At 44.2% G+C, this 72089-nt stretch overlaps 4 protein-coding genes across 13 annotated transcripts in view; 2 read left to right on the forward strand and 2 right to left on the reverse strand.

Annotated features, from left to right (window-relative positions):
• Positions 1 to 1122, forward strand: part of LOC132388050 (zinc finger protein 239-like) — a 4696-nt gene extending 3574 nt beyond the window's left edge. For all 5 annotated transcript variants that reach the window (XM_059960404.1, XM_059960405.1, XM_059960407.1 and 2 more), the window contains one exon: positions 1 to 1122. This exon is cut by the window's left edge and continues 307 nt beyond it. In XM_059960404.1, the coding sequence (XP_059816387.1) occupies positions 17 to 382 (366 nt within the window). In that variant the 5' untranslated portion in view covers positions 1 to 16 and the 3' untranslated portion in view covers positions 383 to 1122.
• A 12633-nt stretch (positions 1123 to 13755) lies between these two features.
• On the forward strand, positions 13756 to 46864 carry LOC132388046 (gastrula zinc finger protein XlCGF8.2DB-like). 6 transcript variants are annotated; one of them, XR_009510125.1, is made up of 4 exons: positions 13756 to 13968; positions 15133 to 15305; positions 28136 to 28973; positions 33177 to 34645. XR_009510125.1 is itself a non-coding variant. In XM_059960397.1 (3 exons), exon 3 carries the CDS (start codon positions 25433 to 25435, stop codon positions 26567 to 26569), a length of 1137 nt encoding a protein of 378 aa, XP_059816380.1. In that variant the 5' UTR covers positions 13756 to 13968; positions 15137 to 15305; positions 25026 to 25432; the 3' UTR covers positions 26570 to 28015. The 6 variants fall into 6 exon arrangements, 3 of the variants coding, with proteins under 3 accessions (XP_059816380.1, XP_059816379.1, XP_059816381.1); XM_059960397.1 differs by lacking the exons at positions 28136 to 28973; positions 33177 to 34645 and adding an exon at positions 25026 to 28015 and having other exon boundaries at positions 15137 to 15305; XM_059960396.1 differs by lacking the exons at positions 28136 to 28973; positions 33177 to 34645 and adding an exon at positions 25026 to 28015 and having other exon boundaries at positions 13757 to 13968.
• Positions 35539 to 40100, reverse strand: LOC132388049 (zinc finger protein 239-like). Its single transcript, XM_059960402.1, has one exon. It carries the CDS (start codon positions 39576 to 39578, stop codon positions 38739 to 38741), a length of 840 nt encoding a protein of 279 aa, XP_059816385.1. The 5' UTR covers positions 39579 to 40100; the 3' UTR covers positions 35539 to 38738.
• A 2964-nt stretch (positions 46865 to 49828) lies between the features above and the next one.
• LOC132388043 (gastrula zinc finger protein XlCGF26.1-like) lies at positions 49829 to 60144 on the reverse strand. Its single transcript, XM_059960391.1, has 3 exons — positions 60125 to 60144; positions 59744 to 59825; positions 49829 to 54909 (listed from the first exon to the last, which is right to left on the reverse strand). The coding sequence occupies exon 3, from the start codon at positions 54501 to 54503 to the stop codon at positions 52944 to 52946; it is 1560 nt and encodes a 519-aa protein (XP_059816374.1). The 5' UTR covers positions 54504 to 54909; positions 59744 to 59825; positions 60125 to 60144; the 3' UTR covers positions 49829 to 52943.
• Between the last annotated feature and the right edge of the window lie 11945 nt (positions 60145 to 72089).

Below are 72089 nucleotides of genomic sequence, written 5' to 3' on the forward strand. Positions count from 1 at the left end.
TCGGTCATCTGACCAAATGGCACACCAGCAAGTTCATACCGGGAAGCGGCCATTCACCTGCTCAGACTGTGGGAAGGGATTCACACAGTCATCCACACTACAGATTCATCAGCGAGTTCACACTGGGGAGAAGCCATTCACCTGCTCAGAATGTGGGAAGGGATTCAGTCAATCATCCAACCTACAGAGTCACCGGCGAGTTCACACTGGGGAGAAGCCATTCACCTGCTCAGACTGTGGGAAGGGATTCACACTGTCGTCCCACCTACAGAGACACCATCGAGTTCACACTGGGGAGAAGCCATTCACTTGCTCGGTCTGTGGGAAGAGATTCAGTGAGTCATCTGACCTACTGGTACATCAGCGAGTTCACACTGGGTAGAAGCCGTTCACGTGCTCAGTCTGTGGGAAAGGATTCAGTCAGTCGTCCCAATTACTGGCACACCAGTCAGTTCACAATGGGGAGTGGCTGTTGTTATGAATCCCTGGGTTTTGTTTGCTGTGGACTGTCATTTTAAGAGAGAGAACAGATTAAGAAGGTGTATCAGTCGGCCTTGCAGCTTGTTTACATCGCTCACAACTTGTTTAGTTTTAACCGAGGACACAGACACTCAGAGTCAGACGGAGACGAAGGAGGAAAAATGAAAGGATCAAAACCAGGGAACTAAAGGCCAAGGGTCAATCTTTGGAACTTTCCTATGCCCACAAGTGTGGGTTAGTTATCGATTCATCGTACATCGAACGTGTGGTGGTCACCTCGTTTGATCCATAGGAGTGGATCTGATTTGGGGTATCATGTGAAGACCACTGATGTGTTGACCCTTGCCTGGGTGTGGTGACGATACCCCTTGTGACAATTTGCTTTTGGTGATAATTCGTATTTGGATGTGGAATGACGATGGATTAAATCTACAGCGATTATTCTCTCGCTTTACCACCATGGAACCTGTGGAATTCAACATAATTGCCTTCTCTTGACATTTACCCCGGATTACAAATATCTCCCTCATCACCTATTGCGTGGATGAACTGAGCTTTCATACTTTACTATCTCAAGACTCCAAGCCTTGTTTCCCCCGAGCTCAGTAGTTTGGGAGTTATATTTACACACATTTATTCAAATAAAACACTGTTAACTTCTGTTTATCTTGTTTAAGTTACAATATTATAAGTAGTTATTAATAAAGATAGTGGTTTTAACATCAAAACCAGACTCCAGGTGTAGTCTATTGCTGCTGGTTTGTTTCTAAAGCGTTACGGTTCATAACAAAATTGCATCCTGCGTCCGGGATATGAACAAACTTGGGGAAATATTGATCGATTCATTATCGAGTTGATTGGGGTGATCCCTTTTGATTTATTTGTGTGTGGAAATCAGCAGCAATGGATATTTATATAATTCTGGAAGCACCAACCCCTGAGGTATTAGGAAAAGCTAAAAAGAATGAATTGCTGACGATTGAACGTCAATGAGGTAAGGGGGTGTGAAGGAGCAGGGTAAGCATAAAACTGGGAGAGCAGGTAAAGGTGAAAAAAATAGGGGTTTTATTACCCAAAGTGTTTATAAACTCAACAGAACTGTTCTAGAGTCTAAACTTGAATCAGCTAAACTTGAATCAGCTAAACAGAACAAAACTGGGTTACAACAATGCAGCGAAATACTCCTCAGACCTAGAGACACCACTCAGCTCCTGGCTGTGGGCTTATATTGGATGCTGGCCATTCAATAGTAAATTGCATGGGACAGAAAACATTCCTCTCCTTTAAAAGATATGCCATAAATGACGTAGCACCAGAGAACACCCCTCTGGCTGTAGCAGAATCCAATTATCCAGCCCCATCTACATAGGCTGGTGTCATGCAGCCACTGAGTCGTTTCCCAGGTTATCAGGAGGACGGTCGGCTACAGGACACTTTAATAGGCCCGGCTGATGGTGCGGCTGCGAATTGCAGACGCCACAGGGGACTATGAAAAAGCCAGAAATTCAGAGGAAAATAGTTGAGCACTATATATCTATGAAGGTATTTGATAAGGAAGTGTTAAAGAGGTTTCCTGTGAGTAAAGAGGAGTTCCAGTTACAACTAGAACAATTGAGGACTGATGTACTTAGATTAGAGGCTGAAGAAAAAGAGACAGAGGGGGTTTGATGCAGACAAACAGAGGGAGGAAGCAGAAAAAAAGGTGTTTTGAAGCTGAGGAAGCAGACAAACAGAGGGAAGAAGGAAAAAGACAGAGGCAGGTTCTGACAGATAAGTTAAGGCTCAAGAAAGAAGTTGCTGTCTCAAAGGAGTTGGTTGTACCATTTATTGCCAGCCAGGAAGTTAAATTTGTCCCTCCATTTGATGAAACCGACGTAGGTAAATACTTCCAGCCTTTTGAGAAAGTGGCTGAAAGTCAAAAGCGGTCGAAAGGAAGCTGGACTCTTTAGTTACAAAGTATAATTAAGGGCAAGGCTCAACACACACATTCTGCCCTATCAATTGAAAATGCAGCTGATTATGTCATTGTGAAACAGGCTGTGCTCAAAGCTTATGTGTTGGTTCCAGAAGCTTACAAAGGCTTGGAAATTGGAGGAAATCTATGAAACAGACTTACATGGAATTTGCTTCTGAGAAGTTTGTGTGTTTTGACCGCTGGTGCACATATAAAAATATAAATAATGATTTTTACAGATAGAAAGAGTTGGTTTTAATTGAAGAATTCAAAAGGTGCGTCTATGATGACATAAAGAGACATTTAGATGAAAATGATGCTGCCACTTTGCAGGAGTCTGCTAGATTAGCAGATGTTTGCTTTAACTCATAAGGTTAAGTTTACCCCGAATAAGAGCTTCCGAAAGAGTAGCAGGGATCACCAGGGTAAACCAGAAATTAAAGCTGGGACTAGTGACAGGAGTAAGGATGAAGGGAAACAGTTGAAGGTGAAATATTCTGGTCTTGCTTGTTACTATTGTAAGAAAGCTGGTCATGTGATGGCTGATTGTTCTGTCCTGAAGAAGAAAATGGAAAAGGTGGCAGTCCCAAATGCCCGTGGTCAGTATGTTGAAGCACCTATAAACCCACAGGGTTCTGAACATTCTGCTGAGGCTCAGTTAAGGACTGAGAGGTCTGACTGAGTTAAGAAGGTGTTCGATCATTTTATGTCAGATGGGTTTGTATTCGTAAATGAAGAATCAACCCCAGTACCAGTGAAAATTCTTCGAGATACTGGGGCTTCTCAGTCACTTATATTAGACAGTGTTCTAAAGTTTGGTGATGAGTCTAACACTGGTGGGTTAAATCTTATTCAAGGCTTTGGGGGCGGTGTGGTTTCTGTGCCGTTGCACAAGGTAACTTTATAATCAGGATTGCTTTCAGGACCTGTTGAGATAGGATTGTGCTCCAGTTTACCGGAGGAAGATGTTACTTTGCTGTTAGGGAATGACCTGGCAGATGGTAAAGTTGTTCCTGCAGTGCAGTTCACAACTAAGCCAACCACTGATGACCCACAGATGGATTTTAACATTTATCCTTCCTACGCAGGAACTCAAAGTATGGCTAAAAAGTCTACCAATGCAGAGAGTTCTGTGCAGCATGATTCTGATATCCATGATAGCCAAAATCGGGATTCAGGTTATGATGACTCGTCAGGGACTTTTCCGCCTTCATTGTTTCAACAGGATTCAGGTCGTAAGTCTGATGAGAAAGATTTGTCCCTGTCTAGGAAGGAGATTATAGCAGAACAGAACCGAGACCCTGAGATTGAAGCTTCAAAAGAAACAGCTCTCTCAGATAATGAGATTAAGAAAGTGCCAGTAGGGTATTATCTCAAGGATGGAGTGTTAATGAGGAAGTGGAGGCCACCTGCTATACCAGTGAGTGAGGAATGGGCAATTGTTCACCAAGTTGTAGTTCCTAAAGTTTTTAGGGCTGAAATTTTAACCTTGGCCTACAGTATGCCCTTACGTCGACATCTTGGAGTGAATGAAACTGTAAACAGGATTATGAAATAATTCTACTGGCCTAATTTGAGGAAAGTTGTTGTTACCTTTTGCAGAACCTGTCACACTTGTCAAGTTGTGGTTAAACCTAATCAGGTCACACCAGTGGCCCCACTGTGGTCTATACCTGCATTCGGTGAACCGTTTTCAACATTTATAGTGGATTGTGATGGCCAATTGCCAAAGACTAAAGCTAGCCATCAGTATCTGCTAACTATTATGTGTACTACATCCAGATTCCCAGAGGCAATAGCTCTCAGAAATATTAAAGCTAAAACTGTGGCAAAGGCTGTTACCAAGTTTTTTACTTTATCTGGTTTGCCTAAAGAAATCCAGTCTGATCAAGGAAGTAATTTTATATCTGGATTATTCCAGCAGGTAGTTTATGAACTGGGAACTAAACAAATTACATCAACTGCATACCATCTGGAATCACAAGGGGCTTTGGAAAGATTTCATTCTGCCCTCAAAACAATGATTAAGACATACCATGGTGAAAATGGAAAAGACTGGGATGAAGGAATGTATTTGGTTTTGTTCACAGTAAGAGTTGGTACAGGATTAACTGGGCTTTAGTCCATTTGAATTTGTATTTGGTCTCAGAGTGAGGGGACCTTTGACCTTGTTAAAGGAACAGTGGATTGATGGGGATGTACATGTTAACCTGTTAGACTATGTTTTAAAGTTCAAAAATACACTGCATGAAGCCTGTATTCTAGAAAGACAAAACTTAAAAGATTTCTCAAAACAAAATGAAGTGTTGGTTTGATAAGCGGGCTTGCGAAAGAAAATACCAGGTGGGGGATAATGTGCTTACCTTATCTCCAATGTTGATGAATCCACTACAGGTGAAATTCAATGAACCGTTTCAAATAGTCTCTCAACTTAATGATGTGAATTATGTTATTAAAACACCTGATCAACGTAAACTAACACAGGTGGTACAGAAAAATATAATAAAGCCTTATTTTGAGAAGCAGGCACCATCTGTGAGTGTTGTCAAAACATATGAATCTGGTAACCCTGAGAATGAAACAATTGACTCGTCTGTGACTTTTCACAAGCCAAACATGGTCCCAGTTAGACGAATGAACTCGGTTGTTCCAGAAAACATTGCTAACAAGTTGACTGATCTGCAGCCAACGTAACAACAACAGCTGACGGAATTAATTCTGAAGTTGAAAGATTTTTTTCCCGATGTTCCCAAACAACCACAGTCGCAGTACACGGCATAGATAATGGTCAAGCTAAACCGATTAAACAACACCCATATTGCATGAACATGAAAAGTGTAAATAGGCTGAGCAAGGAATTGAATATATGCTGAAAAATGGTATTATTAGTCCTTCAGCATCAGATTGGAGCTCACCCTGCATTATAGTGCCCAAACCTGATGGCAGTGCTAGATTTTGCACTGATTATAGGAAGGCAAATGCAGTAACATAAACAGATGCCTATCCTATCCCTAGGATAGATGATTGCATCGATAAGGTTGGAATAGCTAATATCTTACAAAGATTGATCTGTTGAAAGGGTATTGGTGTGTTCCATTGATGGACAGAGGTAGAGAAATTTCTGCATTTGTGGCACCATCTGGGTTGTATGAATACAATGTTTTACCTTTTTGAAAGAAAAATGCTCCAGGAACATTCCAGAGAATGAATGATTCTGTAATTCGAGGATTAGATCACACAGATGCTTATATTGATGACATAGTTACAGGGAGTGACACTTGGTATCCCTGCAGTGGAGAAGCTGTTTGACAGGTTTTCCCAGGTCAGCCTTACAGTTAACTTAGCTAAGAGTGAATATGGCCGTGCCACTGTGACCTGTCTTCGCTATGTTGTAGCTCAAGGCAAGTTGGCTCCTGTTCGGGCAAAAGACCAGGCAATTTCTCAAGTTCCTATTCTGACTGCTAAGAAGGCTCTTAGAAGGTTTCTGGGAATGGATGGATATTATCGTAAGTTCTGGAAGAACTTTGCTGCTGTCGCTCTTCCTCTGACTAATCTCCTGAAGAAGGGTGAAAAGTTTGTTTGGACCGAGCCTTGTCAGGAGGTATTTGATCGATTAAAAGTTATTTTTTGAGATTAGGCCAATCAATGTAGTGCTGTCAGCAAATTTAATCAGCAGATTGGAGCTGTGGGTGGCAACACAAGTCATGGGTGCACAGAGAGTAAAGGAGGGCGCCAAAGAGACAACCCTGTGGGGTATGTGTGCTGAGGGTCAGAGAGACAGGAGATGGAGCCCACTCTTACCACCTGCCGGCGATCTGACAGGAAGTCCAGGATCCAGCTACACAAGGCAGGGTGAAGACCGAGGTCTCTGAGCTCCTTGTCGATACTTCACGCCTTCGTATGGCTACTGCTCTGCCCATGACTGCAAGGAACTGCAGAGAACTTTGGAGAGCAGAGAAGATCAGAGAAACAAGCCTCCCCTCCATGGGCTCTTCCTACACTTCCCCTGCCTCGGAAAAGCAGGCCATGTACTCAAAGACCCTCACAACCTGGACATTTTTGCTGTAAACCCGCTCCCACATTGGCGGAGAGATACAAAAGCCTTAAAGTGCGTAACACCAAGCTGAAGGATGGCTTCCTGTCTGCAGTTATGCCAAATGAATGATAAAATGGACCCGACTTCACAATGTAACTCAGCGTGACCCTGCACCATATGTCTATCTGCACTGCACTTTCTCTGCAGCCATAATGCTTCGTTACAGTTATTTTTTTGTTGTATATCAGCTCAATGTACCGTCGTAATGTATCGATCTGTGTGGATGGTACATCAGGCAAGATTTTCACTGTAGCTCAGTACGTGATGATGATAAACAAATTTCCCCATTTTAATTCTGTGGAAATATTAGACAGACTGAGCTTCTGCTCTGGAACCTCAGAAGGAAACTGAACTGTTGTCATTTCTGTGGAAAGCAAATATATGGAAAATGCTTCAATCTCACATTACGATCTGCAGTAACTGGGATCAGGTGACCGGTGGTGGGTCTCCCATATCAATATCAGAATCAAGTTTAATAGCACCGGCATATAGATAGATAGATACTTTATTCATCCCGAAGGGGAATTTCAACCCATGAAATATAACTCATGAAAGGGGAAATGTGCCATGAAATTTATTGTCTCTGTGGTAGCAGTAGAACCTAATACTTAACAAAAGATTTTAACAATTGTGATTTAAAATAAGAATATAGTTCAAAAATAGAAAAAATAAAAATCTAATTGACTTTTAATTCTGTGGAACTATTTGACTGACTGGGTGGTTGCTTTGGAAATTCTGAAGTGAAGCTGAATTAAACTTTACACATTTCTGAGAAACTCAGATAAATACAAATGGCTAAATTCTCACATAAATGTGTCATACACCCAGAAACGTTGGCAGCACTTCAGCACGTCGAAACTGTGTATGAAACATGCAGAAAATATTGCAGGGGAAAAAAAAACACTGTCCACCCACAACGAGAGGATGTGACAGATCCGGATCTCACTGACTTGTCTGAACGGGTGAAAGATGAAGCTACACGTATAGGTAGAGCTGTGACTCGCAGATGCTGCAGATCTGCAGAAAAACGTGAACAGGAAACGGGATCAGGTGACGGGTGGAGGGACTCCCTCCTGAACCGGTGACTCTGCTCCTCGCCGCTCACACGCTGCCCGACCCATACGCCGCATTCCCCACATTATTCCATATTTACACCAGATACATGTCTACTTTTCCACACCATATCTACCCCGATCCCTTTCCCTCCACCACCAGGTCACAGAGTCACGGGCTCGATTCCCATCCCCTTTTTCAGAGACTGGGATCCCTGGTTCAACCGGTAATGATGTTCTGCATTTAAATGTGTTCACCTCTCAGTCCTCGATTCTCTAAATGACATTTAGAGTTACCACATTTGATCTTTCTTCAATTTATGACCCCACCACTCCAGGGATCAGTTAGGTGTATCTTCATTGCACTCTCTATAACAAATACTCTCTAACCTTTTTGTTCATCCTCTATGGAATTAATTTAAACTTTCTGCAGCCCTGTGTTGCCCCAACTACTGACGTCCCACCCTTGTCACTATTTCCAACTTCCACCTCCCCCCCACCTGGATCCACCACTCACTCCCCAGCTCTTGCCCCATCCCCAGCCCTCACCTCTTTTCTCTGACTATTTCCCGTCCACTCTCAGTCCAGAGGGAGGGTCTCGGCCCGAAATGTTGACGGTCCATTTCCCTCCACAGATGCTGTCCGACCCATTGAGTTCCTCCGGCAGTTTGTTCTTTGGTGTGTATAACCCGTATTAGTATGGGGAGCGGGATTTTACACCATATTGCAGGGTTAGTTTGTTGACGTTCTTTGTTACGTCAGCAATATTTCAATGTTATTTTTCAGTTCGGTGCATTGTTTTACCATACCGAGCTGCAGAAATCTTTTCAGCATTTTGTCCAACTTTGCCAAATCATTCCTGATTCCCACATCACTCTCTGGGACTGGGAGCCTTTCCCCATCACCAGGTCTGAGGAAAAGCAGGGAATCCTCTGTCACGGTTTCCTTCTCTGTGAGTTCTGTGATTTCCTGTAAACATGGAAGGTGTTGAGGGATGGACTGAGTGAAAGAGAATGGAGAAGACATTATCTGCTCAGTGATGAGACGTCTCAGTGACTTTGATCACAGGAACAGTCACTGGGCAGCCTCTACACCCATTCGGTAAATTACTGGGTTCGGTAATTAGCAGCAAAGCACATGACTGTGGAAATTACAAATCAGAATACTATTAGAGTCACAGAGCCCAGCAGAACTGAAAGAGGCCTTTCGGCCCTTCTAGTCAATACCGACCCGTTTTTGTTTTTACTGCTAACAACCTGCATACACTTCCCATCCATGTCCTTACCCAAATTTCTCTTTAGTGTCTAACTTGAACCCACATCCACCACTTCCACTGGCAGCTCATTCCACACTCTCACCAACCTCTGAGTGAAGAATCCCCCTTTAGATTCCCCAAAAATATTTCACCTTTCACCCTGAAATATCGTGTGACAGTGGGAAAGTGTGTATTGAACCGTAGGAAATAGCAGAGATACTTAATGAATACTTTACTTCAGTATTCACTATGGAAAAGGATCTTAGTGATTGTACTGATGACTTGCAGCAGACTGAAAAGCTTGAGCATGTAAATATTAAGAAAGAGAATGTGCTGCAGCTTTTGGAAAGCATCAAGTTGGATAAGTCGCTATGGATATGAACATTTGGAGAGGTATAATATGATTAGTAATAGTCAGCATGACCTTGTGAAGGACAGGTCGTGCCTTACGAGCCCGATTGAATTTTTTGATGATGTGACTAAACACATCGATGAAGAAAGAGCAGTAGATGCAGTGTATATGGATTTCTGCAAGGCATTTGATAAGGTAACCCATGTAAGGCTTATTGAGAAAGTAAGGAGGCATGGGATCCAAGGGGACATTGCTTTGTGGATCCAGAACGGGCTTGCCCTCTAAAAGATGGGTTGTAGATGGGTCATATTCTGCATGGAGGCCGGTGACCAGTGGAGAGCCTCAGGGATCTGGTCTGGGACCCTTACTCTTTGTGTTTTTTATAAATGACCTGGATGAGGAAGTGGAGAGATGGGTTGGTAAGTTTGCTGATGACACAAAGTTTGGATGTTTTGTGGATAGTGTGGATGGCTGTCAGACTTTACAGCGGGACATTGATAGGATGCAGAACAGGGCTGAGAAGTGGCAGATGGAGTTCAGCCCAGGTAAGTGTGAAGTGGTTCATTTTAGTAGGTCAAATATGATGGCAGTGAAAATGTCGGGACTGAGATGAGGGGAAATGTCTCCACTCCGAGGGTGGTGAATGTCTGTAAATCCACACCACAGAGGGTATTGAAGACTCGGTGATCGTCCTCACATAAAACAGAGGCTGGCAGATTTGTGACGAGCCAAGGGATCGAGAAAATCTAGATCGGTAGAAGCATGTGGCTGAGATGGGACAGTAGCCTCCATCTTGCTGATGGTTAAAGGGGCCGAATGGCCTCCTCCTGTTGTTTCTCACTTAATGTTGCAGTGTTCCTGTCCAGTGAGGCCAGAGAAATGTGAATAGAAATGGGTGTTTATAAACTTAGACTGATTTAAATGACAAACACGAGGAAATCTGCAGATGCTGGAAATTCAAGCAACACACACAAAATGCTGGTGGAACACAGCAGGTCAGGCAGCATCTACAGGGAGAAGCGCTGTCCACGTTTCGGAACGTTTCAGGACTGTCGAAGGGCCTCGGCCCGAAGCGTCGACAGCGCTTCTCCCTGTAGATGCTGCCTCACCTGCTGCGTTCCACCAGCATTTTGTGTGTGTTGACTGATTTAAAAGAAACCAGCTCATTTTCTGTGTGGGTCTGAATTGTGTGTCGGGATTTGTGTGTCTAGTTTCCCCTCAACTAGAAAGGGGAGGAGAGAAGAGAAGAGAGCGATAGTTTTAGGGGATTCTATAGTCAGGGGGGCAGATAGGAGATTTTGTGGGGCAGATCGGGAGTCTCGGATGGTATGTTGCCTCCCTGGTGCCAGGGTCCGGGACATCTCAGATCGGGTGCAGGCTATTTTTGAGAATGAGGGCATGAACCCAGATGTAGTGGTCCATGTAGGGACCAACGATGTAGGTAATGTGAGTGAGGGGGTCCTGCTTAGAGAGTTCAGGGAGTTAGGAGTGAAGCTGAAAGGCAGGACCTCCAGGGTGACAATCTCGGGATTGCTACCTGTGCCACGTGCGAGTGAGGCGAAGAATAGAATGATTATGCACATTAATACGAGGCTGAGAGCATGGCGCAGGAAGGAAGGGTACAGGTTTTTGCATAATTGGTCTTTGTTCCAGGTACATTGGGATCTGTTTCGAAGGGACGGTCTACATCTGAACCGGAGGGGTACTAACATTCTTGCAAGAATGTTTGCCAGTGCTGCTCAGGGGGGGTTAAACTAGATGTGCAGGGGGCAGGGATCCAGATCCAGAGGGTTGGTCAGAAGGAGCATGGGGTTAAATGTGTAGAAGGTTTGGGTGATCTTGAGAAGGTCATCAAAATTCAAGGTGCAATTAGCCCGATGGAAGTTCAAGGAGCTGGGTTAGGTACAATAGACAGTGTTTTAAGCAAAGAGAGGAGGAATGGGCTAAGAATTCTATACTTGAATGCGCGTAGTGTCAGAAATAAGACAGATGAGCTTGAAGCTCAGATGAAAATGGGGAACTACGATATTGTTGGGATAACGGAGACATGGCTGCAAGGGGATCAGGCCTGGGAATTGAGTGTACCAGGGTATACGTGCTATCGTAGAGACAGAAATATGGGAAGAGGGGGTGGGCTGGCCCTGTTGGTGAGGAATGAGATTCAGTCCTTAGCAAGAGGTGACTTGGGAACAGGGGAAGTAGAGTCTGTGTGGTTTGAGCTGAGGAACAGTAACGGTAAAAAGACCCTAATGGGTATTGTGTACAGGCCCCCAAACAGTAGCGTGGATATTGGGTACAAGTTGATTAGGGAGTTAACATTGGCATGTGCTAAAGGTAATGCAGTCGTTATGGGAGATTTCAGCATGCAGGTGAACTGGGAGAATCAGGTAGGTGCTGGACCCCAGGATAGGGAGTTTGTGGAGTGTCTAAGGGATGTATTTTTGGAACAGCTTGTGCTTGAGCCAACCAGGAACGAGGCTATTTTGAACTTGGTGATGTGTAATGAACAGGAATTGATAAGTGATCTTGAAGTAGAGCCATTAGGAAGTAGTGATCATAACATGATAAGTTTTTATCTACAATTTGAGAGGGATAAGGGCAGATCAGAGGTGTCAGTGCTGCAATTAAATAAAGGAGACTACGGAGCCATGAGGGAAGAGCTGGCCAAAGTTAAATGGGCGGTTGCCCTGGCAGGAAAGACAGTGGATCAGCAGTGGCAGATATTCTGGGAATACAGATGATTGGGAAAGTTTTAAGGAACAGCAGATTTTAACTAAAAAAGCAATACGGAGAGAAAAAATCAGGTATGAGCTCAGTCTAGCCAGGAATACAAAAGGGGATAACAAAAGCTTTTTTAGCTATGTGAAGAGAAAGAAGATAGTTAAGAACAATGTTGACCCCTTGAAGAATGAATTGGGAGAAATTGTTATGGGAAACAGGGAAATGGCAACTGAATTTAATGCGTACTTTAGATCTGTCTTCACCAGGGAGGACACAAGCAATCTCCCAGATGTATGGATGGGCCAGGGCCATAAGATATCAGAGGAATTGAGACAGATTGGCATTAGGAAAGAAACTGTGATGAGTAGACTGTTAGGACTGAAGGCTAATAAATCCCCGGGTCCAGATGGTCTGCATCCGAGGGTTCTAAAAGAGGTGGCTCAGGAAATTGCGGATGCATTGGTAATCATTTTCCAATGTTCCTTAGATTCAAGATCAGTTCCTGAAGCTTGGAGAGTGGCTAATGTTATCCCATTTTTCAAAAGGGGGGGGGGGAAGGAGAAAACGGAGAACTATCGCCCTGTTAGCCTAACGTCAGTCGTGGGGAACATGCTTGAGTCCATTATTAAGGACGAAATACTGGCACATCTTGATGGCAGTAATAGGAAAAGGCCGAGCCAGCATGGATTTACCAAGGGCAAATCATGCTTGACTATTCTGTTGGAGTTTTTTGAGGGTGTAACAAGGATGTTAGACGAGGGTAAGCCAGTGGATGTTGTGTACCTAGATTTTCAGAAGGCATTCGATAAGGTGCCACATAGGAGATTGGTGAGTAAAATCAGAGCTCATGGCATTGGGGGCAGAGTTTCAACATGGATAGAAAACTGGTTGGCAGATAGAAAGCAAAGGGTAGCAGTGAATGGGTGTTTCTCGGACTGGCTGGAGGTGACTAGTGGGGTACCACAGGGCTCTGTATTGGGACCACAGCTCTTTACGATTTATGTCAACGATTTAGATGAGGACATTGAAAACCATATCAGCAAGTTTGCTGACGATACTAAATGGGTGGTAGTGTGACATGCGATGAGGACGTTAGGAGAATACAGGGAGACTTGGATAGGCTGGGTGAGTGGGCAGATACTTGGCAGATGTCATTCAATGTGAATAAATGTGAAGTTATCCACTTTGGAAGCAGGAACAAGAGGGCAGAGTATTGTCTGAACGGTGTAGAGTTAGGTAAGGGAGAAATGCAAAGAGACCTAGGAGTCCTAGTTCATCAGTCAATGAAGGTGAATGAGCAAGTGCAACTGGCAGTGAAGAGGGCAAATGGAATGTTGGCCTTTATTACAAGGGGAATTGAGTACAAGAGCAAGGATGTCCTTTTGCATTTGTACAGGGCCCTGGTGAGACCACACCTGGAATATTGTGTACAGTTTTGGTCTCCAGGTTTAAGGAAGGACATTCTGGCAATTGAGGAAGTGCAGCGTAGATTCACTAGGTTGATTCCTGGGATGGCAGGGCTGTCTTACGCAGAGACATTGGGCTTGTACACGCTGGAATTGAGGAGATTGAGAGGGGATTTGATTGAAACGTTTAAGATAATTAAAGGATTTGATAGGATTGAGGCAGGAAATATCTTCCAGATGTTGGGAGAGTCCAGTACCAGAGGGCATGGATTGAGAATAAGAGGTCAGTTATCTAAAACAGAGTTGAGGAAGAGCTTCTTCTCCCAGAGAGTTCTGGAGGTGTGGAATGCACTGAGATTATTATATTTGGCTTCAATGTTTAAATTTCAATGAGTTTTGTTCTTAGTAACATTAAGCAGAAATGTTTGGTTCTCCTTTTCATTGTTAATGCGCTCCATTATCTCTGTGATTAATGTTAGACCTGCGGTGAGAGGTTTATTGAAAGAGAAACCCCAACTGGAAGCAAACCATGGCTAAAGATGTGGGAATAGCAACAAGTGAACTGGCCCGAGGACTGAGAGCATCAACTGGAGAGAACAACACTGAATCAGCTGACTTGGAGTTCCCAGTGAGTCAGTGAGGAGGAAGTTTGGTGAGTTTCATTTACTCAAACACTGGTCCTTTATACATTACATACCTGTACAATAGAAGATGGGAAATAGTGGGGAGTGAAACTGAATGTGCCCAGAAGAACCAGTTATGCCTCTGTCAGACCCAGTTGCAATCACACCAGGTCTGGTAATGTGTTTCCAGCAGCCCAGCCCTTTAAAATCACTCCCATTTTGTGGAAGTCAAATCTGGATAAAGTGGTGGAAATCGGGCAGAATCTGAAGTTGCTGGAGATCTGCACTAAAAACTGAAAATGTTTCAAGTCATCCTGACAAAATGTTATTAACCTGAATTGTAAAGATTGTTCCCCTCCCCACAGCTGTTCCTTACCTGCTGAGCAGTTTGGTCATTCCAATTTATTTTTATTACATTCATTCTGGATTAGTTTCTGTTTCCTGAAATGTACCTGTTTTAACGTGAGAGTGGAAATGGCTCACTCTGTGATAGTAGAACAGTAAAGTAACCACAACTTTTCCCTGCAAATTACTCTGGTACCAATTAGTTTGTTATTCCTAGAAATGTGTTCAGTACAGTTGTTGCTAACAAGGTTTACAAGAATAATCTCAGGAATGTTCGGCATTATGTATGAGGAGCATTTGATTGTTCTGGACCCGTGCTCAATGGAATTCATCGGGACGGTGGGGGTGGTGGGGGATGTATGGTTAAGTAAACCTACCAAATGCTGAAAAGCCTGGATACAGTAGACACGGAGAGGATGTTTCCATTAGACTGTGATCTGACAGCGCAGTCTCAGAATAAAGAATCTTCCCTTTAAAACAGAGAGGGAAAAAAAATTGGCCAGAAGATGTCTGATCTGTGGAATTTGTTGCCACAGAGGTTGGCTGAAGCTGCCATTTGGGTATACATATGACAGAGATTAACATATTGATGATTGCTGAGCAGCTCAGGGTTACAGGAGGAAGGCAGGAATGTGGTGTTGGAATGAAAATCAGCCATGGCTAAATGATAGGGCAGACCAGTTGGACCAAATCACATAATTCTGATCCTGATTGATGTGAGTGAAAATAAAAAATGTTTACTGAAATCATTATATCAGCCTTCAACGTTTTGTTCTTAGTAACATTAAGCAGAAATATTTGGTTCTCCTTTTTATTGTTATTGTGCTTCATTATCACTCTGGTTAAAGTTAGACCTGCAGTGAGAGGTTTATTGGAAGAAAAACCCCAAATGGAAGCAAACCACGACTGAAGACGGGAACAGCAATAAGTGAACCAGCCTGAGGACTGAGAACATAAACTGGAGAGAACAACTGCCTCAGGAGAATCGGAGATTCCATTGATTCAGTCAGGAGAAAGTTTGGTGAGTCTCATTTACTCAAACACTGGTCCTTTAGACATTACATACCCGTAAAAGGGAAGGTGGGTTATAGTTGGAGTGAGACTGAATGTGCCCAGAACAACCAGTTATGCCTCTGTCAGACCCAGTTGCAATCACTCCAGGTCTGGTAATGAGCTTCTGGTTTCCAGCCCTTTAAAACCACTCCCATTCTGTAAGTCGAAGCTGGAGAGAGTCACTCAGAGACCGTATGGTACAAACTCTTTATTCCACGTACCTGGGGCTTACTCAGTTAGTCGCTCAAACAGGAACAGTCAATGACTGTCCCCACCCAATCCACTAACTGACTAACAATTCCCCTTACACCACGGATATATCCATCCAGATACCCTCACACAAGACAGGCTGGAGCCAAAGGTACTTACTACATGAGCCGCCCCTATAGACAAATTACAAAACAGTCATAAAGGCTTCCAGACACAGAACAGACTGAAGCTGTCCTATCTCTTCTAATTAGTGCACATGGAGATAAGCATCTTGAAACTCCAGCTAGCTACGCTCAAAAAGAATCACGGCTCAGCACATCGGTTGCTCATCAGCAGTTTCTTTCAGAAAAACAGGCTGCTATTGTTTAACAAAGTGTTAACCATTTTACAGACTTTATCAATCCCTCCTTTTGATCATTACAATATCAACAAAGCACTAACTTTTTATAGAGAAAGCAACTGATGACAGCATTGGCTTATCAGTGGGTAAAGACAGTGTACAACAGTAATTACAACAAAGATATGTACAACTATTAGGCTATAATGCAGTATCATACCCCACATATTACCAAACAGGCCTTCACAGATCACCATTTCGATCCTTCAGTGAACCCATGTAAATCCTGCCCTACTTTCTTGATGCCGTCAGTCTCCTTGGCAGTGTGCTCGGAGAGGGATGTAATGGTAGTAGACTCATCAGGGATGCAGGTGCAGCATTCTGTGTCAATAATAGCACAGGTTCCCCCTTTCTCAGCTAGGATAAAATCTAAAGCCATATGATTCTGTAGGACTGTTTGCCAGATTGCAATCATTTCAGTGGATATTTCTGTTACTTGGGCCTGTGTTTCTCTCAGGGCCCCTGCAGTATCGTGGCCAGCTCCTCAAGTGCTGTATCCAAGTTGATTATCTCTGATGAATTCCTGGCTACTCCATAGGAGAGAAAAGTAATCATCCACAATCAATCAGTCTCAGTTGTTCCTCTCTGCTGCTGGGCACCTGCAAGTATGGCCAGGATGCATGTTTCCCAGTATTGGAAGTTCCGTTTGGTGGGGGCCTGAGACACCATTCCTCAAAACACTGACAGCCACAGTCATCTCTGACTGGACCACAGGTCCTCAACTCACTTCCCCGTATGTTATTTGAGAAAGCCCAGGCTGAGAGTTCCTCACTCTGGTTGAGCGGGATTACTGACATTGGAACCATAGTTTTACCATGCTGTGGAATTTCAGCCCAAACCCAGCAGGCCCCTGGTTCTACCTGATTGGCACAGGTATAACAGAAAGATGGAAATGTGTTAACATGGGGGCCCCCGGATGCTGGGGTGAGCCCTCTCAAAGACATAAACATGAACACCACTAACAACCAATACATTTTCCATTAGTCCGAGAGAGACCTTCTACTCAGTTCCTTCAGTAACATGTTTGGCGCCTAATGATGTATCCACCAAGATTGCCCCTTCAGTTTCTCAGCTGTGGGAGTGGTCGGTAACACCTGATATGGTCCTCTCCACTGAGGTCCAAGATTCCCTTAATCCCAGTTCTTCATCAGGAAAAAAAATCCCAGGTTCCATGGTGCAGAGTAGTTCTCTTCCTTGTATGCCTGTCATACCTGTGAATGTATGCTTGGAAAATTTTGGTTAGTTGGCATATATATTTCCCCATGCCTTCCCCTCGGGTATGAATATCCAATTTTGCTGGTAGACTTTCTGGGAGCAATGGTACACAAGGTCTTAGTCCCTAGGGTGTCCTCATGGGCCATCCATAAATGATTTCAGCTGGTGACAACCCTGTTTTTCCCTGTGGGGTAACCCTCATGTGGAACTGGGTAATGGTAGGACCTTCAACCAGGTGAGTCCAGTCTCCACTGTTAGTCTGGCCAATTTACTCTTCAGAGTGCCATTGGCTCTCTCCACTCTGCCAGTGGCCCGTGGGTGGTGTACACAGTGACATTGTTGCTGGATAGCAGGTTCGTTACGCACGCCCTTGTTTACATTCATCACGAAGAGTGGGTCATTGTCAGAGCTCAGCATCTCTGCCAGGCTGTACCTGAGAATTATTTCCCGTAATAATACCTTCACAACAGTCATAACAGTATTATTGGTAGTTGGAACAGCTTCAACCCATCTACTAAACATATCTATAATATCTAAGCAGTATCTATAGCAATGTACTCTAGGCAATTCAATCAAATCAACTTGTAGACACGAAAAGGTCCACCTGTCAAGGGACTCGTACCTGGTGTGCAGGGCACAGGTTACCAACCATTCCGTCCTTTCCCAGGTGTGTACAATTATGTATATAATCGACCAATATTGGTAAAAACTGTGTAGGAACACAAACCTGTCCCACTGGGGTGATCCAAAAACCTAGGCCGGGGTCTTTCTGGCACCCCATACGGGACCACAGTTTTCACTCCTCCTCAGAGACGTCCCCCTGAGAAAAACAAAACTTACGGTAGCTGTAGAACGGTGAGTAAGTTGTTTACAAAGGTTGCATTACTAATGGGGTGGCCAGAGGAAGTCAGGAATCCCCATGTTCCCAGAGAGCCCCGTAGTCATGTACAATCCCAAATGCATAACGGGAGTCTGTGTAAACGTTCCCACTTTAGTCTGTTGCTGGGATACAGGCACGAGTCAGAGCAAACAGTTCAGCCTTCTGGGCAGAGACAGCTGCTTCAAAAGAGGCCTGCTCAATTACTTCACTGCCCGTCACTATTGCATAGTCAGAATATTGTTATCCTGCTGGATCCACAAAAGAGCTTCCATTCTCATAAAACTTTGCCTCGGGATTGAGGGGATATTGCTAAATGGATGGGAGAGTCTGTCCTTCTTTCATGGTGATCCAGACAGGGGGGCAGTTGGTGTAACAGACTTCTCGGCCTGAAATTGCACAGAGATGGGGTACAGCATCTTGGGATTGGTCACTATTAAAAGGTTGTCTTACCAGATATCCCGTCTTCACCTCAGACTGCTTCCCATATTGGACTAGACCCACAGCCAAGTCTTGCCAGTCTCCTTCAGTGCTGGAGGCTTGTTTCGTTAGGGTGTAGGCCAGGAACCCTGGGCTCTTTGGCTTGAAGCCAGAGCAAATCCTAATGGTGGTATGGGGAACTACCAGTTCTGTCTGTCGCCAAAGGAAATCCGGAAATTCGGCCAGTAATGCAATACCGTCTCTTCCTTTAACCTCTCTAATCACCGTGACTGGGAACTTCTGTCCCTCGAGGGATGTATAATATTGGCTTTCCTCAGTGGCGCACCCTGTAGGGTCAAAGCACAGAGTCACATGAGGGTCGGCTGCTGGCAGAAGGAGTGGGGTCCAAATTAAGTGCCCTCCACTTGGGGGTCAGAAACTGGGGAAGCTGTCGGTTGTTCTCCTGACAAGGGTGACAGCATTGTCTGTGCAAAGAATCTCGACTTCCAACGGACAGAGCAAGTCTCTCCCTGCTAGATTACACCCCCCGTCTGGTTGTGAATGTAAATGAAACCTCACACTGGCTCCCCTGGAATTCCACCTGCAGTGGCTGGGTACGTGAATAGGTACGTTCCGTGCCTTCGAACCCAGACAGAGTGATTGTAGCATCTGATAGCTGGAATCCCTTTTCCGATCCTATTTCCTGATCGAGAGTGGTTGTGGTTGCCCTCATATCAATCATAAATGGAACTGGATTTCCAGCAACTTGGAATATTACATCGGGCTCTTCCTGAGGGTTGGCACTCATAGTTGGAAGCATCTTCTTGTCAGTTTCTAAATGGGTTGTTGACCCCACCTGTCCCTTGGTAGGTTTTTGCTCCCATTTCTGTTCTTCAGATACAGCCTGCTTGAGTCCTTCTTCCCGCTGAGCATATTCACTTTTAATATTAGTTCCCTTCGGGGTTGATCGGGATTCGAAAGTTGGGTCCTAATGATATGTCAAAGCTTGTCGCATTAGATTTCGGTCATTGTCAGGCCAATCCATATTATTTGTTTTAATCATGTTGGCTAACTTAGTTGGTAAGCATTGGAGCAATGGGTCATTGAACAGGGGGGACAGATTCCCATCATTAAAGTCTTGGTCTCCTGCGAAGTGATTGTAGCAGGCCACAAATCGCTCTCAATAGTCTGGTCCTGATTCCCAGGCTTAGGTTTGCATTCAGGTACTTTAGTGATGTTCACAGGTTGCTAGAGAGCCGTTTACAAAGCTTGAATGATCTGGTCCATCTGTTCATTCTCATTATGTTTTCCCACCTGTAACTCCTGATAGGTTTGGTATCTCAATTCTGCCTTCCTTTTCCGCCCCTCATCACCTGAGAGAATCATGCAGGAGAGACCAAATAAATCATGCGGAGTTGCATTAAACATTTGTATAGTACTGTGGACACACTGAGCAAACTGTGCTGCTTTGTCCTTTCTATCTGGGGCCTGATTCAGGATCATTATCATTTCTTGAGGCTTCCAGAGAGCATACACAGGAATCACTGAGGGCTGTCCCTCCTCCTTGTCCTAGGGGTAGTATTTGCTACTGCTGTTCAGGAGGATTTAAACTAATGTGGCGGGGGATAGGAACAAGTGCAGAGAGACAGAGGGGTGCAAAATAAGAGTAAAGCAAAAAGTAGTAAGGCGAAAAGTAAAAGTGGCAGGCAGTCAAATCCAGGGCAAAAATCAAAAAGGGCCACTTTTCAACATAATTGTATCAGGGCTAAGAGTGTTGTAAAAACAAGCCTGCAGGCTTTGTGTGTCAATGCAAGGAGCATTCATATTCAGGTGGATGATTTGAATGTGCAGATAGTTATTAATGAATAACCAAGTGACCAAGGATGGGAGCTCAACATCCAGGGATATTCAATATTCAGGAGGGATAGGCAGGAAAGAAAAGGAGGTGAGGTAGTGTTGCTGGTTAGAGAAGAGATTAACGCAATAGAAAGGAAGGACATTAGCCTGGAGGATGTGGAATCGATATGGGTAGAGCTGTGTAACACTGAGGGGCATAAAACGCTGGTGGTAGTTGTGTACAGGCCACCTAACAGTAGTAGTGAAGTTGGGGATGGCATTAAATAGGATATTAGAAATGCGTGCAAAAAAGAAACACTGGTTATAATGGTTGACTTCAATCTACATATAGATTGGGTGTACCAAATTGGTAAGGGTGCTGAGGAAGAGGATTTCTTAGAATGTGTGCAGGATGGTTTTCTGAACACAATACTCCAGGTGCGGTCTCACCAAGGCCTTGTACAACTGCAGTAGAACCCCCCTGCTCCGGTACTCAAATGCTTTTGCTATGAATGCCAGCATACCTTTCGCCTTTTTCACCGCCTGCTGTACCTGCATGCCTCCCTTCAATGACTGGTGTACAATGACACCTGGGTTTCGTTGCACCTCCCCTTTTCCTAATCGGCCACCGTTCAGATAATAATCTGTTTTCCTGTTCTTGCAACCAAAATGGATAACCTCATATTTATCCTCATTAAATTGCATCTGCCATGAATTTGCCCACTCACCTAACCTATCCAAGTCACCCTGCATCCTCTTAGCACCCTCCTTACAGCTAACACCGCCGCCCAGCTTCGTGTCATCCGCAAACTTGGAGATGCTGCATTTAATTCCCTCATCTAAAATCATTAATATATATTGTAAACATCTGGGGTCCCTGCACTGAGCCTTGCGGTACCCCACTAGTCATTGCCTGCCATTCTGAAAAGGTCCCGTTTACTCCCACTTTTTGCTTCCTGTCTGCCAACCAATTCTCTATCCACAACAATACCATACCCCCAATACTGAGTGTGTTAAGTTTACACACTAATCTCCTGTGTGGGACCTTGTCAAAAGCCTTTTGAAAATCTAAGTATACCACATCTACTGGCTCTCCCCTATCCACTCTACTAGTTACATCTTCAAAAAATTCTATAAGATTCGTCAGACCGGAATTTCCTTTCACAAATCCATGCTGACTTTGTCCGATGATTTCACCTCTTTCCAAATGTGCTGTTATCACATCTTTGATAACCGACTCTAGCATTATTCCCACCACCGACATCAGAATAATTGGTCTCTGATTCCCTGGTTTTTCTCTCCCTCCTTTTTTTAAAAAGTGGGCTTACATTAGCCACCCTCCAATCCTCAGGAATTAATCCAGAATCTAAGGAGTTTTGAAAAATTATCACTAATGCATCCACTATTTCTTGGGCTACTCTGGGATGCAGAACATCTGGCCCTGGGGATTTATCTGCCTTTAATCCCTTCAATTTACCTAACACCACTTCCCTACTAACATGTATTGCCCTCAGTTCCTCCATCTCACTAGACCCTCGGTCCCTTACTATTTGCGGAGGGTTATTTATGTCCTCCTTAGTGAAGACAGAACCAAAGTAGTTATTCAACTGGTGTGCCATGTCTTTGTTCCCTATGATCAATTCACCTGTTTCTGACTGGAAAGGTCCTTACATTTGTCTTGAACAATCTTTTTCTTTTCACATATCTGTAAAACCTGTTACAGTCAGTTTTTATGTTCCCTGCCAGCTTTCTCTCATAATCTTTTTTCCCTTTCCTAATTAAGCCTTTTGTCCTCCTCTGCTGGTGTCTGAATTTCTCCCAGTCCCCAGGTGTGGCACATTTTTTTGCTAATTTATATGTTTCTTCTTTGGACTTGATACTATCCCTAATTTCCATTGTCAGCCACAGGTGCACTACCTTCCCTGGCTTATTCTTTTGCCAAACTGGGATGAACAATTGTTGCAGTTCATCCATGCGATCTTTAAATGCTTGCCATTGCATATTCACCATCAACCCTTTAAGTATCATTTGCCAGTCTATCTTAGCTAATTCACGTCTCATACCTTCAAAGTTACTTTTCTTTAAGTTCAGAACCTTTGTTTCTGAATTAACTATGTCACTCTCCATCTTAATGAAGAATTCCACCATTAATGGTCACTCTTACCCAAGGGGCCTCGCACAACAAGATTGCTAACTAACCCTTTCTTTTTGCTCAATGCACAATGTAGAATGGCCTGCTCTCTAGTTGGTTCCGCAACATTCAAAGGCAATGGCAAGCATTTAAAAATTGCATGGATGAACTACAACAAGTTTTAAGTTTTTCAGCTTAAACCTATTCCCCCTCGTGTTAGCTGTTTCAGCCCTGGGGAAGAAGCCGCTGGCTATCCACACGACCAATGCCTCTCATCATCTTATACACTTGCATGATTTTCTACAGGGTGAATGAGACGATGAGCTCACTGTGGTTTTTACGTTCTCTCTCTCTCTCTCTCTCTCTCCTTGTGTCTAACGTCACAGCCCCGCCTCACTCAGGCACAAAGTGACACTCACAGTAAGCGAACCTGCGGTCTCGTAACACAATGCACCTCTAAAGTCTGACAGCAGACTAGCGAGTGAATCTTCGATGGTGCAGAGTCAAAAACCAAAAAGTTGCCAACCTGAGTCAGGGCTTTGGGGTTCCAGAGAGAGATGGGGTCTAGAGTTTACCAGGAGGAGGAGGAGGAATCAGACCAGCAGGATATGGCTACAAAAGAAAGGTCAGAAACATTTGGAAACTGGTTGACCGGAAAAAAAGGTGGTTAATTTCAGGCAGCAAATGTGGAGAGGAATAAAAAGACAATGGTTAGGCTGAGCCCCTTCAGCATGCCTGGACTGTGTACTCCGCTGCTCAGTTCCTCTCTGAATTGCAGAGTTCCTCCAGCGTTTTGTGTGTGTGCATCTCTGTATTTCCAGCAACTGCAGAATCTCCTGTGTTTTATATCTGCATTTTACTTTGGCATGAGATACACGTTGATATTGAGTATATTGTTTATGGGAGCCGCTTTCTACGTTAAAATAGCTGCAGAATTTTTCTATACACACTATAAAAAAAATGAGGTATGGACATTGAACCGGTGCTTGCAGAAATGGTTAATGGCACCGTGATTACCCATAGGGCCATGCGTTACGAATTTTGCCAGCGCTGAAGCACCGATGAAATGCGCAGGTGTCAGGCTGAGGACGTCCCTGAGTTTCACGCATGCGCGCAGTACACAAAAGGCTTTAAAAATGTCGGGTGCAGGTAATAGCGATTCTCCGTGTTTTTATCTTAAACACCGACTTCGCGACAATTCCTGTGAAATCTGGACACCATGGCCAACAATCCCGGGACAGTCCTGCTCTTGTCCCTGTCTCTCAGCACCACGATCCGTATACGGGCCCCGGGGAGCTTCCGGTTGATGAGGGAATGGGAACCGATGGATCTCTCAGACAGAGCTGAGCTCCAGCTATCTAAATGCAAGGATTAGGAACTCAGAGAAAGGGAACAAAATCTTTTACATCAACAGTTGAGAAAATCACCTTTGTTCTACCTCCAATCACTAACAAGAGAAAATCTGAAGATGCTGGAAATCCAAGCAACACGCACAAAATGCTGGAGGAATTCATCATTAGTACTCTTTTCCATAGATGCTGCCTGGCCTGCTGAGTTCCTCCAGCATTTTGTGTCTGTTGCTTGTTCTACCTCCTCTTGTTCTGGATTTTTTCTACTGGTGAGAGCATGTTGTGTCCCATTCTCTCTGGGTACGTAATGATATCAAACCCTGGGCAGCAATAGCTTTCACATCACAAATGTGCCAGACTCCAGTGAGACATAAAGACTACTGCCCTTCCCTTCGTATTCATTGGCATTGCAATCACTGAGTTCACCACTGTCAGTCTTTGTCTGATGTGTGTATTGTGGCGATGCAAACGTTGCTGGAGAATTGGGGGAGGCTTCAAGGGAGTATAGAAACTGAGTTCACCACTGTCAGTCATTGAGGGTTGGGGGAGGGTTCAGTGGAAATATTTATGTAGAATATAGAAACTGGTGATATTTGTGTGTATTCTGGTGTTGCAAAAGTTGCTGGAGAATTTGCAAGTGGGAAGAAGTGGAATGATATTTGGAAATCAGACTTGTTAAAGCATAACTTAGCAAGCAAACAACATATGGACAATATGCAAAAACTTTGGTGAGAAAATCCTTCATTACCTATTACAGGCCTGCTATATAGGTTGTGTGACAGTGCAGATGAACTGGATTGAACCCAGTGGAGATCAAAGTTCCTATTGACCATGATTTGCTACCTGTGAAAATGAATACCTCTCTATATAAAATTCACTGTGCACATCTTCTCACTGGGTAAAAAAAAATGCACAGTGCAAGATTTATGTACACACTGATTATTACAAATTAGAGGGGGTATTTGAGGGAAGATGGGGAAACCTGTAGTGCCCCTGATGCCCTCACTTACAAGAAGTGCATCCAGCTGCAGCTTGTAACCCTGCACTTTAAGGAGTTGGAACTTGAAACGCATATGGGAATTGATGGTCATTCCAGATACTAGCACTCTGCCCAGTCAGGAGATGATTTATCTTCCAACTTGGGTTTAACCTCACTGTAACAGTGTGATACCAAATCAAATCTTGGCAACTCAAGTAATCTCATCTGAAATGTTGTCCTACACTCATTGATAGATTTTGTAAATCTTTTACAGGTTAAAAACGGGAAGGAATATGTCTCCAGGAATCTCAAACACGGCACAACAGGTTTTTTGTCTCTGTCTAGATATTTAAGAAGTGGAGCAAGGGATTCAATCGACCATCCTTCCTGCTCAGACTGTGGGGAGGGATTCATTTGGTCATCTGACCAACGAGCAAGCCCAGCATTTTACACAGGAGAGAGGCCATTTGCCTGCACAGACAGTGGGAATGTATTCACTTGGTCCTTTCAACTGAAGGTACATCAGCAAGTTCACACTGGGCAAGGCCATTCATCTGTTCTATGTGTGAGAAAGGATTCTGTCGGGCATCCCACCTGTGGACAAACCAGTCAGATCACACTGGGCAGAGGCTGGTCATCTGCTGAATTTCGGGGAAGGGATTCTCTCGGTCATCTGACCTAATGGCACACCAACGTGTTCACACCAGGGGGCTGGCATTCACCTGCACAGTCTGTGGAAAGGAATTCACTGCGTCATCCAACCTACAGAGACATCAGAGAGTTCACACTGGGGAGAAGCCATTCACCTGCTCAGTCTGTGGGAAGGGATTCACTCAGTCATCCCACCTACAGAGTCATCAGCGAGTTCACACTGGGGAGAAGCCGTTCATTTGCTCAGTCTGTGGGAAGGGATTCACTCAGTCATCCCAACTACAAAGTCATCAGCGAGTTCACACTGGGGAGAAGCCATTCACCTGCTCAGTCTGTGGGAAGGGATTCTCTCAGTCATCCAACCTACAGAATCATCAGCGAGTTCACACTGGGGAGAAGCCATTCACCTGTTCAGAATGTGGGATAGGATTCACTCAGTCATCCCAACTACTGGCACATCAGTCAGTTCATAATGGGGAGTGGCCATTCACCTGCTCAGTTTGTGGGAAGGGATTCACTCAGTCATCCCACCTACAGAGTCATCAGCGAGTTCACACTAGGGAGAAGCCGTTCACCTGCTCAGTCTGTGGGAAGGGATTCACTCAGTCATCCCAACTACAGAATCATCAGCAACTTCACACTGAGGAGTGGCTGTTCACCTGCTCAGAATGTGGGAAAAGATTCACTCAGTCATCCACCCTACTGAGTCATCAGCGTATTCACACTGGGGAGAGGCCGTTCACCTGCTCAGAATGTGGGAAAAGATTCACTCACTCATCCACCCTACAGAGACATCAGCGAGTTCACACTGGGGAGAAGCCGTTCAGCTGCTCAGTCTGTGGGAGGAGATTCACTCGGTCATCCCAACTACTGGCACACCAGTCTGTTCATACTGGGGAGAAGCCGTTCAGCTGCTCAGTCTGTGGGAATGGATTCACTCGGTCATCCCACCTACAGAATCATCGGCGAGTTCACACTGGGGAGAAGCCATTCATCTGCTCAGAATGTGGGAAGGGATTCACTCGGTCATCCACCCTACTGAGTCACCAGCGAGTTCACACTGGGGAGAGGCCATTCACCTGCTCAGTCTGTGGGATAGGATTCACTCGGTCATCACAACTACTGGCGCACCAGTCAGTTCACAGTGGGGACTGGCCGTTGTTATGAATCCCTGGGTTTCGTTTGCTGTGGACTGTCATTTTAAGAGAGAGAGACAGAGACTAGGATGCCGACTCAGTCTGACTTGCAGCTTGTTTTCATTGCTCGCAGCTTGTTTAGTTTTAACCGAGGACACAGACACTCAGAGTCAGACGGAGACAAAGGAGGAAAAATGGAAGGATCGAAACCAGGGAACTACTGGCCAAGTTCACTGTTTGGAACTTTCCTATGCCCACAAGGATGGGTTAATTATCGATTCACCGTACATCGAATGTGTGGTTGTTACCTCGTTTGATCCTTAAGAGTGGATCGGATTTGGCGCATCCTGTGTTAACCCTTGTCTGGCTGTGGTGTGGTAGTTCACGAAGACAATACCCCTTGTGACAAGTCACTTTCGATGAGAATTTGTATGTGGATTTGGAACGATGATGGATAAAATCTCCAGCAACTGTTCTCTCATTTTACCACCGTGGAACCTGTGCAATTCTACATATTTGCCTTCTCTCGCCATTTACCCTGGATCATAACTCTCTCTCTCTCTCTCTCTCTCTCTCTCTCTCATCGCCTATTCTGTAGTTGAACTGAACTTTCATACTTTACCATCTCAAGACTGTAAGCCTTGTTTCCCCCGAGCTCAATAGTTTGGGAGTTACATTTACACACATTTATAAACTTAACACTGTTAACTTCTGTTTATCTTGTTTAAGTTGCAATTTTACAAGTAGTTTCTAATAAAGACAGATTTAACATCAAAACCAGACTCCAGGTGTAGTCTATTGCTGCTGGCTTGTTTCTAAAGCATTATGGTTTGTAACAAATTTGGGGCCTGCGTCTGGGATATGAACAAATTTGGGGGCTATTGATTGATGAATTCTCGATTTGATTGGGGAAATCCCTTTTGATTTATCTGTGTGTGGAAATCAGCAGCAATGGCATTTATAAATTTCTGGAAGCACCAACCCATAAGGCATTAGCAAAAGCCAAAAAGAATGAATTGCTGACTGTTGCTAATGGGCTGAATCTTAAGCAGGTAAGGGGGTGTGAAGGACCAGGGCAAGCATAAAACTGGGAGAGGAGTTAAAGGTAAACCAATAGGGGTTTTATTATAAAATATAGGCATCCACCCCCTTTTTCAGAGACTGGGATTCCTGTTTCAACCGGTAATGATGTGCATTGCAATGTGTTCACCTCTCAGTCCTTGATTCTCTAAATGAAAGGGTTATCACATTTGATCTTTCTTTATATGATGACCCAACCATTTCAGGGATCAGTCCGTTGAAACTTCATTGCACTCTCTAATACAAATACTCTCCAACCACTTTTTTAATCCTCTGTGCAAAAAATGTCCATCTTCCGCAGCCCCGTGTTGCCCCAACCACTCAGCTCCTACCCCTGTCATTGGCCCCACTTGCAGGTCAACAGTCTGTCGGTGTTTACCCCCCCCCCCATGTGAATCCCTCTGCTCGCCACCACCTTCGGCTCAGACATTTTCACAGATTTCCACCGGGACAAACATTCTGTCCGCTCCCTCTCACACCTTTTCCTTTCAATAAAATCCCTCCTCTCTCTCCCCAGAGAGCTGGCATCAAACTGACGGGCCGAGCGGTCTCCACCTCTCGGCGACACATCACACTCTGGCCGCTTGAGACGCTTCACAAACGTCCCAACTTCCCTTGGAGGGAAATGGAAATAAATCAAAAAATGGACATTTACTCCGCTGTGATGTGGCCGGAGCGGGAGGCGAACAGAGCGGGGGAAAGGCCCCATCGACTTGTCCACCTCTGCGACTGGTGGTAACAAGTGATTGACATCGCTTTGCACCAATGGGAATAGCGCAGCCCCGAATCCTCTGTTGACAGCGGTGGGGGAGGGCTGGTCACGTGATTATTAGCCAAGCTATTAAACTGATAAAGCCCGAGCTCACCAGCGCATGGATGACGTAAGACGCTGTGCACGTAAGGGCAGAACCCGGTCTGGGAAGCCCATGCGTGACGTCAGGCGCGAGGGGGGTCTGTGCGACATCACCTGTGGGGATGCGGTCTCATTTAAATGCACCTTAGTGCGTTTCTTATGATTTCAGAGGGACAACAACATTAATCACGGGTTTCATTACTGAATCCACTGTTGTGAGATGTAAAGTCACCTGTTATGTGTCTGGCTGGCACGTGTTGTTTTGGGGGCTATTGATTGATTAATTATCTATTTGATTGGGCATATCCCTTTTGATTTATTTGTGTGTAGAAATCAGCAGCAGTGGATATTGATAAATTTCTGTAGGTTGGATGACTGAGTGAATCCCTTCCCACGTACTTCCGCATCCAGATCATCCACACTTGGTCTTCCTGGAATCATTCTTTGACACTTCTCCGGACCCACTCCAATACGAGCACATCTTTTGCTCAGATAATAAGACGTAAGTACAGTTCGGAATCTGCTCACAATGCACGAACAGTGATCTGCCCAATGCATTATAAATCTATCGTATAGCATCCTTGCTAACATTGCAGTTGTCATCCTTAATCAACTCAAGCTACAAGCAACTCTTTAGGGCCTCTTGCTCAAGGACTTACAAGCACTTATGCACCTCTAATTGTTTCAAGTTTCTCCCATTTATTTTTACTCTACGCCCAATTACTTATACCAAATGTACATGACTTGCATACACTGTATTTCAACTGCTACTTTGCTGGCATTCTCCAGACCTATCGAAGTCCTTCTGCAGACTCCCGCTTTGCTCTAAACTACCTGTCCCGTACTGATCTTTGTATCAACTGCAATGTTCGTCACTAAGGTATCAATGCCGTCATCCATAACATTCAGATTTAACATGAAACGATGCGGTCTCAATACTGACCCCTACAGAACAGCACGAGTTACCGACAGCAAAACAGAATTGCCCACATTATTCTGACTCTTTCTCCCTTGTCAGTACAAGTTTCTTCCCTGTAATTCCATGAGCTGTGATCCTGTTAAGCAGCCTCACGTGGAGCACCTTAGAAACATAGAAAACCTGCGGCACGTTACAGGCCCTTTGGCTCACAAAGCGATGCCGAACATGTCCTTGCTCTAGAAATGCCAAGGGTTACCTACAGTTCTCTGTTTTTCTAATTTCCGTGTACCTATCCAGGAGTCTCTTAAAAGACCCTATCGTGTCCGCCTCTACCACGATTGCCGGCAGCCCATTCCAAGCACTCACCAATCTCTGTGTAAAAAACTTACCCCTGACATCTCCTCTGTACCTTCTTCCAAGCATCTTCAAACTATGCCCTCGTGCTCGCAATTTCAGCCCTGGGAAAAAGCCTCTAACTATCCACACGATCAATGTCTCTCATTTACTTGAAGACCTCTATCAGGTCACCTCTCATCCTCCATCACTCCAAGGAGAAAAGACCGATTTCACTCAACCTATCCCTATCCAAACAACATCCTCGTAAATCTCCTCAGCACCCTTTCTATGGCTTCCACATCCTTCCTGTAGTTTGGCGACCAGAACTGAGCACAGTACTCCACGTGGGGTCTGACCAAAGTCCAATATAGCTGCAACATTACATCTCGGCTTTTAAACTCAAGCCTGCGGATGATTAAGGTCAATACGCAGTATGGCTTCTTAACCACAGAGTCAACCTACATAGCAGCTTTGCGTGTCCTATGGACTCCGTCCCCAAGATCTCTCTGTTCCTCCACACTGCCAAGAGGCTTACCATTAATACTATATTCTATCATATTTGACCAAAGCAAATGACAAACATCACACTTCTTTGGGTTGTACTCCATTTGCCACTCTTCAGCCCAGGTTTGCAGACTATCAATATCCCCCTGCAATCTAACCCAACCTTTGTGTCATCAGCAAATTTACTAACCCATACCTCCACTTCCTCATCCAGGTCATTTATAATAGTCACGAAGGGTAGGGGACCCAGAACCGATCCCTGAGGCAGACCACTGGTCACCGACCTCCATGCAGAATATGACCAGTCTGCAACCACTCTTTGTCTTCTGTGAGCAAGCCCGTTCTGGATGCACAAAGCAATGTGCCCTTGGATCCCATCCCTCCTTACTTTCTCAATAAGCCTTGCATGAGGTACCTTGTTGAAGATCATCTGAAAATCCAAGCAAACAACATACACTGCCTCTGCTTTATCTATCTTGCCTGTTATTTCCGAAAATATTCCAGGAGATTTGTCAGTCAAGATTTCCTCGAAAGAATCCTGCGGACTTTGGCCTACTTCATCATGTTTCCCCAATTACAGTACCCAAAAAACACACTCTTAGTACACTCTAACATCTTCCTGACCACTAAGGTCAGACTAACTGTCCAATAATTTTCCTCTTAAATTGTGGAGTGGCATTTGCAAATTTCTGGTCCACCAGAACCGTTCCAAAATCTAGTGATTTGTGATAGATCATTACTCATTGCCAGAGCAAGTGGCAGGGACGATTGTAATCTTCAAGAGAAGTTTGCTTAGGTCACTGGATGAGAAGCATATGGAGGGCGATGGTCCAGGTGGAAATTGTTGGAACTCGGAAGATTAATGCTTTAGCACGGACTAGACTGGCCGAATGGCATTTTCCTGGGTTGTAGTGTTTTATGAGTCTAATGCCTTCACAATCTCTTCAGCTAACTCTTTCTGAACTCTGCGGTGTCTTATCTACCTTCAGGCCTTTCAGCTTCAAAAACATCTTCTCTCCTTGGTAAAAGAATGTATCCTAACTTCTGCCCCAGGTACTGCTGAATGTTTGGTATTTATGTAATAAATTTAATGACACAACTGTAGTGGGTGACTTCAATCTGCAGGAGGATCGGGAAAGTCAGATTGGCGTTAAATCGCAAAAGAGGGGATGTGTTGAATGCAAACGAAATGGCTTTTTAGAGCAGCTGATGGTTGAGCCTACTCGGGGAACTGCTATCTTACATTGGGTGTTGTGTAATAACCCAGATCTTATTCGGCAGGTTAACGTAAAGGAACCATTAGAAGGCAGTGATCATAATATGATTGAAGTCCTGCTGCAATTTGTGTGGCAGAAGCACAGGTCACATGTGTAGTATCGCAATGGAATGAAAGGGAATTACAGAGGCGTGAGAGAGGTGATTTCCCAGGTGGATTGGAGGATGCTGGTGGAGATGACGCCAGAGCAGAAATGGCTGACGTTTCTGGGAATAGTTCATAATGTACAGGATAGATATATTCCACAGACGTAGTTCTCAAACAGCGGGGCTAGGCTATCGTGGCTGACAAAGGAAGTTAAGAACTGTATAAAAGCATATAAGGTAGCAAAAATGAGTAGTAGGTTGGATAACTGGGTAGCTTTTAACATCCAACAACAGGCAAATTAAAAATAAAAGCTGTAAGGGGAAAGGTGAAATATGACAGCAAACTATACAATAATATAAACCAGTTATAAAATATATGAAAGGGAGGCGAGAGTTGATATTGGACCACTGGAAAATGATGCTCAAGGGGTACAAATGGGGAAGAGATGGTAGATGAACTTGATAGGTACTTTGCATCCGTCTTGTCTGTGGAAGACACCACCAGTGTGCCAGAGATCCGTGAGTGTCAGGGAACAGGAGTGAGTGCCATTGCTTTTACAAAGGAAAACGTGCTAGGCAAACTCAGATTCTTAAAGTGGATAAGTCACCTGGACCAGATGGACTACATCCCAGAGTCCTGAGAGAGGCTGCTGGAGAGATAACAGATGCATTGGTCATGACACGTCAAGAATCACTTGATTCTGGCATGGTCCCGGAGGACAGGAAGATCGCAAATGCCAATCCACTCTTTGGGAAGGGAGGAAGGCAAAGTAAAGCAAATTATAGTCCAGTTAGCCTAACCTCAGTGGCTGGGAAAGTGTGGAGTCATGATAACAGTTGAGGTTTTGGTGTACTAGGAGACTAATGATATAATGTCAAAGCCAGCTTGGTTCTATACAGGGAAATCTTGCCTGACAAGTCTGTTACAGATCTTCGAGGAAGCCATAAGCAGGATGGACAAACGAGAGGCAGTGGATATCATTTACTTGGATTTTCAGAAAGCTTCCGATAAGGTGTCACACATGAAACTGCTTAACAGGATAAAAGTCAGAAGTAATACTGGCATGGATAGAGGAATGGCTGACAGCCAAGAGGCAGTGAGTGGGAATAAAAGGGGCCTTTTCTGGTTGGCCAGCAGTGACTTGTGCTCTTCAGGGGTCAGTATTCGGACCGCTACTTTTCACATTGTTTGTCAATGACTTGGATAATGGAACTGATGGCTTTGTGACAAGGATTGCGGATGATACAAAGATAGGTGGAGGCGATGGTGGTGCTGAGGGTGCAATACGATTGCAGCAGGACACGTTTGAAGAACGGGCAAATGGAATACAAAACTGGGAAATGTACAATAAAGCATTTTGGCAAAAGGAACAATGGTGAACTATCATCTGATTGGGGAGAAGGTTCAAACCACAGATGTACAGAAGGAAATGTGATGATGATGATGATGATGACGTAGTCGACTCAGGACTGACTCAGGGCAGCGTCGGGCATTTTCGTGCCTTACAAGGCGCGGATCGGAAGGTTGTGTGGGGCGCTACTCCTCACACAGACATTTCACAGTATCTTTCTTTATTTGATGAGGTCGAATTGCGAGCTCAACACTCAATCCGGCACGAATGGAAAGCGTACAAGGGAGCGACTGTATTCGAACCCAGGGACCTCCGTTACGGAGTCCGGCGCTGACGTCACTACGCCACCAGGGCCTTGGGCAAGACTCCCAGAAGATTAGTTTACGGGTTGAGTCTATGGTAACGAAGGCAACTGCAATGCTGGCTTTATTTAAAGTGAAGTAGAATATACTAGCAAGGAGATAATGCTGTTACTTTATAAGAGACTACTCAGGCCACACGTCAGAACATAAGAAATGGGAGCAGGAGTCGGCCATTGGCCCATTGAGCCTGCCCCGCCATTCAATAAAATCATGGCTGAACTCAGCTCCATCTACCAGCCTTTTCCCTATAACCATTAATTACCTTATTCTGCAAAAACCTATCTAACTGTATCTTAAATATACTTCGTGAGGAAACCTCAACTGCTTCCCTGGACAGAGAATTCCACAGATTCACCACTCTCTGGGAAAAACAGTTTCTCCTCATCTCCGCCCTAACTCTTCTCTCCTGAATCTTGAGGCAATGTCCCCAAGTTCTAGTCTCATCTACCAATGGAAACAACTTTCCTACTTCTATCTTATCTATCCCTTTCAAAATTCTGGGTATTTCTATAAGATTCCCTCTCATTCTTCTGAACCCCAGAGAGAAAAGTCCCAGGCGACTCAATCTCTCCTCATAGGTTAACCCCCTCATCCCTGGAATCAAACTGGTTCACCTTCTCTGCATTGCCTCCAAAGCCAGTACTGTCTATCCTTCCTCGTGTACGGAGACCAGAACTGCACACAGTACTCCAGGTGCGGCCTCACCGGTACCCTGTATAGTGGCAGCATTACCTCCCTGCTCTTGAATTCAATCCCTCTACCAATGAAGGGTAACATTCTGTTAGAGTTAGAGTATGTGGGACTTCTATCTTAGAAAATGTGCGTTGTCATTGGAGAGAGTCCAGAGGATCTTCAAGAAGATGATTCCGGGAATGAAGGGGTTAAGTATGAGAAGCGTTTGCCAGCTTTGGGCCTGTACTCCTGCACTGACTTATGTTTAGTAAATGTGGGTGGAGGGTGTTCAGAGGCTGCAGAAGGCTGTAAATCTCGTCACCTCCATCTTGGGTACTAGCCTACAAAGTATCCAGGACATCTTTAGGAAGCGGTATCACAGAAAGGCAGCGTCCATTATAAAGGACCTTCAGCACCCAGGACATGCCCTTTCCTCACTGTTACCATCAGGTAGGAGATACAGAAGCCTGAAGGCGCACACTCAGTGATTCAGGAAAAGCTTCTTCCCCTCTGCCATCCGATTCCTGAATGGACTTTGAAAGCTTTGGACACTCTTCAATATACAGTATTTCTGTTTTTACACATTTTAATAAACTATTCATCACACATAATTGATTTACTTGTTGATTACTGTTTTAATTAGTTTATTATTATCTATGCCAGAATATGAATTGCATTGAACTGCTGTTTGATTATTGTTTTAATTCATTTATTATTATTATCTATGCCAGAATATGAATTGCATTGAACTGCTGCTGCTGTCAACAAATTTCAAGCCAAATGCCTGTTGTAATAAACCTCATCCTGAATCTTGAATCTCACTGAAACCCACCGAATGTGGAAAAGTCCAGATAGGGTGGATGAGGAGAGGCCTTTTCCTATGGTGGGGGTAGCCATAACAGAGGGCACAGCCTGAAAGCGGAGGAGCAACCTTTTAGAGCAGTTAAGGAGGATTTTATTTAGTCAGACAGCAGTGAATCTGTGGAATTCTCTGACACAGATGGCGGTGGGGGCCAACTCTGTGTGTACATTTCAGGCAAAAGCTAATAGTTTATGGATCAGTCGAGGCATTACAGGATATGCCGAGGAGACAGGTGCATGGGGTTGAGTGAGAACCGGGATCAGCCATGATAGAACGGCGGAGCAGACTCAATGGGTCTGACTGGCCTAATTCTGCTCCTATGTCTGATAGTCTTATAATGCGAGTGTCTTACACAGTGAAGATTGACACAAAATACTTATTACATTCGGCCGCGATTTCTTTGCCCTATTACTAACACGCCATCATCATCTTCCAGTGGTACAATATCAACTCTTCCCTCTCTTTTACCCTTTATATATCTAAACAACTTTTGATACCTGATATTATTGGCTCAATTACCGTAATTTTTCATCATGTCTCTCCTGTGTGTGTGTGTGTGTGTGTGTGTGTGTATGTGTTTTTGTTGTTTCCTGTTGGGTATGTAAAAGATTTCCAATCCTCTCACTTCCCACTGTTTTCTTGCCATATTACATGACCCCGCTTTTGCTTTTATCAAAAACAGGAGAAAATCTGTGGATGCTGGGAATCCAAGCAACACAGACACAAAATGCTGGAGGAACCTGGGAGGCCAGGCAGCATATATGGGAAATAGCAAACAGTCGACGTTTCGGGCCGAGACCCTTCATCAGGACTGGGAACAAAGAAGATGAGACATCAGAGGAAGCAGTGTGGGGGTGAAGGGGTGGAAGACGTGGTAGGTGATGGGTGACACTGGGAGACGGGGAGCAGTGAAGGAAAGATCTTCTTTGGATTTTATTTCCTTAACGATTCTCGAAAGATCATTGCTAATGCCTCCACATCACTTCAGCCACCTCTTTCGGATCTCTGGGGTGTACACCATCTGGTCCAGGTGACCTATTTACCTTCAGACCATCTCTGTATCCCAAAGAACCTTCTCCCGTGTAACGTAACTTTACACATTCTGACCACTGACATCTGGGACTTCCATATTCCTGCCAGTGTCTTCGAGAGATAAGAGTGATGTACAAGATTTATTCAGTTCATCTGCCATCACCTTGCAGCCCCACCCCGTTTCTACCTCTCCAGCATCATTTTTCAGTGGTCCGATATCCACTTCAGCCTCTCTCTTACAATATATGTACCTGAAGAAAAATTTGGTATCCTCTTTAATATTGCGGGTAGCTCATCTATGTATTCCATCTTTGCTGCCTGACAATGACGGAAAACGTAGTTTACTTTATTCAATGTAGTCTTGTTTTTTTTTAGTATGTTTCAATTGCGCTTAAGCCCAAAGTGCATAGAGATATGTAGGTAATACATGATACTTATGGGGTATTAGCCTTCATAAGTGGAGGAATAGAGTTGAAGTGTCGCGAGGTAATGATGCAGCTCTATAAAACTCCAGTTCAGCCACACTTCGAGTACTGTGTCCAGTTCTGGTCGCCTCACGATAGGAAGGATGTGGAAGCATTGGAATGGGTACAGAGGAGATTTACCAGGTTGCTGCCTGGTTTAAGGAGTATGGATTATGATCAGAGATTAAGGGAGCTTGGGCTTTACTCTTTGAAAGAAGGAGGATGAGAGGAGACATGATAGAGAAGTACAAGATATTAAGAGGAATAGACAGAGTGGGCAGCCAGCGCCTCTACCCCAGGGCACCACTGCTCAGTACAAGAGGAGATGGTAAGGGGAGGGAAGTTCAAGGGGGATATTAGAGGAAGGTTTTTCACTCAGAGAGTGGTTGGTGCGTGGAATGCACTGCCCGAGTCAGTGGTGGAGGCAGATACACTATATACAAATTTAAGAGACTACTAGACAGGTATATGGAGGAATTTAAGGTGGGAGGCAATATGGGAGGCAGGGTTTGAGGGTCACCACAACATTGTGGGCCGAAGGGCCTGTAATGTGATGTACTATTCTATGTTTTATAATCAATACATTATTTCAGATAGGACAATCCGTACGAACCATTCGAATATAATATTACAGGATTAATAAGCAGGAACAACTCCCCCAATAGATAAAACCATTCCAAACACATACATTCCTCAACCAGTGGAGTACCTCACCACAGGCATTGTTTGTGTCATCAGTCAGACAACCTAAAGATTTTCTCTATCAATCAGCTTCCAAATGTTGCTACTCTGTCATTCGTTGACACGCCCCGCTGCTGATTCCCTTCTCCTTATCATACGTTCTTACCCCGACCGTCGTCCAGAGCCCCAAACTCTGCCCTGTGCAGACCCGCCTCTGGTTTCTGACCCTGCTCCGTTGAACATCCAAACAATGGTTTCGCATTCTGCTTTCAGTCTTTAGAGGACAGTGTGTTTTCAACAACACTTTAGAAGCAGGGGAAATGACCCATAATGTGGAAATGAGCCATGAATAAGGAGGGTAACTCCCAAATTCATTCTTCCTCAGCTCAGAGATTTCAGGGGTAAAGAACATCTCAGACAGAACTGCAGTCAGCTCAATTTCTTCAGTCTGCAGAAAATTCAGGGAAACCTCTTCACCCACAGGATGGTGACTGTTTGGAACCCATCACCACAGGGAGAGCAAGAGGTGAACAACAGGGGAGGATTTAAAAGGACTGTCCTGGAACAGAATCACAGGCAGGGTCCAGCCGGCATGAGTTGACCCTCCACTGTGCACAAGGTGTGTTATAAATTCATTACGTACCGGAGACAGAGTTTAAAATAGAACTGATTTATTTGTCTCAGAACCAGAATATTAAACTCCAGTCCCATTAAAGGTGAATGTGCAGCAGAAGAAACTCCTCCCATGCCCAGTGACCAGGGTGCAGAACTGGGTGTGGTGAGCAGCAGCAATAATTGCAGAGTTCAGCACCGACAGTCAGTCTCGAAATTGCATTCAGCAACGGTGATGGAAAAATATCCAGCATGCAGCTTATTGAAACTTTCTCCCTGGTGTGAACCCGGTAGTCTGTCACAAGTGTAACAATGTTTAGGTTACGACTATAGAAAACAGGGATTTGGAGTGTGGGTCTATCCAATGAGAGAAATGTTCCTTCTTGTGAGTCTGGAAGAGAGATGTTCATGGTCTTTTGCTGGGGAGAGATGAGACGATGCGAATGGAGAGAGTGGGCTGTTTCTTTTTTTTTGTTTTCTTTACTAACCCTATAGTCAAAGTAAGAATTATAAATCTCAATTGTTTAATCACATATTGTGTACCGTTGTTATTTCGGGGTACAGTACTGATTTGTAACAGGGGATGCATCATGCAGCATCCACCCAAATGAGATTTCTTAAGTTTGGCCGGGCTGGGGCCGGGGGCAAATTAAGCTATTTTAAGCTGCTAGCTAAAGTGAGAGTTACATAAGCTTAGATTACTTAGTGAATCACTTCCCACATTCACCGCAGGTGAACGGCCACTCCCCAGTGTGTACTCGATGATGCACATTTTGGTTGATTTGGCTGAGAGAAACTTTTCCCAAAGACTGACCAGTTGATCGGCCTCTACTCAGTGTGAACTCGCTGGTGTCTTTGTAGTTGAGATGACCGAGTGAATCCCTTCCCACAGTCTAAGCAGGTGAACGGCCTCTCCCTGGTGTGAATTCGCTGATGTACCTTCAGTTGGGATGACTGAGTGAATCCCTTCCCACAGTCTGAGCAGGTGAACGGCCTCTCTCCAGTGTGAACTCGCTGGTGTACCTTCAGCTTGGATGACTGAGTGAATCCTTTCCCACAGTTTGAGCAGGTGAATGGCCTCTCTCCAGTGTGAACTCGCTGATGTACCTTCAGTTGGGATGACTGAGAGTATCCCTTACCACAGTCTGAGCAAGTGAACGGCCACTCCCCAGTGTGAACTGACTTGTGTACCAGTAGTTCGTGTGACAGAATGAATCCCTTCCCACAGTCTGAGCATGTGAATGGCCTCTCACCAGTGTGAACTCCTGATGTCCTTTCAGATTAGACAAGCAAGTGAAACCCCTCCCACAGTCTGAGCAGGTGAACGGCCGCTCCCCAGTGTGAACTCGCTGATGTAACTTCAGAATAGATGACTGAGTGAATCCCCTCCCACATTCTGAGCAGGTGAATGGCCTCTCTCCAGTGTGAACTCGCTGATGTACCTCCAGTTTTGATAACTTAGTGAATCCTTTCCCACAGTCTGAGCAGATGAATGGCCAAACCCCAGTGTGAGCTCGGTGATGTCCCTTCAGTTGGGATGACAAAGAGAATCCCTTCCCACAGTTTGAACAGGTGAAAGGCCTCTCCCCAGTGTGAACTGACTTGTGTGCCAGCAAGTTGGATGACCGAGTGAATCCCTTCCCACAGTCTGAGCAGATGAACAGCTTCTCACCAGTGTGAACTCGCTGATGTTCCTTCAGTTTAGATGACTGAGTGAATCCCTTCCCACAGTTTGAGCAGGTGAACGGCCTCTCCCCAGTGTGAACCCGCTGATGAATCTTCAGTTTATCTGAGGAAGTGAATCCTTTCCCACATTCTGAGCAGGTGTATGGCCTCTCTCCAGTGTGAACTCGCTGATGTTTCTTCAGGTTAGATGACCAAGTGAATCCTTTCCCACAGTCTGAGCAGGTGAACGGACACTCCCCGGTGTGAACTCGCTGGTGAGCCATTAGGTCAGATGACCGAGTGAATCCTTTCCCAGAAATTCAGCAGTTGACCAGCCTCTGCCCGGTGTGCTGTGAACTAATTGGTGTGTCCACTGGTGGGAAGACCGACTGAACCCCTTCTCACACACAGAACAGGTGAATGGCCTTGCCCCAGTATAAACTTGCTGATGTCCCTTCAGTTGAAATGTCCAACTGAATCCATTCCCACTGTCTGAGCAGATGAACAGGTCCCCCCCCCCCCACCACCCCCGTTTAAAATGGCAGGCATGGCAGTCAGTCTGATGATAGAGTGAATCCCTCCCCACAGTCTGAGCAGGAAGGATGACCGAGTGAATCCCTCCCCACAGTCTGAGCGGGAAGGATGATCGAGTGAATCCCTCCCCACAGTCTGAGCAGGAAGGATGACCGAGTGAATCCCTTCCCACAGTCTGAGCAGGAAGGATGATCGAGTGAATCCCTCCCCACAGTCTGAGTGGGAAGGATGACCGAGTGAATCCCTCCCCACAGTCTGAGTGGGAAGGATGACCGAGTGAATCCCTCCCCACTGTCTGAGCAGGAAGGATGATCGAGTGAATCCCTCCCCACAGTCTGAGCGGGAAGGATGACCGAGTGAATCCCTCCCCACAGTCTGAGCAGGAAGGATGACCGAGGGAATCCCTCCCCACAGTCTGAGCAGATGATCGAGTGAATCCCTTGCTCCACTTCTTAAATATCTGGACAGAGACAGCAAAATTGACGTGTAGTGTTCGAGATTCCCGTAGACAAATTCCTTGTCATTTTTAACCTGTAAAAAGATTTACAGAATCAATCAATGGGTGTAGGAGAACATTTCAGATGAGATCACATGAGTTGTCACAGTGTGATCTTACAATGAAGTTCAACCCAAGTTGCAGAGAGAAATCATCTTCTGACTGGGCACAGTGCTGGTATCTGGAATGACCATCAAATTCTCTGATGCTCTTCCTGTGTCTATCAGAATGGGGCATTTCTGCCATCTCCAATCCGTGACCTGGCTCAGTTTGACTCTCTCCAATGGTATTATTCACTGTTCCCACTGAGCTGCATGGTTTCCTGTTCCCACAGTAACTGAAACACTCTCACACAAAAAGCCAGCAGTGCATTCCATGCACCCACCACTCTCTGTGTAAAAAAAAAAAAATTACTCCTGACATCCCCTCGGTATCAATTTTCAAGCACTTTAAAACTCTGCTCTCTTGTGTTAGCCATTTCAGCCCTGGGAAAATAACCTCTGGCTATGCACACGATCAATGCCCCTCATCATCTTATACACCTAAAAAAGCTCTTAACCAAAAAAAAGGACATTTTACACATTATACGTGATCGAGTTCATCTGCACTCTCACACAACCTATGTAGCAGGCCTGTAATGGGTAATGAAGGATTTTCTCACCAGAGCTTTTGTACATTGTCCATATGTGGTTTGCTTGCTAAACTATGCTTTAAAAAGTCAGATTTGCAAACATCACTCCACTTCTTCCCACTTGCAAATTCTCCAGCAACTTTTGCATCACCACAATACACACAGGTAACACCAGTTTCTATATTGGACATAAATATTTCCCCTGATCCCTCTTGAGGAATTGAGGATATATAAACAAAATCATTTTGAACCTATGAAACCTCTGGCCAAAAGAATAATTGGGACTGAATAGGAATTTTGAACTGAAGTGAACTCAGTTTTCAGCATTTAGCTAAGACAGGCTCATTACCAGTTCTCTGAGGCTTGCAGAGAGACAAACTGAGAGCTGATAGCATTATACATTGTACTCATGTTTGATTAACTGGAGGAGGACTCCCTGATAAGGACAGGAATGAACTTGTTTGTTATTAAATCAGGGCCTTGCAAAGGGAATAACTGACAAGGACGAGACTGTACATCCATCTGTAATTAAAACCTTGATTTAATAAACTCTCAATTCTAAGTAATTAAGTTTTGCACCAACAGACTTGGGTGTACCAGTTCAAACAACATATTGCAATAGTAATGTATGGGCTTACTATGTACTATGTACAGGCTGTAACCTGACTAAGTCAGTCCACTTGTTAGATAGTGCCAGTGCTTACGTGCCTTCCCTTTGACAACTGGGTCTCAATCTCCTGCAGGAGAATGCACAACAAACTGTGGTGATGATAAGAAACTGGACTCCCGAGTTTTAATTGGACTCAACTTTTAACATTTGTCATCACGAACAGGATCCCAATACAGGGAGTGCCAAGCAGACGGGCTGAGTAAGTGGCTGGACCACTCTGGGGACTGCGGAGACTGACCAGGTGCCCAATAGGTATTTTACCTTTTGCCACTCTCCGTTACTTCATTTGGAGGTACGGTCCCTCACCCAAGGCTGATTGCTTAGCTTGACGGGATTGGGAAAGAATCTGTCGAGAGGCTCGTATAAGGAAGGCAAAATTTTGCTAAGTAGGCATGAGGCGGTACCAGGTAAATGTTACTAAATGGGCAGGAGGCTTACATGCCAGGTAATTATATTAATTGTGCAGGAGGTGCCAGCGGGGTAAAGTTACCTGATCGATAATTGAGCAGGAGGCTTTGTGCCGGGAAAATTACTTAGAGGACAGGGGTCAATTGCAGTCGATTGATGCGAGTGGGCCAGGAGCAGCCCTACACAATATGTCTGAGAGTTTTCCAGGCAAGGAAAAAGATTTTCAAATGTTGAGTGCAGCGCTGAATAAGAAATTGGGGAACAAAATGTGGCCACTGGGGGGGGGGAGGGAAACTGGGATATTACCTCATGAGAACAAACAGTCAATTCGATATGGAAAAAGAACTGTGGAAAGAAGTGGAAATTGTTGAAAGGGAGTGAAAGGAAAAGCAGATATGAAGTGGAACAGTATATTATTAGCAAATTGGAGTAAGAATGCATGTGACAATGGGATAGAGGTATGTACTGCAAAGGTTGGGAGACGCTAAAAGTGAAGTGTGAATGGGTGGATGTGCGCCAAAAACGAGAGCACGAAAAACAACGTAAGCAAACCAATGCCGGCCCAGATAGGAGAGAAGGGCAGGAACGTCAGACAGACAGACAGACAAACGTACTTTATTGACCCTGAGGGAAATTGGGTTTTGTTACATACTGATAGGGAATCAAGGGATCCCAAACCCATGTCTGTCATACCGACCCTGTTTGAGGACAGTGACCATGATGAGGAGTGGGAACCCCCCCACCCCGTATCTCTCCTACCTTACCAGGGGCCAAGTGCACCCAGTGCCCCCAAACCCCAATGATAGCCGCTCGGGTAAAACAGCGGGACAGGGAAGTCGGGGGGGGGGGCTGCCACTTTACCATGTGATCCTGAAAGGGAATACAGAGGTTTATTCCGAGACAGGGAGAGAAGAATACAATAAAACCCCAAAGTTAATGGCTCCACAAAGACAATTCCCACCTGAATGTTGCCCAATCCACGAGCAGGAGGGACAGCCCTCAGTGATTCCTGTGTATGCACCCTGGAAGCCTCAAGAAATGATAATGATCATGAATCATGCCCCAGAGAGAAAAGAAAAACCAGCACAGTTTGCTCAGTGTGTCCACAGTACCACACAAATGTCTAATGCAACTGCACAAGATTCATTTATTTATTTATTTATTTATTTATTTATTTATTTATTTAGTTTGCTCAGTGTGTCCGCAGTACTACACAAATGTCTAATGCAACTGCACACGATTTATTTATCTATCTATCTATCTATCTATCTATCTATCTATCTATCTATCTATCTATCTATCTATCTATCTATCTATTTATTTATATATATAGTTTGCTCAGTATGTCCACAGTACTACACAAATGTCTAATGCGACTCCACAAGATTTATTCAGTCTCTGCTGCATGATTCTCTCCGCTGCTGAGGGGAGGAAAAGGAATGTAGGTTTGAGATACCAAACCTATCAGGAGTTACAGGCGGGAAACCATAATCAGAATGATCAGACAGAGCAGATTATTCAAGCCTTGGAAAGGGCTCTCCAGCAACCTGTAAACATTAGTAAAGTAGTTGAATGCAAACCTAACCCTGGGGAATCGGGACCAGACTATTGGGAGTGATTTGTGGCCTGCTATGGCACTTTCGCAGGAGACCAAGCCTTTAATAATGGGAATCTGTCCCCCCAGTTTAATGCCCTACTGTTCTATTGCTTACCAATATAGCTAGCCAACACGATTAAAAATAATATGGATTGGCCTGAAAATGACCGAAATGGAATACGTTGCGCTTTGACATATCATTGCGACCGGACTTTCGAATCCCGATCAACCCTGAAGGGAACTAATATTAAAGGTGTTCAGTGGAAAGAAGGATGCGAGTGGGCTATATCTGGGGATCAGAAGAACAGAAAGCTACCACGGGACAGGTGGGGCAAACAACCCGCTTAGAAATGGACAAGCAAGGATGCTTCTTACTGTGATTTCCACCCCTCAGGAAGAGCCCAATGTAATATTGCAAGTTGCTGGAATTCCAATTCCGTTTATGATTGATATGGGGGCAACCACAACCACTCTCGATCAGGAAACAGTATCAGAAAAGGGATTCCAGCGGTCAGACGCTACAATCACTCTGTCTGGCTTTGAAGGCATAGGATGTACGTGTTCACATAACCAGCCACTGCAGGTGAAATTCCGGGGAACCAGTGTGAGGTTTCATTTACAGTCACCATCAGTCGGGGGTGTAATCTTGAAGGGAGAGACTTGCTCTGTCTGTTGGAAGTCGAGAGCCTATGCACAGACAATGGTATCACCCTGCAACTAGCGAACAACCGACTGCTTCCCCAATTTCTGACCCCCCCCCCCAGTGGTGGGCACAATCTGGACTCCACTGAGTTTGAACCCCTCCTGCCAGTGGTCGACTCTCATGTGACTCTGTACTTTGACTCTACGGGGTGCTCATCTGAGGAAAGCCATATTTATGCACCCCTCGAGGGACAGAAGTTCCCTTTCACGGTGCTTGGACAGGTTAAAGGAAGAGAGGGCAGTTCATTACTGTCCGAAGTTCTGGATTTCCTTTGGGGACAGACAGGACTGGTGGTTCCCCATACCAGCATCAGGGTTTGCCCTGGGTTCCCTGCCTACACCCTGACAAAACAAGCCTCCTGCACGAAAGGAGACTGGCAAGATTTCCTGTGGGCCAACTCCGATACTTGAAGGAGTTGGAAATGAAGACGGGACATCTGCTAAAACTCTCTTTTAATATTGACAAAACCCAAGATGTTGTACCACATCTCTGGGCAATTTCAGGCAATGAAGTCGGCCGCACCAACTGCCCCCTGTCTGGATCACAGTGAAAGAAGGACAGACTCTCCCATCCATTCTGCAATACCCCCTCAAGCCTGAGGCAACTTTTTACGAGGATGGAATCTCTTTTGTGCATCCAGCAGGAAAATTGTACTCTGGATATGCGATAGTGACGGACAGTGAAATAGTTGAGCAGGCCTCTTTTGAAGCAGCTGTCTCTACCCAGAAGGCTGAGCTGTTTGCTTTGACTCGTGCCTGTATCCCAGCAACAGACTAAAGTGGGAACGTTTACACAGTCTACCGTTATGCATTTGGAATTGCACATGACTACGGGGCTCTCTGGGAACATGGGGATTCCTGACTTCCTATGGCCACCCCATTAGTAATGCCACCTTTGTAAACAACTTACTCACCATTCTACAGCTACCTCGAGTTTTGGCTATTATTAAATGTGCAGCCCACGCCCGCATGTCTAACCTGGTCACTACAGGCAATGCTTTAGCAGGTTAGACAGCGAAAAGTGTGGCACAATCCTCGGTAGTTGTAGTCCGCTCGGGTTCCCGTCAAGCAATCCTCCGTGACTCAAGCAGAACGGGTTTGCCAGACATGAGGGAGGTGCGTACTTTTCAGGGGGACGCCTCTAAGGATGAGCGCAAACTGTGGTCCCAGATGGGGTTCCAGAAAGACCCCGATCTAGGTTTTTGGATCACCCCAGTGGGACAGGTTTGTGTTCCTACACAGTTTTTACCAACATTGGTCAATTATGTAAATAACTGTACACACTTGGAAAAGGAGGGAATGGTTGGTAACCTGAACCCTGCACATCGGGTACGATTCCCTTGACAGGTGAAACTTTTTCGTGTCTACAAGTTGATTTCATTGAATTGCCTAGAGTACATTGCTATAGATACTGCTTGGTTATTATAGATGTGTTTAGCAGATGGATTGAAGCTATTCCAACTACCATTAATACTGCTGACTGTTGTGAAGGTATTATTACGGAAAATAATTTCCAGGTACGGCCTGCCAGAGATGCTGAGCTCTGACAATGGCCCACACTTTGTGGTGAAAGCAAATGAAGGGGTATGTAGCGAACTAGCTATCAAGCAACAATTACACTGTGTACACCACCCATAACAGGACACATAACAGGGGACTTTACATCTCACAACACTGGATTCAGTGATGAAACCCGTGATTAATGTTGTTGTCCCACCGAAATAATAAGAAACACCCATTTTGGTGCGTTTAAATACGAGCGCTCCCCTACAGGTGACGTCACACAGCTCCCCCCCCCACTCGTCTGACGTCACACATGGACTCCCCACACCGGGATTTGCCCTCACGTGCGCGGTGTCTTACGTCATCCACGCGCTGCTGTGCTCGAGCTTTATCGGTTGAACGGCTGGGCTAATAATCACGTGACCAGCCACTCCCCCACCGCTGTCAACAGGGGATTCAGGCGCTGCGCTATTCCCATTGGTGCGAAGCGATGTCAATCACTGCTTACAACCAGTCGCGGAGGTGGACAAGCCGAGTGGGCGTTACCCCGCCGAGTTCGTCTCCCGCTCAAGCGCCGACCGCCTCCTCAGAGCGGAGAAAAACTCAAAGTAAATGTCCACTTTCTGATTTATTTCCATTTCCCTCCGAAGGAAGTTGGGGCGTTTGTGAAGCGTCTCCTGCGGCCGGAGTCTGATGTATCGCTGAGAGGTAGGAGGAGACCGCTCGGCCCGTCAGATGTGTGGAGACCGAAGGGATCGAGGAAATGAGGATCGGGCAGAAACATGTGGCTGAGATGGGACAGCAGCCGCCATCTTGCTGATGGTTAGAGGGGCTGAATGGCCTCCTGCTGTTTCTCACTTAATGTTGCAGTGTTCCTGTCCAGCAAGGCTCCGGAGGAATGTGAATAAAAATTAGTGTTTATAAACACAGATCTGATTTAAATGAAACGTGAACATTTCCTGTTTGGGTCTGAATTATGTTTTGGACCTGGATGGGAATCGAGCCGGTGACTCTGTGAACTGGAGGTGGAGGGAAACGGATCGGGGAAGATATGGTGTGGAAAAATAATCATGTATCTGGCGTAAATATGGAATAATGTGGGGAATGCGGTGGATGGGTTTTGGCAGCGTGTGAGGGGTGAGGAGCGGATTCACCGGTTCACCGGTTCAGGAGGGAGACCCTCCACCCGACACCTGATCCCGTTTCCAGTTCATGTTTTTCTGCAGATCGGCAGCATCTGCGGGTCACTGCTCGACGTGTACGTGTAGCTTCATCTTTCCCCGTTCAGACAAGTCAGTGAGATCCGGATCTGTCACGTCCTCTCGTTGTTTGTGGACAATGTTTTTTTTCTCTGCAATATTTTCTGTTGTTTCATTCCGCTGTTTTGAGGTGCTGAAGGGCTGCCGATGTTTCTGGGTGTCTGACCCGTTTATGTGAGAATTTAGCCATTTGTATTTATCTGAGCTTCTCACAAATGTGTAAAGTTTAGTTCAGCTTCACTTCAGAATTTCTAAAGCAACACCCAGTCAGTCAAATTGCTCCACTCAATTAAGATAGCTTACATTTTTTTCTCTATTTTTGTACTATATATATGTATATTCTTATTTTAAATCACAATTGTTAAAAACTATTGTTATGAATTAGTTTCTACTACTACCACAGCGACAACAAATTTCATGACACATGCCGGTGCTATTAAACCTGATTCTGATATTGATATGGGAGACCAACCACCAGTCACCTGTTCCCAGTTACTGCAAATCGTAATGTGAGATTGAAGCATTTTCCATATATTTGCTTTCCACAGAAATGACAACAGTTCAGTTTCCTTCTGAGGTTCTAGAGCAGAAGCTCAGTCTGTCTAATATTTCCACACAATTAAAATGGGAAATTTGTTTATTATCATCATGTACTGAGCTACAGTGAAAATCTTGCCTGATGTACCATCCACACAGATGGATACATTCCAACAGTACATTGAGCTGACATACAACAAAATAATCACTGTAACAAAGCATTGTGGCTGCAGAGAAAATGCAGTGCAGATAGACATATGGTGCAGGGTCACGTCGAGTTACATTTTGAGGTTGAGTCCATTTTATCATTCATTTGACTTATAGCTGCAGACAGGAAGCCATCCTTCAGCCTGGTGTTACGCACTTTAAGGCTTTTGTATCTCTCCCCCGATGGGAGAGCGGGTTTTGCAGCAAGAATGTCCAGGTTGTGAGGATCTTTGAGTACATGGCCTGCTTTTCCGAGGGAGGGGAAGTGTAGGAAGAGTCCATGGAGGGGAGGCTTGTTTCTCTGATGTTCTCTGCAGTTCCTTGCAGTCATGGGCAGAGCAGTAGCCATACAAAGGCGTGAAGTATCGACAAGAAGCTCAGAGACCTCGGCCTTCACCATGCCTTGTGTCGCTGGATCCTGGACTTCCTGTCAGATCCCCAGCAGGTGGTGAGAGTGGGCTCCATCTCCTCTGTCTCTCTGACCCTCAGCACAAATAACCCACAGGGTTGTCTCTTTGGCCTTCTCCTTTACTCTCTGTGCACCCATGACTTGTGTTGCCACACACAGCTCCAATCTGCTATTTAAATTTGTTGACAGCACTACATTGATTGGCCTAATCTGAAATACTGATAACAATCAATCAAATGCCTTCTGACAAGGCTCGGTCCAAACAAACTTTTCACCCTTCTTCAGGATATTAGTCAGAGGAAATGCGATAGCAGCAAAGTTCTTAGAGAACTTGCAGTAATATCCATCCAATCCCAGAAACCTTCTAAGAGCCTTCGTAGCAGTCAGAATAGGAACTTGAGAAATTGCCTGGACTTTTGCCAGAACAGGAGGCAACTTGCTTTGACGTACAACATAGCCAAGACAGGTCACACTGGCATGGCCAAATTCACTCTTAGCCAAGTTAACTGTAAGGTTGTCCTAGGAAAGCCTGTCAAATAGCTTTTCTACTGCAGAGATATGCTCTTCCCAAGTGTCACTCCCTGTAACTAAGTCATCAATATAGGTATCTGTGTGTTCTAACCCTCGAATTACAAAATCAATCATTCTCTGGAATGTTCCTGGAGCATTTTTCCTTTCAAAAGGCAAAACATTGTATTCATACAACCCAGATGGTGTCACAAAGGCAGAAATTTCTCTACCTCTGTCCGTCAATGGAACACACCAATACCCTTTCAACAGATCAATTTTTGTAAGAAATTAGCTTTTCCAACCTTATCGATGCAATCATCCACTCTAGCGACAGGATAGACATCAGTTTTTGTTACTGCATTTACCTTTCTACAATCAGTGCAAAATCTAACACTACCATTATGTTTGGGCACAAAAATGCAGGGTGACGCCAATCTCATTTTGAAGGCCTAATAATACCATTCTCCAGCATATACTCAATTCCCTGGTCAGCCAATTTACACTTTTCTACGTCCATGCGAAGTGGGTGTTGTTTAATCAGATTGGCTTGACCAACATCTACATCATGTACTGCGACCGTGGTTTGCTTGGGAACATAGGGAAATAAATCTTTAAACTTCAGAATTAATTCCTTCAGCTGTTGTTGTTGCTTTGGCTGCAGATGAGACAACTTGTTATCAATGTTTTCTGGAACAACCGAGTTCATTAGCCTAACTGGGACCATGTTTGGCTCGTGAAAGGTCTCAGATGAGTCAATTGGTTCATTCTCAGGGTTGCCAGTTTCATTTTTTTTGACAACAACACTCACAGATGGTACCTGCTTGTTAGAAGAGGCTTTATCATATTTATGTGTACCACCTGTGTTAGTTCAAGCCAGTTGGGTGTTTTAATAACATAATTCACATCATTAATTTGAGAGACTATTTCATACGGTCTATTGATTTTCACCTGAAGTGGAATCGTCAACATAAGGCAAGCACCTTACCTCCCACCTGGTATTTTCTTTCGCGAGCCCTGTTATCAAACCAACACTTCATTTTGTTTTGAGAAATCTTTATTTTTCGTCTCGCTAGACTACAGGCTTGGTGTAGTTTATTTTTGAACTTCAAAACATAGTCTAACGAGTTAACATGTACATCCCAGCAATCCACGGTTCCTTTTAACAAGGTCAAAGGTCACTCTGCGACCAAATACAAGTTCAAATGGAGTAAAGCCCAGTGATTCCTGTACTGACTCTCTTTCTGTGGACAAAATCAAATGTATTCCTTCATCTGGACAAAAGCAAAAGTATTCCTTCATCCCAGTCTATTCCATTTTCAACACAATATGTCTTAATCATTGTTTTGAGGGTAGAATGAAATCTATCTAAAGCCCCTTGTATGGTACGCAGATGATGCAATTTGTTTTGCTCCCAGTTCAGAAACTACCTGCTAGAATAATCCAGATGTAAAATTACATCCTTGATTGATCAGACTGGATTTCTTTAGGCAAATCAAATAAACTGAAAATCTTGGTAAGAGCCTTCGCCACAGTTTTAGCTTTAATATTTCTGAGAGGCATTGCCTCTGGGAATCTGGATGCAGTACACATAATAGTTAGCAGATACTGATGGCCAGCTTTAGTCTTTGGCAATGGGCCAACACAATCCACTACAACTTTGGAAAAGGGTTCACCGAATGCAGGTACAGGCCACTGGGGCGAGCTCATTAGGTTTACCCACAACTTGACAAGTGCCTTTTGGAAACTCTTATTCAGGGTAAACATAACTTTATGAGTTAAAGCAAACCGATCTGCTAATCTAGCAGATTCCTGCATAGTGGCAGCATAATTTCCATCTAAATACGTCTTTATGTCATCAGGGATGCACCTTCTGAATTCTTCAATTAAAACCAACTCTTTCAAGCTGTTAAAATCATCATTTACATGTTCAGATATGCACCAGCGGTCAATGCACACAAGTTTCTCATAAGCAAATTCCACATGTCTGGTCCACAGATTTCTTCAAATTTCTAAACTTTTGCCTGTCTGCTTCTGGGACTAACTCGTAAGCTTTGAGCACAGCCTGTTTCACTGGGTCATAATGTGTGGTGCGTGACCATGTGGTTAAGGTGGTGAACTAGCGATCTGAAGGTCATGAGTTTGAGCCTCAGCCGAGGCAGCGTGAGTGTCCTTGAGCAAAGCACTGAACCACACACTGCTCCTGCACATTTATAGCCCAGTGGCGATGATTGGGTCAGCATAAATAAGTAAATAATAAGCTGCTTCAGCAACTGTCAAAGCAGTATAGGCTTGCTAAGCCTTTCCCTTAATTAGACTTTGTAAGAGAATCTTCTTTCTGCTTTTCTGCCTCTCCAGCTTGAAATTGCCTCTGCCTTTCCGGAGCCTCCATCTTCAATTTTTCTAACTTGTACTGGAGCTCAAGCTCACGAGGTTTACTTTCAGGAAACACCTCCAACTCCTCCACTTTAAACACACCCTCAGATACATAATGTTCAGCTATTATCCTCTGCATCTGCACCCTCCTGATTGTCAATTTCACCTTAGCAAGTATTAACATTCTAGCAATACTCAATAAATCAATCCTTCTGGTGTCCTCTAATGCTTGAGAGGTTCACACTTCCAGATATCTATCAACAACCATTGCTGCTGATTTTCCACACAGAAATAAATCAAAAGGGATTTATCCAATGAAATCGATATTAAATCAATCCTTAAAGTTGTTTATATCCCAGACGCAGGCCCCATTTTGTTATAAACCATAACACTTTAGAAACGAACCAGCAGCAACAGACTACTACCAGTGGCCACACATTTTAATTCCACGTCCCATTACCATTCTGATATGTCTATCCATGGCCTCCTCTACTGTGAAAATTAATCCAAACTCAGGTTGGAGGAACAACACCTTATATACCGGCTGGGTAGCCTCCAACCTGATGGGATGAACATTGACTTCTCTAACTTCCGTTAATGCCCCTCTTCCACTTCTTACCCCATCACTGACATATTTAATTGTTTGCATGTTTTCCATGTCTCTCTGATGCTTCCCCCGCACCTTTCTTTCTCCTGAGGCCTCCTGTCCAATGATCCTTTCCCATCTCCAGCTCTGCATCACTTTCGCCAATCACCTTTCCAGCTCTTAGCTTCATCCCATCACCTCCAGTCTTCTCCTATCATTTTGCATTTCACCCTCCCCCCACTACTTTCAAATCTCTTTGTATCTTTCCTTTCAGTTAGTCCTGACGAAGGCTCTCAGCCTGCAACGTCAACATTTCTTCTCCTTATCGATACTGCCTGGCCTGCTGGGTTCCACCAGCATTTTGTGTGTGTTGTTTGAATTTCCAGCATCTGCAGATTTCCTCATGAGTGTTATGTGTATAAATCTGTAGAAATAAACTCCCAAACTATTGAGCTCGGGGGAAACAAGGCTTGGAGTCTTGAGATGGTAAAGTATGAAAGTTCAGTTCAACTACAGAATAGGTGATGAGAGAGAGATAAATGTTGAGAGAAGGCGATTATGTCATATTCCACAGGTTTCATGGTGGTAAAACGAGACCAACAGTCGCTGTAGATTTTATCTGTCATCCTTCCAAATCCACATACTAATTATCACCCGAAGTGACTTGTCATAAGGGGTATCATCTTCAAGTGAACTACCACACCACAGCCAGGCAAGAGTTAACACATAAGTGGTCTCCACAGGATACCCCAAATCAGATCCTCTGCTATGGATCAAATGAGGTGACAACCACACATTCGATGTACGGTGAATCGATAATTTGTCCACCCTTGTGGGCAAAGGAAAGTTACAAACAGTGACCCTTGGCCACTAGTTCCCTGGTTTCAATTCTTCCATTTTTCCTCCTTCGTCTCCGTCTGTCTCTGTGTGTTTGTGTCCTCGGTTAAAACTAAACAAGCTGCACACAATGTAAACAAGCTGCAAATCAGACTGATTTGTCTTTTTAATCTCTCCCTCTCTCTCTCTTAAAATGAAAGTCCACAGCAAACAAAACCTAGGGATTCATAACAATGGCCACTCCCCACTGTGAGCTGACAGGTGTGCCAATAGGTGGGATGACTGTGTGAATCCTTTCCCACATTCTCAGCAGGTGAACGGCCTCTCTCTAGTGTGAACTCGCTGATGTCTCTGCAGGGTGAATGACTGAGTGAATAATTTCCCACATTCTCAGCAGGTGAACGGCCTCTCCCCAGTGTGAACTCGCTGATGTCTCTGTCGGCTGGATAAATTAGTGAATCTCTTCCCACAGACTGAGCAGGAGAACGGCCTCTCCCCAGTGTGAACTCGCTGATGTACCAGTAGGGTAGATGACCGAGTGAAACCTTTCCCACATTCTGAGCAGGTGAACGGCCTCTCTCCACTGTGAACTCGCTGATGACTCTGCAGGGTGGAAGAGTCAGTGAATCTCCTCCCACATTCTGAGCAGGTGAACGGCCTCTCCCCAGTGTGAACTCGCTGATGTCTCTGTAGGTTGGATAAATGAGTGAATTCCTTCCCACAGTCTGAGCAGGTGAACGGCTTCTCCCCAGTGTGAACTCGCAGGTGATTCTGTAGGTTAGCTAACCGAGTGAATCCCTTCCCACAGACTGAGCAGGTGAACGGCCTCTCCCCAGTGTGAACTCGCTGATGTCTCTGTAGGTTGGATAAATGAGTGAATTCCTTCCCACAGACTGAGCAAGTGAATGGCCTCTCCCCAGTGTGAACTCGCAGGTGATTCTGTAGGTTAGCTAACCGAGTGAATCCCTTCCCACAGACTGAGCAGGTGAACGGCTTCTCCCCAGTGTGAACTCGCATGTGATTCTGTAGGTTAGCTAACTGGTTGAATCCCTTCTCACAGACTGAGCAGGTGAAAGGCTTCTCCCCAGTGTGAACTCGCTGGTGACTCCATAGGTGGGATGACCGAGTGAATCCCTTCCCACAGACTGAGCAGGTGAACGGCTTCACCCCAGTGTGAACTCGGTGATGACTCTGTAGGGTGGATGACTGAGTGAATCCCTTCCCACATTCTGAGCAGGTGAATGGCCTCTCTCCACTGTGAACTCGCTGATGTCTCTGTAGGCTGGATAAATTAGTGAATCTCTTCCCACAGACTGAGCAGGTGAATGGCCTCTCTCCACTGTGAACTCGCTGATGTCTCTGTAGGCTGGATAAATGAGTGAATCTCTTCCTACAGACTGAGCAGGTGAACGGCCTCTCCCCAGTGTGAACTTGCTGATGTCTCTGTAGGCTGGATAAATGAGTGAATCTCTTCCCACAGACTGAGCAGGTGAACGGCCTCTCTCCAATGTGAACTCGCTGATGACTCTGTAGGTGGGATAACTGATTGAATCTCTTCCCACATTCTGAGCAGGTGAACGGCTTCTCCCCAGTGTGAACTCGCTGGTGTCTCTGCAGGATGGATAAATTAGTGAATCTCTTCCCACATTCTGAGCAAGTGAATGGCCTCTCTCCACTGTGAACTCGCTGATGACTCTGTAGGGTGGAAGAGTCAGCGTATCTCTTCCCACATTCTGAGCAGGTGAACGGCTTCTCCCCAGTGTGAACTCGCTGATGTCTCTGTAGGTTGGATAAATTAGTGAATCTCTTCCCACAGTCTGAGCAGGTAAATGGCTTCTCCCCAGTGTGAACTCGCTGGTGTACCAGTAGGGTAGATGACTGTGTAAATCCTTTCCCACAGTCTGAGCAGGTGAATGGCTTCTCCCCAGTGTGAACTCGCTGGTGAGCCATTGGGTCAGATGACTGAGTGAATCCTTTCCCAGAAATTCAGCAGATGACCAGCCTCTGCCCAGTGTGAACTGACTAGTGTGCCACAGGTGGGATGACCGACTGAACCCCTTCTCACACACAGAACGGGTGAATGGCCTTGCCCAGTGTGAACTTGCTGATGTACCTTCAATTGTGATAACCGAGTGAATCCATTCCCACTGTCTGTGCAGGTGAAAGGCCTTTCTCCTGTGTAAAGTGACGGGCTTGCGAGTTGTTCAGATGACCAAGTGAATCCCTCCCCACAGTGTGAGTAGGAAGGATGGTCGATTGAATCCCTTGCTCCACTTATTAAATATCTAGACAGAGACAACAAAACTGTTGTGCCGTGTTTGAGCTTCCTGGAGACGAATTCCTTCTCATTTTTAACCTGTAAAAAGATTTACAAAATCCATCAATGGGTGTAGGACAACATTTCAGATGACATTACTTGAGTTGCCAAAGTTTGATCTGGTATCACACTGTTACAGTGAGGTTCTACCCAAGTTGGACAGAGAAATCATCTCCTGACTGGGCAGAGTGCTGGTATCTGGAATGACCATCAATTCCCTGATACTCTTCCGGTCTGTATAAGAATGGGGCATTTCTGCCGTCTCCAATCTGTGCCTTTGCTCAGTTTGACTCACTCCATTGGTATTATTCCCTGTTCCCACTGAGCTGCATTGGTTCCTGGCCCCACAGTAACTGAAACACTCTCACACAAATAGTTTTTCTTGACATGCAGCTGGGATCTTCTTTTATGTAGTATTAACTTAAAGTACCCAAAGTTTTAACGCCATATAAAAAATTCCTGCTGAAATAACTGGTTGGTTCACACAGCTGTCAAAAGGGGTTAGAGTGAATTTTTGTATTATTTCAAGTTCTTGTCACAATCATGAAAAATTTCAACACAGAAACAGGCCCTTTGGGCCATCTGGTTTGTGCTGAACTATTTAAACAGTCCACTCCCACACCTCTACCATCCAGGTATCAACACAAACCTCTTAAATGTTGAAATCGAGCTCGCATGCACCACTTGTGCTGGCTGCTCATTCCACAGCCGGATGACCATCTGTGTGAAGAAGTTTCCCCTCATGTTCCCCTTAACATTTCACCTTTCACCCTTAACCCATTGCCTCTGGTTGTTGTCCCACCCAATCTTCGTGGAAAAAGCCAGCTTGCATTATCACTATCTGTGCCCCTCTATCACAATCAATTCTCCCCTCAATCTTCTGCATTCCAAAGAATGAAGTACTGATTTGTTCAATCTTCACTTATAACCCAAGTCCTCCAGACATGGCAACATCCTTGCGAAATTTCTCTGAAATCTCTGAACTTCTTTTACATCTTTCCTGTAGGTAGGTGACCAAAACTGCACACAATACTTCAAATTAGGCCTCACCAATGTCTTCTAGAAGTCAACATAACATCCATCTATTGTTATCAGTACTTTGGTTCATGAAGGGCAATGGGCTGAAATCATTCTTTCCATCCCTATCTACCTGTGATACCACTTTCAGTGAATTAAGGACTTGTATTCCCAGGTCCCTTTCTTCCACAACACTCTTCCGTGCCCGACCAGTCACTGTGAAAGACCTCCCTTGGTAGGTCATACCAAAGTGTAACAACTCACACTGGTCTGCATTAAATTCCATTTTCCTTTTCTCAAACCATTTTCCCACCTGGTCCAGATGACACTGCAATCCATGATAGTCTTCTCGCAGTCCGCTAAACCCCCAGTCTTGTTGTCATCCACAAATTTGCTGATCCAGTTAACCACACTATCATCCAGATTACTGATATAGATGACAAACAACAACAGATCCAACACCGATCCCTGTGGCAACCACTAGACACAAGCCTCCAGTCAGAGAGGCAACCATCTGCTACCACACTCTGGCTTCTCCCAAAGACAGTGTCTCATCCAATTTACTGTGTAATCTTGAATGCTGAGTGACTGAACCTTCTTGACCAACTTCTCATATGAGACTTTGTTAAGTGCCTTGCTAAAGTCCATGTAGACAACATCCACTGCCTTGCCTTCATCCACTTCCCTGATAACTTCCTCGAGAGACTCTATAAGACTGGTTAGATATGACCTACCATGCACAAAGCCATGCTGTCTATCCTTAATCAGTCCACACCTATCCAGATACTTACAGTATATACTTGGTTCCTGCACACACATTCCAATAACTTTCCCAGTTCTGATGTCAAGCTCACCAACGTATTATTTCCTAGTTTATTTTTACAGCCTTTCTTGAACAGCAGAACAACATTGTCTGTCCTCCAATCCTCCAGTACCTCACCTGTTACTGAGGATGATTTAAATATCTGTGCTAAGGCCCCGATAACTTCTGCACTTGTCTTCCGTAGGGTCCTAGTGAACAACTTGTCAGGCCCTGGGGATTGATCCACACTAATTTGCCTCAAGACAGCAAACCCCTCCACCTCTGTAATCTGTACAGGATCCATGAAGTTGATGCGGCTTTGCCTCACTTCTCTAGACTCTGTGTTCATCTCTTGAGTAAATACGGATGCAAAAAAAATCTCCCCAATCTATGCCATACTTTCATATGGATTACCATTCTGATTTTCCAGAGAATTAATTTTTTTCCCTTGCAATCTTTTTGCTCTCAACATATCTGCAGAATCCCTGAGGATTCTCCTTCACCTTGTCTGCTGGGGCAACCTCATGCCTTCTTTTATTTATTTTATAAGTATTCACTTGAATTTCCTGTATTTCATAACTACCCCATTTGTTTCTATCTGCCTGTACCTGGTATAGACAATAGACAATCGGTGCAGAAGTAGACCATTCGGCCCCTGAAGTATGCACCTCCTTTTTATTTATCTGGGAGAGGAAAGCCAAAGGGGTGATAGATCTGCATGGTGGGAGATGGGGGTAAGGGGGGGGGGGGGTTAAACGAAAGTTGCAGGGGGAATGGGAGCCTGAATAACAGAACAGAGAGTGGAGAGTTTGTGGAGACAGATGTTGTTCAGGCCTCAGACAAAGTCAGGAATTAAAAAGTTGAGCATGGTGCAGTGAATATGCTGAGCCCTGTATATTTCAATACAAGGAGCAGCGCAGGAAAGGTGGATGTGTTCAGGACATGGATAAACACCTGGAATCAACACTAGGATCTGGCAACTGTGGTTTGGGACAGGCAGCTTTATGGCAAAGGTGTGCTTGGTAAATGGGAGGCCTTCAAATCAACATTTTGAAAGTAGTAAGCGGGTATGTCAGAATAAAAGGTAAAGATAGAAACTGTAGGGAAACTCGGATTGCAAGAGATATTGAGACCCTGGTAAAGCACAAAATGGAATTGCATAACAGGGATAGGCAGTCAGTTTCTTATGGAGTATAAGAAATGCAAGAGAACACATAAGAAATAAATCAGGATGGCTAAAAGATGGCATGAGGTTGCTGTCACAGAAAAGGTGAAGGATAATCCTCAGGGATTCTAGTGATAGATTAAGAGCAAAAGGATTGCAAGGCACAAAGTTGGTCCTCTGGATGACCGGAATGGCAATCCACGTGTGGAACCAAAGCAGATGGGGGAGATCTTAAATATTTTTCAAACTCTATTTACTCAGGAGACGAACAAAGGGTCTATGGGAGTGTGGAAAAGCGGCATTAACCATTTCAACCCTGGGGAAAAAAAACACCCCTCTGGCCACTCACACGCTCAATACCCCTCATCATTTTATACACAAAAAAATGTCTCTAAATATAAACAAGGAAACTATACATTGCACAATCTACTTTCCATGATTCAGTACATCTACACAGACAGGTGTGTAAAAAGGGCCCAACGAATATCAGGGACAAACAGGCCCAATTCATCACAACCTCAAGCTGTTCCTGCTGCTACCATCCAGGAAACGGTACCACAGCAAAAGGACCAACAGGCCCCGGGACATCATCTTCCACCAGGCCATCAGACTGATTAATTCATGTTGATACAATTGCATTTCGATGTTATATTAACTGTCCTATGTGCAAACTATCTATTATAAATGACTATAAATTACACATTGCACATTTAGATGATGTAAGGTAAATATTTCTACTCCTCATGTTTATGAAGTATGTATCTAATAAAGTCAATTCAATTCACCCTCTCCACTATCTGATCTGTCATTCTGGCTCCCATTCCCCCTACAACTTATTTTAACCACATCACCCCCTCCCCTGCTCACTGCCACTAGCAAGTCTTACCACTAGGATATTCGTCCCCTCTTGTTCTGTTCCTCTAACTAATGAATGCCCTATCAGCCTTTTGACTTTCCTCTGCCAGGTAATTCCCCCCAACAGCTTCTAAAGTGGTCCACCTGTTGTTGTGGGGGATGGCCACTAGAGTACTCTGCGATGCCTATTTAACCTCATTCCCCTTCCTGATTCTCACCCAGTTTCCTGTGTCCTGCACCTTGGGAGTAACTCACCTCTCTTCATGTCATATCTATCACCCCCTCCAACTGCTGGATGATCTGGAATTCACCCATTTCAAGTTGCAGCTCCTTAAAGTGCAGGGTTACAAGCTGTAGCTGGATGCACATCTTGTAGGTGAGGGCATCAGGGACACTGGACGTCTCCCCTCCTTCCCTCCAATACCCCTCTAATTTGTAATAATCTCCCCTCTGATTTGTAATAACCAGTGTGCAGATATATCTTGCACTGTGCATTTTTTACCCAGTGACAAGATGTGCACAGTGAATTTTATATAAAGAGGATTTCATTTTAACATCTAGCAAATCACTGTCAATAGGAACTTTGATCTCCTCTGGGTTTGATCGAGTTCATCTGCACTCTCACACAACCTATGTAGCAGGCCTGGAACAGGAAATGGAGGATTTTCTCACCAAAGCTTTTGCACATTGTCCATATGTGGTTTCCTTGCTAAATTACACTTTAAAAAGTCAGATTTCCAAATATCACTCCACTTCTTCCCACTTGCAAATTCTCCAGCAACTTTTGCATCACCAAAATGCAAACAGGCATCACTAGTTTCTGTATTCTACATAAATATTCCCCCTGAACCCTCCCCCAATGACTGACGGTGGTGAACTCAGTGAATGAAATCCTAATGAATATGAAGGGAAGGACAGTAGTCTGTCTTACTGGAGTCTGGCACATTTGTGATGTGAAAGCTACTTGTTGCCCAGGGCAAAGGTGTTTGATGTCATTACGTACCCAGAGAGAATGGGACAAAACATGTTCTCACCGGTAGAAAAGTCCAGAGCAAGAGGAGGTAGAGGAAGCAACACACACAAAATACTGGAGGAGCTCAGCAGGCCAGGCAGCATCTACGGAAAAGAGTCATAATGCCGATTTTCTCAATTGCTCATGTAAAAGATTTTGTTCCCTTTCTCCGAGTTCCTAATCCTGGCATTTAGATAGCTGGAGCTCAGCTCTGTCTGAGAGATCCATCGGTTCCCATTCACTCAGCAGCCGGAAGCTCCCCGGGGTCCGTGTACGGATCGTGGGGCTGATAGAGAGGGAAGAGGGCAGGACTGTCCCGGGGTTGCTGGTCACGGTGTCGGAAATTCAGATGAATTATCCCGAAATCGGTGTTTAAGATAAAAACACGGAGAATCGCTCTTACCTGCAACCGACATTTTCAAAGGCTTCTGTGTAGTGCGCGCATGCGTGAAACTCAGGGACGGCCTCAGCCTGACGCCTGCGCATTTCAACAGCGCTTCAGCGCCGATGAAATTCTTAACGCATGGCCCTATGGGTAATCACGGTGCCATTAAAGATTTCTGCAAGCACCGGTTCAATGTCCGTATCTCATTTTATTTTATCTTGGGTATAGAAAAAATCTGCAGCTGTTTTAACGCAGAAAGCGGCTCCCATAACCAATATACTCAATATCAACGTGTATCTAATGCCAAAGTAAAATGCAGATATAAAACACAGGAGTTTCTGCAGTTGCTGGAAATACAGAGACGCATACACACAAAACAATTTTGAGAGCAACTAAGCAGCGGAGTACACAGGCTAGGCATGCGGAAGGGGCTCTGCCTAAACGTTTTCTATTTATTCCTCTCCAAATTTCTGCCTGATCTGTTGATATCCACCTGTGTTTTGCAGAAATTAACCACCTTTTTTTTCGATCAACCAGTTTCCAAATGCTTCTAATCTTTCACTTTTAACCACATCTTGCTGGTCTTATTCGTCCTCCTCCTCTGGACCCCATTTCTCTCTGGAGCCCCTGATTCAGGCTGGCAACTCTTTTGTTTCTGACTCTGCACCATCGAAGATTCACTCGCTAGTCTGCTGTCAGACTTTAGAGGTGCATTGTGTTACGAGACCGCAGGTTCGTTTATTGTGAGTGTCGCTTTAAGTGGCTGAGTGAGGCGGGGCTGTGACGTCAGACACAAGCTGCGGCAGCGGGAGCGGGAGAGGGAGACAAGCTGTTGGAAATTCAGCGTGTGACTGCTATAGGCTGCAACTCTTCCATGCCCAAAAGGTACGGTTGATCTGATCATCGGCACACAGTGCACAACGGATGTGTGACTGTCACTTCGTATCATCCATATTTGTGGATTTGCTGGAGTATCCTGTGGTATCACTTTTGTTGTCCCTTACGTGGAATCGGGGTGTTCTGTGGTAACCACTTGAAGACGATATTCCTGTGACTGTCACCTGGTGATATTTCTAATCTTCGGCGACTGTTATTTCGTTTACCCAGCGTTGAATGGGTGTGGAGTTCTTCATAATTGCCTTCTCTCTACATTTCTCTCTACTTTTCCACTCTACCATCTGAAGACTTTAAGCATTGTTTCCCAAGCTTGATAGTTTGGGAGCTATATATACGCATAACACTGTTAACTTCTGTTTATTTCATTTAATCTTTTATATTTGGAGTAGATACTGTTAGGTACCCCGTGACGGGTCAAAGATCCAGCAGAAATAGAAAACACCGTTTAGTCTGGTATTGCTATAAACTAATGCTATTTATTAGTAACTCCAGCAATATAAATGCAGATATATCAAACAGGTTATCAATGATTTTATATATATATATATGTGTGTGTGTGTGTGTGTGTGTGTGTGTGTGTGTGTGTGTGTGTGGGTGTGTGTGTGTGTAAGTAGGAAAGCCAAGCTCCTTCACGCCTCGGGGTAAATGGATACCGTCTTACGGTGATGAGTGAAGTTCGATTCATTTCGTAGGATTGAGTCGAGTAGTGATGGAGAGAGAGAGAGAAGGAGAGGTTTGAGTCTTCAGGTAAGCTGACGCCGTCGATAGTCCCGTCGTCCTCCGAAATCCTTTGGAAGTCACCAACTGTGACCACTACAAACGGGACCGTTCTTCTGTGGTGGAGTTATTAACCCAGGCGAGGGATGGGCACATGAATAACTCCCCACCGGTCACAGCCTTTTCACACTGCGAGAGCCACTGATCGATGCTCCGGATCGATCTTCCAAAGCCCAACTTTTTCTGTGGACACAACAAAGCTCATTCAGTGTCCAAAACCATGTGTCTGGAGGTCTATCAGCGGACCACCTACTTATCTCACCGTGCTGAGCCCCAGCTGTCCATCAAACAGTTCCTCCCTTCTCTCTCTGTAAGAACACAGAAGCTGACAGTGTCCTTGTAAAAGTGTAAACAAGCTTGCAGATAAACCGTAACACTCTCTCTCTCCACCTTCCCTCCCTCCCTCCCTCTCTCTCTCTCTCTCTCTCTCTCTCTCTCTCTCTCTCTCTCTCTCGTTAGGGTCAGGGTTAGGGTTAGGAGGTCTGGAGGTCTATCAGCGGACCTCCTACTTATCTCACCGTGCTGAGCCCCAGCTGTCCATCAAACAGTTCCTCCTTCTCTCTCTGTAAGAACACAGAAGCTGACAGTGTCCTTGTAAAAGTGTCAACACGCTTGCAGAGAAACCATTACACCATCTCCGAGCAGTCTTTCTTTCTCTCTCTCTCTCTCTCCCCTCCCCCCTCTCCCTCTCCCTCTCTCCAACAAGGTGTTCGGTGTTGAACAACAACTCCCTCTCTCTTTTCAAAAACACAGTTCGTAGGTGTAATTCAGGACCCCATCACAATACTAATGAAGAGAGTGGTTTTAACATCGAAACCAGATCTATTGCTGCTGATATGTAACAATTGCAACAACCCAGCTGTCTGAGGCACAATCCTTTAAAATTGGTGAAAATGACCCAAAACGTTGAAAAGAGCGGGTAAGATGGAGTTTAACCAACTTCGTCCGGAGCCCTGAAGAACGTCACAACCACAGTGAGATCGTCTTATTCAGCCTGGAGAAAATCATGCAGGAAATTCATGCAGGTGTATAAGATGATGAGAGGCATTGGTCGTGTGGATAGCCAGAGGTTTTTTCCCAGGGCAGAAACGGCTAACATGAGTGGGAATAGGTTTAAGCTGCTTGGAAGTAGGTACAGAGGACATGTCAGAACTAAGTTTTTTAAACAAAGAGTGGTGTGTGTGTGGAATGCACCGCCAACGACGGTGGTAGAGGCGGATACAAAAGGGTCTGTTAAGAGACTCTTGGATAGGTACATGGAGCTTAGGAAAATAGATGGCTATGCGGTAGGGTAATTCTAAGCAATTTCTAGAGTAAGTTATATGGTCGGTACAACATTGAGGGACAAAGTATCGATAATATGTTATAGATTTCTGTGATTCTATGACATTCAAGGGAAATCTCCTATCCCACGGAGTGGTGAATAGTTACAACCTGTCATCACAGGGAGGGTGAGAGGGGAACGGCAGGGATAGATTTTCATATACTGATATGGAACAGAAACATGGGCAGGGACCAGCTGGGCGGAGTGGCCTCTCAAGAGAGACACGGGATTTGATACAGAACTGATTTATCTTTCACAGATCCACAATATTAAACACCAGTCTAGTTTAAGGCTAACATCAGCAGAACAGACTCCTCCAATGCTCAGTGACCAGGGTTCAGTCCTGGGTGCGATGAGCAGCCGCAAGAACTGCAGAATCTGACAGTAACAGTCCCTCATGAACCTGCAGCTGGCTTCAGTCACCCTGATGGTGAAACATTTAACACGGAGCTGATTTTAATTTCCTCCCTGATGTGAAGTTGCTGGTGTTGCAGCAGCTGGGATGATTGAGTAAAACTCTTTGCTCTCTCCGGACAGAAACTTGGCCTCTATTTATTATGAACTCACCGGAGCATCACAAGGTGGGTTAACTGAATGAGTCTCTCCGCACGCACGGAGCAGGTGAACAGCCGTTTCCCAGTGCGAAGCTGTAGATCTCGGTCTTTGGTCTTGACCCGAAACGTTGACTGCTCATTTACACGGATGCTGCCCGACCTGCTGAGTTCCCCCAGCGTCTTGTACGTGTTGCTTTGACCACAGCATCTGCAGTGTACTTTGTGTTCAAGCGCTGGTGAAATGACAGATACAGCCGAACTAACGTGTTGTTGTGTTCGAGATTCCCATACACAAATCCTTTGACTTTCCTACACTGTTAAAAGTTTACAAAGCAAGTCAGTGGGTGAAGGACAACAATTCAACTGAAATAATTTTAGTCTCCATGGTGCCTTCTAGTTAAAAGACTGTCACATCTCAAAACAATTTAGACGAACAAGATTTCATCTTCTAACTGGCCACAGTTCCGGCATCAGGCACAACATCAAACTCTCTGCTTCCCTCTCTGTATCAAAATGGATCATTCCTCCCCTTCATCAGTCTGTGACTTGGCTCAGTTTGTCTGTCTCCTTCGCGTTCTGAGCATGCGCCACACACCTACTGAGATCACATTTTATTGATGGCGTGGCAAAACAGACAGGTACTGGATTGGCTTTTGGCAGAAAAAGGGTGTGTGTGTGTAATGTTTGGAGAACAATGCTGCACTTTCATACGGAACAATACTAGCCCAGAAGGGTCTTTCACCAGAGCAATGAATAAATTAAAGAATCTGCGAACGGAGGTCAAACAGAATGCAGGGTTCGGACATCAGTTCTTTGATTGGTTAGAAAGTAGACTCGGAGGATGGGGAGCATGGCTGACGAAAATAGCAATAACTCAGTATTATATAGTTGAGCTGTGCGTTTGTGCTGTGCTGCTTTCTTCCTTGTCTCAAATCTCTTGTAGTGCGTGCTGCAACCAAACAATTTCCGATGCTCGTGGCAATTACTGAAGCAAGCTCAGTGGAGAAAGAAACACCGAAAATGTCTCGTTACAGCCTACAACACCTGCAGGATGGACAAGAGCAAAACGACAGTGTGGGAGTAGATTGTAAGGGCTTCTGAGTCTTTTTCCCTGTCTCAGGTACAGAGGGACAGGTTTTTGGCTCAGCGGCCCAGGGTAACAGGGAGAAAATACTTTTGGGGTCTTGGCCCAAGAAAATTATAGTTTAACCCGAGATTTGGGAATAGGTGCTTGAGTTTATTGGGGCTTTTGTGCGCGGACTCTTAGTCTTCTTTCTCTGTGTGAGACCCTCACCCGTACTGGGTCTCAAAGGGGGGATATATTGGAGTATAAAAGTATAAATTTTGCTGTACTATGAAGTCAGTTTTGAAACTTGCTATTTGCTATGCATGTATCCAATTGAATGTAAAATGTGTTAATAAGAGTTAGCTCAAGAGATATAGTTTAGAACGTAATTAAGTCACATAACCCTAGGACTACTATTTGCTATGCATATACCCAATTTAGTAGGAGACTGAAATCTTAAGAATGTAGAAGGCAATGGTGTGTTAATGAGAGGTAGCTAAGAGATGTAGATTAGAACATGATTAAGTCAATTGATACGAACAATGGTAGCGGGAATAACGTGAGGTACGTGTAATACGCAACTATAGGTCGATTACATATGCTAATACAACTGGACCAGGAGATTGCTATAAAAACTGCTGTGTCCGAGGATCGGTGGGCAATCAGCGACTAGCTCAATGACTGTCTCGGCTTTGATTTGCAAATTAAAGTTTAACACTTCTTGAAGAATCTTCTGCGTCTCTTGGTCATTTCTGAGGCACGAAAAAGCACGACATGACTAGAGACTTACTGATTATTATGACCCGGCATTTGACGGTGGTAAACTCAGAGTCAGCAATGGTATTGACCCTCGGGAGTAGGTGATTAGGCTTCTTCGTTGGAGATCGATAAACTGCCCGTAGTGTGTGGCTGGATGAGTGGGTCGTTTTCAGACTGGAAGGAGGTAGCGTTTGGAGTACCCCAGAGATCAGTCCCTGACCACAAATGTTCACAGTTTAATGTCCTGGCGGAGGCAGCGAGATATGAGATGTCCCAGTCTGCTGGTGACGCAGAAAGAGTGGAGTTGGGGGAGGGGAGGCTATTCACATGCAATTTCGTAGCTTTGCAATCAGTACATAGTGCACTGTGGGGCTGCAGTGGCGGGTTCCAATCTGCTAATTAATCAATGTTGGCAACACCACTTTGATCGCACGAATCCCAAACAATAACGAGGGCACCCCGACACAGTGCTGTCAAGAAAACAACCTCTCCCTCATTGTGACAAAAACAAATGAGCTGGTTGTGGATTATAGGAGGAATGGAGACAGGGAGCAAATTCAACATTTCCAAGTCTGTTATTGACACAAAATGCACATTTTAATATTGATCATGACACAATGTATTTTAAATATTGTTAATGACATAAAACATATTTTTATAGATTGTCACAGACAGAGAATCGTATGATTTGTGTTCCGTGTGTTATCTGAATATACTTGCCTGTGATACTGCCACAAGTCAGTGTTTCTCTGTACCTGTACCTTCCCGCACTTGTGCACTTGGCAATAAATTCAACAGGACCTGAGAAATCTCAGTGAGATTTGATTAGTGATGATCATCTTGGCAGCTCAGTAGGTCGAATGTATGAGACAGTACACTGTTAAATGCAAAACCCTGAGCATTGTCGATGATCAGTGGGATCTTAGACTCCAAGTTCATCGCTCCCTGAGAGAGACTGCACAGATTGATCGGGTGGTTAAGAAGGCAAATGACATGGTTGTCTTTATTAGTTGAAGCATTGAGTTCAAAAGTCAGGAAGTTGTGTTGCGGCTGTTCCGAGCCTGCGGTCGTACTGTGACTGTTTCTTTAAGAGCGTCGGCGTGAGGAGGCGGGACTGTGACGTCAGTCACAGGCTGACAGCGCTGACTGTGGACTGAACCATAAGAGAGAGAGAGAGAGAGAGATCTGCAGACAGGCAGTCCGCCAGTCTAAAGAGAGAGAGGGAGACTGGAAAAGCTGATAGCTTCAGTTAGGCGCAGCCGAGGCTTGTAATTCTCCTCTGCCCACAAGAGTGGGTTGATCATCGGTACACGGAACCACAACGAATGTGTGTGGCTGTCACTTCGTATAATCCATAGGAGTGGAGTTTGGAATATCTTGTGTTAACCCTTGCCTGGGTATGCTGTGTGGCAACCTCTGGTATTCCTGTGACAGGTCACTTTCGCTGATAACTCGTATGTGACGGATTCAACGGATAAGAACTTCGTCGACGGTTATTTTGATATAACGGCCTTTTCTCTACGTTTCACCCTGGATTACAAATATCTCTCTCCCATCATTTATTCCGTGGATTACTGAACTTTCCTACTTTACCATCTCAAGACTCTGAGCTTTGTTCCCTCAGGCTCGATAGTCTGGGAGTTATATTTACACATATATACACATAACACTGGTAACTTTCCTTTATTTCGTTAAGTTACAATTTTGTAAGTAGATACTAATAAAGAGAGTGGTTTTAACATCAAAACCAGACTCCAGTGTGAACTCTATTGCTGCTGGTTCGTTTCTAAAACGTTACAGTTCGTAACACAGTTTTATAAAACTAGTTAGACCACATCTGGAGTGTTTCATACAGTTCTGGTCGCCCCCATTCCCGTAAGGATGTCGGGGCTTTGGAGAGGGCGCAGAAGAGGTTTACCAGAATACTGCCCGGATTAGAGGGCATGAACTGTAACGAGAGGCTGGACAAACGTGTTGTTTTCTCCAGAGCGGCCCAGGCTGGGGTGAGACTGGATGGACGTTTATAAGATTACGAGAGGAATAGATAGAGTGGACAGACGATATATTTTTCCTGGGGGTTGAAATGTCTAATACATTTAAGGTGAGAGGAGGTGTGAGCGGCACAGAGTAGTGGGTAACTGGAGTCATTGCCTGCGGTGGGAGACCAAACCGGTCACGTGATCCAGTTTCCTCCTCACGTTTTTCCGCAGATCTGCAGCATCTGCGGGTCACTGCTCTACATGTACGGGTAGCTTCATCTTTCGCCCGTACAGACAAGGCAATGTGATACGGATCTGTTATGTCCTCTCGTTGTGGTGGAGAATATGTTTTTTTCTGCAATATTTTCAGCATGTTTCATTCCACTGTGTTTACCTGCTAAGTGCAGCCGATGTTTCTGGTTGTCTGACCCATTTATGTGAGAATTAAGCCTTTTCTGTTTATCTGAACTTCTCATAAATGTGTACAGTTCAGTTAAGCTTTACTCCACAATTTCCAAAGTAGCAACCCAGTCAGTCAAATAGTCGACACAATTAAAATAGTTTATTACATCATTTTTTTCATTTTGTACCATTTATATCATTTAACTATGTAATACTTTTATTTCTTATATTAAATCACAATTGTTAAAATCCATTGTTATGATTTAGGTTCTACTGCTGCCGCAGGGACAACGAATTTCATAACATGTGCCAGTGCTATTAAACCTGATTCTGATATTGATATGGGAGATCCACCACCGGTCACCTGATCCCAGTTCCCGCAGATCGTAATGTGAGATTGAAGCCTTCTCCATTTATGTGCATTCCACAGAAATGACAACAGTTCAGTTTCCTTCTGAGGTTCCAGAGCAGAAGCTCAGTCTGTCTAATATTTCCACACAATTAAAATGAGAAATTTGTTTATTCGTATCATGTACTGAACTTCCAATGAAAATCTTGCCTGACGTATCATCCACACAGATCGATACATTACAACAGTACATTGAGCTGATATACGACAGAACAATAACTGTAACAAAGCATTATGGCTGCACAGAAAGTGCAGTGCAGATAGACATATGGTGCAGGGTCACGTCGAGTTACACTGTGAGGCCGATTCCATTTTATCATTCATTTGGCTTGTAACTGCAGACAAGAAGCCGTCCTTGAGCTTGTCATTGCTAATAACTGCAGCTCTTCTTTTTTCTCACTTTCTCGTGGAACTAGACAGGGATGTCCATTAAGCCCTTTATTGTTTAATCCTGTATTGGAGCCTTTAGCTATAACACTACGTGAAGCTAAAAATATTGATGGTATCTCTATGAATGGAACCATACATAAGATTTCTCTTTATGCAGATGACCGTTTGGTTTTTATTTCAAATCTTGAGGAATCAATTCCTAATTGTTTGGAAACACTTAAAAGATTTCGGTAAATTTTCAGAATATAAACTTAACGAATAAAAGCGAATTGTTTCCATTAAATGTCCCTGTTAGTATATATGATGATACTCCTTTTAGAATTGTTAATACATTTAGATATTTAGGTATTATAATTACTAAAAAATATAAAGATCTCTATAAAGCGAATGTAGTTCCTTTAATGGACTCCATGAAACAACTTTTGATTTTATATATTTTCCAAAATATACCTATCTTTTTAACTAAAAAAGAATTCGATCAAATTGACTCTCTTATTTCTTCCTTTATTTGGAACAATAAGAGACCAAGAATTAATAAGTATCATTTACACAAATCTAAAAAAGATGGTGGACTTGCACTTGCTATTTTAAGACTGTATTATTGGGCTGTGAATATTACACAATTATATTTTTGGTTATATTGGCTTGATAAGAACCAAAAATCATTATGGGATGATTTGGAATTAGAAGCTGTTAAACAATTTTATTTAACTTTTATTTTAGGAGCTCCATTACCTTTACAGCTCTCTAAAATTCCAAATTTAAATCATAACCCGGTTATTAAACTATCCCTACGGATTTGGGTTCACTTTCGTAATTATTTTAAAAAGTTTAATCAATTTACGTTGTATAGTTTTTATATCGAAACCTTTCATTTAAACCTTCAACAACTGAACCCACTTTTCTCCGATGGAAAAATAGAGGGATCCATTCTTTTACATTTATTTTGTGATGGTCGATTGATGACCTTTGAAGAGTTAATTTTCTCTCGCCCATACACATTTTTTGCAATATGTTCAGGTGAAACATTTTTTACAACAATGTTTACCTAAGTTTCCATATTTACAAGAATCTGATTTGTTGGATACCATTTTGAAATTGAATCCCTTAGTGAAAGGTTCCATTAGCAGAATTTATAATTTATTTTTGTTGCAAGAAGAGAACCTATCACTAAAGATTAAACAAGATTGGGAGAGAGAACTTAATATGACCTTTGTTAATGAAGATTGGCTTCGAGTCTTGAACAACGTAAATACTTCTTCTATATGTGCCAACCATTGTTTAGTTCAATTTAAAATCGTTCACAGTTATTATTTAACAAAGGAGAGATTATCGAAAATATTTCCTAGTATAGACAAATGCTGTGACTGATGTACAACTGAAGTAGCTACTTTGTCACATATGTTTTGGTCATGTTTTCATTAAAATCGTTTTGGAAATCTGTATTTTCTACGATTTCTAAAGCTCTGAAAATTAATTTATAACCTAATAGATTGACTGTTTTATTTGGAATTTTGGAATAGTTCCACATCATATTCAGGGTTTTTCATCTTGAGATCAATATGTAATTGCATTTGTTACACTACTGACAAGAAGGGCTATTTTATTAAACTGGAAAGATATTTCTTCCCCAACATTAATTGAATGGTTATCTCAAGGAATGTTATGTCTTAGCTTGGAAAAAATTAAAAGTAGAACTTCTGATCCTCGATTCGATTTTGAAAGAAGATGAGGTTCTTTTGCCAAATATTATCATTTAATTTGAATTACTTTATATGGTTTCCTTCCAATTTTATTTTTTCATAAATATGAAATGGCGGTTGATGATTTAATTTATATTTAGATGATGGTCAGACGTATCGCTCGGGGGTTTGATTTGCTATGAGTGATGAACAGACCTGATGGACAATGGGGTACAGTGTTAGCAACCCCCTCCTGAGAACCAGGAACTATTACTGTTGCTATGCTGACCATGAGAAAGAGAGACGGAAAAAACAAGAACATCGGCGACAAATAAGAGCGAGGTGGAAACTGCTGATTAACCGTATTGTGACTCCTTTTTTGAATTATTTACTCTTTCGCTGCTAGGACAATAATTTGCTCATAAACATTCCTCAGTGGATTGAAGGAGTGGCCTTATTTGATGGACACAGTCATTCAGGAGTGATGGATAGCTGAGTCCCCGTGAGGAGGGATAAAAGACATGTCTGGAGAGACGCCCTCCAGACACGTCAGTGAACAATGATTGAGTGTTGGAACCCACAAGAATGGTGGGGGCTTCAGAGACCGAAACAGGAGATCGGTCAGTAAAGCTCACAGTGTTAAAGCAGGGCCGGTGGGAACTTGTGTGTGTGTCCACTCATGCCAGAGTGACGAGTCCACCACAGAAGAACGGTCTAGCAGAAGGACGGAGAGGTCATAACTGAATGACCACACCGATACGACGGATTAAGAAAGCAAAGGAAGGTTTGCCTGACTCTCTCTCTCTCTCTCTCTCTCTCTCTCTCACGATTACAATATAACAACCATAACTACATCAGCACTTAACTTAATACTTTTCTATGACAATTTATTTACCCCAAGACAACGATAGAACTTGTTTATTATTGATTATTATTATTCCTACACTTTTAGGTTTAATGCTGCTAACTTGTTTTATATGTATATTAGCATTATTGATATGCTTTTGCTTATTTTTTTATTAATAAGCACCTTCAGTATAGAACCACCAGACTCCAACGAATTCTTCTTTCATTGCTGATTGGACACCCAGTTAAGAGGTACGTAAAAGATTCCTAATGGATTGGTTTTTCCTTTTTTGTAGTTAGTGGGTTTTGTTCGGAATTAGATGGAGTTATTGTTTTCTCCTTCTTTTTATATATAACTTCAGGAGATTAGTCAGAGGAAGAGCGAGGGCTGCAAAGTTCGTACTATAATATCCATCCATTCCCAGAAACCCTCTAAGAGCCTTTTTAGCAGTCAGAATAGGAACTTGAGAAATTGCCTGGACTTTTGCCCCAACAGGAGCCAACTTGCTTTGACCAACAAAATAGCCAAGACAGGTCACAGTGGCATGGCCAAATTCACTCTTAGCCAAGTTAACTGTAAGGCTGGCTTGGGAAAGCCTGTCAAACAGCTTTTCTACTGCAGAGATATGCTCTTCCCAAGTGTCACTCCCTGTGACTAAGTCATCAATATAGGCATCTGTGTGTTCTAACCCTCGAATTACAGAATCAATCATTCTCTGGAATGTTCCTGGAGAATTTTTCCTTCCAAAAGTCAAAACACTGTATTTACACAAACCAGATGGTGTCGCAAATACAGAAATTTCTCTACCTCTGTCCATCCATGGAACACACCAATACCCTTTCAACAGATATATCTTTGTAAGAAATTATCTATTCCAACCTTATCGATGCAATCATC

Source organism: Hypanus sabinus, unplaced genomic scaffold (assembly GCF_030144855.1).
Source record: "Hypanus sabinus isolate sHypSab1 unplaced genomic scaffold, sHypSab1.hap1 scaffold_259, whole genome shotgun sequence".
NCBI classification, from domain to species: domain Eukaryota; kingdom Metazoa; phylum Chordata; class Chondrichthyes; order Myliobatiformes; family Dasyatidae; genus Hypanus; species Hypanus sabinus.

Excerpts from the sequence above, each read along its gene's own strand:
- LOC132388046 (XM_059960397.1), top strand. The coding sequence starts at position 25,433 with ATGGCACACCAACGTGTTCACACCAGGGGGCTGGCATTCACCTGCACA.
- LOC132388049 (XM_059960402.1), bottom strand. The coding sequence starts at position 39,578 with ATGGCTCACCAGCGAGTTCACACCGGGGAGTGTCCGTTCACCTGCTCA.
- LOC132388043 (XM_059960391.1), bottom strand. The coding sequence starts at position 54,503 with ATGGCTCACCAGCGAGTTCACACTGGGGAGAAGCCATTCACCTGCTCA.